Source organism: Haemorhous mexicanus, chromosome 8, assembly GCF_027477595.1.
Source record: "Haemorhous mexicanus isolate bHaeMex1 chromosome 8, bHaeMex1.pri, whole genome shotgun sequence".
In the NCBI taxonomy this organism is placed as follows: Eukaryota; Metazoa; Chordata; class Aves; order Passeriformes; family Fringillidae; genus Haemorhous; species Haemorhous mexicanus.
Genome location: NC_082348.1, coordinates 29186533 through 29256006, shown reverse-complemented (window position 1 = coordinate 29256006; position 69474 = coordinate 29186533). Strand labels below are relative to the sequence as shown.

At 51.3% G+C, this 69474-nt stretch overlaps 3 protein-coding genes across 3 annotated transcripts; all 3 read right to left on the bottom strand.

Moving 5' to 3' along the window:
* Nucleotides 1-19504: 19504 nt before the first annotated feature.
* On the bottom strand, nt 19505-23019 carry LOC132330713 (maestro heat-like repeat-containing protein family member 6). The gene is made up of 10 exons (XM_059853408.1): nt 22586-23019; nt 22366-22503; nt 21974-22088; nt 21709-21846; nt 21332-21508; nt 21049-21204; nt 20799-20900; nt 20479-20581; nt 20164-20220; nt 19505-19872 (listed from the first exon to the last, which is right to left on the bottom strand). Exons 1-10 carry the CDS (start codon nt 22747-22749, stop codon nt 19658-19660), a joined length of 1365 nt encoding a protein of 454 aa, XP_059709391.1. The 5' UTR covers nt 22750-23019; the 3' UTR covers nt 19505-19657.
* An 11361-nt stretch (nt 23020-34380) lies between these two features.
* On the bottom strand, nt 34381-37882 carry LOC132330240 (maestro heat-like repeat-containing protein family member 6). The gene is made up of 10 exons (XM_059852313.1): nt 37684-37882; nt 37464-37601; nt 37078-37186; nt 36807-36944; nt 36430-36606; nt 36147-36302; nt 35897-35998; nt 35577-35679; nt 35262-35318; nt 34381-34969 (listed from the first exon to the last, which is right to left on the bottom strand). Exons 1-10 carry the CDS (start codon nt 37845-37847, stop codon nt 34755-34757), a joined length of 1359 nt encoding a protein of 452 aa, XP_059708296.1. The 5' UTR covers nt 37848-37882; the 3' UTR covers nt 34381-34754.
* A 4035-nt stretch (nt 37883-41917) lies between these two features.
* LOC132330712 (uncharacterized) lies at nt 41918-44399 on the bottom strand. Its single transcript, XM_059853407.1, has 7 exons — nt 44344-44399; nt 43967-44143; nt 43684-43839; nt 43434-43535; nt 43114-43216; nt 42799-42855; nt 41918-42506 (listed from the first exon to the last, which is right to left on the bottom strand). The coding sequence occupies exons 2-7, from the start codon at nt 44078-44080 to the stop codon at nt 42292-42294; spliced, it is 747 nt and encodes a 248-aa protein (XP_059709390.1). The 5' UTR covers nt 44081-44143; nt 44344-44399; the 3' UTR covers nt 41918-42291.
* Between the last annotated feature and the right edge of the window lie 25075 nt (nt 44400-69474).

Sequence of the window (69474 nt, the reverse complement as noted above, 5' to 3'; positions counted from 1 at the left end):
GTTTTAGAATACAGCAAGCTTGAATCCTGAAACTGAGACATGGATTTGAGACTATTTTTATGCTTATATTTGAGTACAAATATTGTTTAGGATCATAATTCTTATTTCTCCTCAGTAGAATACAACCACAGGAAAAAAAAAATACAATAAAGCAGTTGTTTTCCTTTGTTCTCCATTACATTTAATAGTTTTGTTACCCATAAGCATTTGGGCATTTTGGTTTTTGATCCTGTTGGGTTGTTCCCAGTTCTGTTATGATCTTTCCCTGTATTATCTACAAAGCCATTTGGTTACAGGTTAGAGACATCACAGCTCCCAGGCACCTCTCTTCATAAATAACAGAAAAGGGGAAGAGGGCTGAACATAATTTATTATGGGTTTAATTTTCTATTTCCTTAATAATTGGTTGATAAATGAAAAAAAGGGAACATTTTATTGATATCCAATCTTCATCCCTCTATTAAACAGCAACTTGAAAGTTTTACCTAAAAATAACCCTCAGGAAAGTGCTACTACTTAGATCAATAAAATATTGAAGGAAAATGGCAAGTTTCACTTCCACTTGACTGTTCTTGGGCCACTGTAACACGTGGTAAAGAACTACAGCAAACCAAAGTAAGTTTCCCTAAAGGCTGAAGAATGACTACTTTTTTTTTTAATTATTCTTCTGAAGTTTTTTGATTAGGTGTTTATGCTTGCAAACCTTGTACTTTATTCAGTTTTTATTCTAATAAAACATTAGATGATTTTTATTGTTAAAACTCTCTTTTTAAAATAAATACCTATTTAGGCCACAAAAACTTGCTGGTAAATACAGCTTTTAACAAACCAATAGCTGAGCTTGGTTGGACCAGCTAATAACAACAAAAGGAGCAAAAAATTCCTATCCTTAGCCCAGAATAAGAAAGCCAACACTACCTAATTCCTAGACAGATGGCAATAGAAACTTGGTGAATGGGTATGAATTTTTAGGATTCCAATATTGGCAAGGCAGGGAAAGCCTCCTAAGCTCAAGTGCATGCAGCACACATCCCCCTAAGCTTGGCCTGTCAGGCAAAGCAGGACACATGGGCTAAAAATAAAAGCAAAATTGTGGCTCACTTGCACCCTCCCAAGCAGCAGAGCAAACAGAACCACTGCCAAGGCTTTCCTCTCTCAGTTCCAGGCACGTGCAGCTGGCACCTGTGTGCTGTTCTCATGCACCAAAGGCAGCAGATGGAATGAATTACATATTTCAACAGCCTTTGACATCATATCAAACACCTTGGCTTTTAGTTTGAGAAGAGCAACTCCTGGGATTTTTTTTTTTTCCCAGCTTTCACCATCTAAATAAAAGTCACACACAGTTATTTCCTTCTTTGTAGGACAATATAACCATGCCATATGCTGCAGACTTGCAAGTCTTGCACAGTGAAAAAGTGCAACAATAGCAAAACAAAATGATCTGAGTTTGGCTTCGTGGCTAAGGCATCACTGAGCAATGAGTTACAGATAATGCACAAAGCTTCCAATCACAGAACAGAACTGTTTGAGTTGGAGAGGGCCTTTCTCCTCCACTACCCTTCCCCACCACTGGCAAGAACATCTACCAAAGGCCACTGCACTGTAGAAATTATGGGGTGTTCAGTACTTTTCTAAACCAAAGAAAACTCAAGCCTCTACAGCTTGGCAAAACTGATCAGCTGTATTTAAGAAACATCATTGTGTCACTGACATGTTTTATGGAAAATCTTTTCCTTAGGATTTTTCCCTCCTGAGAAGCTGAGAGGCCTCAGGAACAAACTGCAAACAATGATTCTCTGCTGCTGTGGAATGCACCAGGTGGGTCTGGGATTGGTCTCACCTGGTTGTTTCTCATTAATGGCCAATCCCAGCCCAGCTGTCCAGACTGTCTGGGTCACAGACAAACCTTTGTTATTCATTCCTTTTCTGTTCTTAGCCAGCCTTCTGATGAAATCCTTTCTCCTGTTCTTTTACTATAGTTTTTAATATAATATATATCATAAAATAATAAATCAAGCCTTCTGAACATGGAGTCAACTTTCTCCTCTCTTCCCCCATTCTGGGACCCCTGTGAGCACTGTCACATCATTGTCAATTGATTTTAGTTTTAGTTTGTTCCTTAAATTTCCTAGTTTCAGCTACCTTGTGTAATTGCACTACCCAGGGAGGTGGGGACCTGTCCTGCTGGTCACAGTGACAGTGCTGCTGGGAACAGCACAGCTAAACACGCCCCACAGGGTATTGCTTTCATCCAGGAGAAGAAAAATCTCCTCCAGGCACCACATTCAGCTGGAGGTCTGTTCCTGAACTGCATCAGAGGAAGCCTGGCTGCTCACATCTGTGCCTAAGTGCAAGCAGAGGCTGGACCACAAGCCTGTTCCCATCACTTGCTTGCTTTCCTCTCTCCCAGAGCAGCTGTCAGACAGACCTCCACACGTGTCTGGAACATCTCCCCCTGTGCCCTTCCTCCTCCCCAGCCCACCAAACTGCACCCCTGCCTGAATCAGAGACCATCCAGAGGCTGCTTCAGCAGAGGGCAGATTGAGAGAGAGCCAAGCTGGAAGGCACCATGGCTGCACAGAGCCAGGACATCACCTCACCTTACTCCTCTGAAGACCTCAAAGTTTTATGAAGCTGATAAAAGTTCTCTTGTCCTTAGATGCTTACAGATCTTGTGTTTTCCTGGAGCAAGCTACCAAGTGCCTCTTGGCTTTTATGGTAACAATAATTTCTTCCAGTCTCGAGTTTTGAGCAGATCAAGTGAATGCACCTTGTTATGACCTTGGTTCCTTCCCCTTCTGCTGAAGTGGGATCAATGCTGTCTATTCTGCCTCTTTCAGATAGCAAAGGTTATTCTGCCTTTTTCAGACTCTATCAGACCCACATCCTCCCATAACCTCTGAGCTGGAAACTCTGCATGTACAAGTGACTTTGATCCTGGCCAGTTCAATATTCTTTGAAATACATTCCCTGGTAGCACCAACAGGGATGAAAATCTCTTTAGCCCTGGTAATATATGAAATGAGGAAAGAGAAAACCAAGTATGATATCCTCACTCTCCTGCTTCCCCCATTAGTTTATTTATAGTCAACAATTTTAATAACTATCAAATTGAGCCTAAACAATCCTTCATTTTTTTTTTATCCCAGTTTAACAAAGAGAAACATTCAAGCTACAATACTTATCTTTCTCTTTGCACATTTTTTTCTCCAAAACCAGTTTTTGTTATTTCTATTGGGGAAGAATATTCTTCTCTTATCAACTGAAAAAAAGTTTGACATATCCCTAAGAATTTTACTCTCTCAAAATCTGCTGTGTTAATGGAGCCAGTGAATTGATAGTCTGCTGCAGCTCCATGTGGAATTAGGAGCTTCTATGCCCCTAATTCAGTCCAAAGGGGGCCCTTTCATTCCAGCTTTGTTCAAGACACTGTCACACTTTGCTTCTTCCTAATTATTGTATGTCTCTGAAGTATAGCTCTCTGCCCAGTTTCTCCTCTTGCAAGAGGGACAGCTGAGAGAGACAGGATTTTTCTGACAAAGATGAACTACTTCAATTCATCTCAGTTGTCTGCTATCCTAAGCTCTCAATTTCCTTAAATCAGCCACTCAAAGTGAAGAGACTAAAATGCTTACAGATACAGAATAAAGAAGAAAAGAGCCCAGCACACATAACAATGGTACGGAGAAAATAGATTGCTATGTTAAAAAAAAATTAAAGCATCAACTCAGCCTATAGAGCCAGGCAGAAATAAACAAAATGTATTTCAGAACCAGAATGACAAGGCAGAGCAAGATGTGGTTCTCAATCTGTACATTCAAAGCAGTTTTACTTAAATAAAAGTACTTATTTGTACTTGGGCATCACCACTGTATCAAAAAACCCTGATCTTAGCCTTCATGTTCAGCACCACATTAATCTAATTTATTTGCTAATTTCTGTGTATTACATAACACATGATGCAGTTTAAGATGTCATTGAAACAGAAAACCCAACTGCCATACGGTTTTTAATTTGAATTGTGGATGTGGGAGGGTATCCTGTTCCTTTCCTGGGAGTCAAACACAGAGATGAACTTTTTTCTCTGCTGCTGATCAATTAAAATCACCAGCTGCTTATGCAGAACTGCTGGCAACCTTGGAAGTGTCATTTCTCTTCCCAAGCCTCATGAATTTGAGTTGCCCATTTGTTTAAAGGTACAACAAGCTAACAATGTGAATGTTTTTGTTACAAGTACATAAAAATACTCAAGGAGCAGTCCCTGCTCATGCAAAACTATTGCAAAGAATGACACCTGCTAAAGAGCTACTGCATCAAGCTCTGCAAGTGGAAGGGAGCATAAATCCATGTGAAAGTCTTTAATTGCTACAACAATCTAAACCTTTCAGCTTGCTAATTAGTTCAACTCATACTGTCTAAGGCATAACACCTGGGGCTTGTTATAGGCAAATTTGAAATGTGTATCAAGTCTGTCCAGGTGTGCAAACAAGCTATAAAGTTGTGCTGCTTTCCCCCACATGTAGGAAGTAACTTTTCTTCTTATCCACATTTGAACCTTCAGTTAAAATGGTTGCCCTTGCTCCTAACTGCAGCTTTCCAGTGATGCTGAGGCAACTGTCAGGTTTATAAAGCACCCTGATTCTTAGGTTAAAACACCATCATTAATCCACTCTTTTAAACAGTATTGGCAGAACAGGGAGAAGCACAGTGTGATGGAGGTCAGACATCAATGCAGTCTGCTGAACCCATACACAACCTGCATATTTTAATTTTTGATATTTATGACAAAAACACATTAGTGATTTAGAAGCCTCACCCTTCTTTCATGGGTGAAGCTCTGATTCTAAATGAATTGTCCATGATTGTACTCCTTTTTCTTTCCCTAACCTTTCATTAGAAATATATGCACACTTTTAAGGGTATCTTCCAGAAAGTTACAGAAGAATGACTATCCCATTTAGTTATGCCCCGAGATCCTCATTGTTATTCAGAATATTTAGGTTAATCATAAAAAAAAAATGTTTAAATCTCCTAATAATTGGCAGTCCTGGTCAGGCACAGCCAAGCAATGCTATCAATTTATTCATACCCTACACATGCTGATATGCAACAACCTGTGGCACAGGCATCACACTTACTACTTCCCCATTACCATGGGCAGTATTCTCTGATTTTTAACATGCACAGCAACTTAGTTGTTCAAAATCTCCACCGTGTTCCATTGTCTTTTGGTAGCAGTCCCTTGTCAGGTCATAGACATTGAAACTTTTTAACTGAGCCCATGCTGGCTGCACATTTGCTGTTTACTGCCAGGTGCTATTCTGCTCCATCCAGAACAGCCAGGCTCAGCCTAACCCCTCCTTGCCATGCCCAGCCCTCACTAGAAGCAGCTGTTCTGATCAAACCTGACAGCCTGGCCAGATGAACTTGAGCAGCCCTGACCTACACACCAAGCTCCAAACCCTCCTCCTTCGTGGGGCTGTGTCACAGCCAGGCTGCCTGTATCAGAGCTCCAGGGAGCCACTGGAGCAGCCAGGATCCCTGTCTCACAGCTGCATGGATGCAGCAGGGAGGACACACATGCACCCAGAGTGGAGCACATGGTGCCTGTCTTTCCCAAAGCTGATTATTCTGATGTGCTCTGACAGGAGCTCCAGGGTGACACTGTTCACAAGGGTCCCAGGATGAGGGAAGAGATGAGAAAGTTGACTCCATGCTCAGAAGGCTTGATTTATTATTTTATGATATTATATTAAAACTGTACTAAAAGAATAGAAGAAAGGATTTCAGCAGAAGGCTGGCTAAGAACAGAAAAGGAATGAATAACAAAGGTTTGTCTGTGACCCAGACAGTCTGGACAGCTGGGCTGGGATTGGCCATTAATGAGAAACAACCAGGTGAGACCAATCCCAGACCCACCTGCTGCATTCCACAGCAGCAGAGAATCATTGTTTGCAGTTTGTTCCTGAGGCCTCTCAGCTTCTCAGGAGGGAAAATCCCAAGGAAAGGATTTTTCATAGAACATGTGGGTGACACTCCAGCAAAGCCATACCCTTTTCAAAGGCTGCCTTGCTGTGTGAAAGCCAGCTGACATGGCAGTGGAACAGCATTTGGAAGGACTGAGGAGCCAGGCATGCAGACTGGCCTCTCCCTGCTCTGACACAAACACACAGCAGTCACCAAGTGGAACCTCCTGTAAACCCAGTTCTTTGGAGAAAAGGGTTGAGCAGCAGGGAAAGCCAGAAAGGGAGTGGCAGGAATTGATCATTCTGTCTATAAAATAAACTGGGAAGGAAGCACATGGCAGTGCCAGCAACCTATCATGAACTAGGTGATGGAAAACAGACACCAGCAGGAAAAGGTGACATTTTAAAGACACTTTCAAAGATAATTTAGAGTTACAATAGGGATCCACAGCACTGAGAAATTATACCTGTCAGATGACTAATTGGTGATGAACAGCACATGATGGAGTGAAGCTGTTTGACAATAACTGTCAGCATCATCACAAACAAAAAACACCAGCTACATCCACAACAATCCCATCCAGCATATTAATGAGGGAGCTGGGACAACCCTTCAAAGTATTCTGCAAGGCTGAGGTCAACTGACAAGTGATTTCATTTCTGGCTAAAAACCTTTGTAATAATTTATTAGCTGGTACTTTTTTGTTGCACTCAGATAGAAAACAAATCAGTTTCTTACTAAGAAAAGCAATCTAATCTAACCATATGCAGCACTGTGGTCTGAACTTGGACAAATACTCTCCTCCTCAGATCATAAAGGAAAATAATTTCTATCTAGGATAAAGAGTTTTCTTGGCCTTAACCTCAAAGTCCTCTTTAGAAATCTACTTTTATAATTTTCATCAAATACATTCACCCCCACATACTGCAACATGAATCTAATCACTTGCTCTGCAAGTTTAGTACCCAGAGACACTACAGAAGTTTTAACAGCTGTTGGAAAAACATTGCAGCCTCTGACTTTTTTTTACTGGAATTACTGCAGCCAAGGTTTGCTGTAAATTGATGATGCAGCTGGATTAGATGTTAATAAGCAGCTTGATATATTATTCATGAGAATGAGTCACAGACCTAATTAGAAACATGACAAGGAAAGCTTTTGAGTCCCCAGTCTGGATTCTCCCTGACATGAAAGAGTTGACATGTGAATACATTTTCACTTACTGAGAGGAGAGAGACAAATGACCTTTCACATCTAAGCACAAAAGCATCATTCTGGAGATGCAGAACTTGCCTTTCTCAGAGTTGGGGGGGGGGGGGAAAAAAGCATCCAATTTGATATAAAAGAAGGCCTTCAAAAATGTGATTTACCCTTTGATGGAGCATCTATCTGCTTACACAACATCCATTCCATGTACCTTCCCAGTCACAGACTTTAAATAGAGGTTTCATAGCCCTCTGCCAGGTGATCACATCTGGGGCTCCAACAAGGTGGCACAGGGACACATCCCACCAAGGCATTTAGGCCTGATAAGTGGGATTTTGAGAGAAATCACTGCTGTTCCTTTTCTTTCTTTTTTTTTTTTTTTTTTTTTTTGCACATTTGGGTAAATTACTCCTTATCTCATTAGCTAAAAATTGGATGATTTAATTCCTACATCTATTTAAATCTCACAGTCATGTTCCAGGCCTAGATGAGACCACGTTTCAGATATAAAAAGATGAAGGTACCACTGGATGAATTTGAAATAAATGTGGTCTGGCAGACAGAGAAAGAATATTATGGGAAACATTTTCTTCAGCTTACAAAACAAGCCACCACAATATACTAATGAGCTGTCAGGATAAAAGAAAGCACTTTAACAAACTTAGATGGCAATTAGTGTGACCCTTACAGCACACAAGGAAAAATTGAAAGACTCACATTCCTACCCAATATTGATCTGCCCCTGGTGAAACCAAAGGTTACCCCAATGTAAGCAAGGCTTCCAAGGAAAACAAACCCAAGTGGCACATAAGCAGCTGGGAGTTTTTACAGCACTGAGCAAGAAAAGTCATTACTAATAAGCAGCCAACAGCTTTGCACTCAGCTGTCTGTGCATGAGGGCAACACTGAAGGAGACAGAAAGGAAGAGGTCAGGACGTACTTGCTTCTAAAATTAATAATTCATTTAAAATTTCACTTGAGAGAGCTGTTATTTAAAAAAAAACAAAAAACAAACAACAACTTAAGGCAGTGTAACACCTCAGAATCAATGTTGTCCATGTCCTCACTTGTGAGCTCTGAGCTCTCTGTAAAACAATCACAATCACAAAGATTCCACTCACCCCAAGCTGCTTTTGTTTCCTGTCAGCCAAGAAAACGAGAGCCCTGCACCAAGGATAAGCAGCTATTTCCTTCTGAGATAGTTTTAAGGAGCATTATTTTTCAGCAGGTCAGAACCTGAAGGCACCAAGGAGCAAACAAGGGCTAATTGGATAAAAGCAGCAAGTAATTAACCATTGCCTCAAATGACAATTGTGATACCAGGCCTTGGAATATTTTTAACTGTTTCACATTAAAAACATTCATTACAGCCTTTTATAATCTGTCCTTGTTCAGGGATATGCTTATTTCCATTCTTAGTGAAAACAGGCTTTTTTAATTCAGTGAAATTTGTATTTTAGAGGAAAATGTGGAAGGGATTAAAGAACACATATTTTCAATTTGTAAATCAAGACATTTTACATCTTCAGCCACTGCTCTTGAGATCACTGGTATGTTCATGGTCCAGAGGTAGATTTTGAACAAATTGAAAACCCATAATTTAACGATAAAAGCCTCAACTACAGAAAGATCATAAAACAAGAAAGAAAAAAACCCCACAAAACGAATCAGAAAAGTGTATCAAGACTTGACAACTTAAACCCTGTGAGCTCAGTTCCAAAGTCTTTGTCAACAAGCTGTAACATTCACCAAACACAACTCCCCCAAAGGATGTAACTCCTCACAGGGCTCACTGAAGATGAAAGCAGCAGCTCACACCCTTGGCCTGGCCAGCAACAGAAAACAAACCTCAATCTGCCACTACTCAGAGACCCCTTCAGTCTGGAGAGGGAGCTCTTGAAATATTGCCTCTTTATAGTCTTCTCAGCTCACTTGAGATTCCAGTAGTTAACAGCTAGAGGAAAAAGAAAGAGAAAACAACCCAACACGTTCTAGGAAAGGGATTTTTACAAGTTTGCTTTGCTAGTATGTTTGCCCAGAGTTTACTTCAAAGGCTCCTAAGATAAAGGTTTCAAAGAGGCAGTGTTCTGCTGAGGAGGTTGTTTGTTATGGCCACTTTCAAACTAAATAATAAAAACCCTACTAGCTGATGGCCATGTGCTAGAAGTTACACTAGACAAACGTGGCAAAGCTGCTGCAGAGTCTGGTGCCCCTCCATGCCTTTCTCCTAGCAGTCCATCATTTCCCCTCCTTTGCTGAGTGCCTCAAGAGATCTAAGGAGGGCAGACAGACAATTCCACGAGTCTGTCATGTCTCTTAAACAAAAAAAAAAAAAAGGGGTAAAACTCTTCTCCACCCCCACACTCACTTCTGGGCTGGAATGGTACAAAGCTCAAGAGGGAACATTGGCACGAGGGCATCCACCAGAGGCACACTGCAGATTCTGTGCCTGCAGCACTCAAACAAGAATTCCTACTTACCCCAAGAGAAGGGTGAACACAACTCTGCAACCACACTTGGGGAGTTCTTATGCTAAGGGGGTTTGTGGTTTTTTTGACATTTGTGTTCAGTTTGGGGTGGTTTTTTTTGCTACTAACAACAGCAAGGTAATTTCAAGGGGAGAATCCTAAAACATTCTTAGATTCATCAAGTTACTGGAATATTAAGCACCAGTACAACAACTCTGACTTGCTCAAGTATGGAAGTGTATTAGGATGCCTAAGTGAACATGAGCCTCAATTTATTCTAAATTATGTTCTTAACTTGTTCCCCCCTTCCCCAGAAAATATTCCAGTCTATCTTTACTCTTTAAAAGGCAGAAAAGTTGAAGTTAGATCATTGTACAAATGCTACCTCACAGGTTCTTGAGCACAAAGGAGTGTGTACAGCAAAAACCATTGGGGCTTTGCTTGAATTAAATAAAAGAATTACTTTTACTAGATTTCATAAAGATATGCTTGAGGAAGGAAACAAGATTAAGACAAAGAAACAGGCAGTAGGAATGTAACTGCCTTATACTTCCACAGTGTCTCTTGATTTAAATAATGGATAGACCTAAGTCCAAAATGCCAGGACTGATACAACCAAACACAGCATGAGAACAGAATTTAAAATCTAAATTTTCCCCATAATGGACAGGATGGCCAAACTGAGTAGGAGTTCCCATTTGCTTAGTCTGTGGTCTGAGCAGTCCATCAATACAGTTTCCAGAGCTGCCAACCCCCACCCAGTGAAGTATTTCAGAGATACCTCACTGACCTCTGTGGGCAGCTTTGTGCAAGCCCCACTTTGCTCCCCTCAGTTTGGATTTCACAGTGACCCTCTTTCCCAAACTGGCCATGTACTCCAGTCAGGGAGGCTCCTCATGCCCTAGGAGCACCTGGACTGATGTTGTAAAGCACCCTTTCAATAAACCAAGAAGTTCTCAGTGCAGCAGTCAGTTCTAATGGAGACACATGAACTGAAATTAACAGTGAAAGGAGTAACAGCTACAAACAACTGAGCATTTACAGCAATGAAAATGACATTTATGTACAAAACAAACAGAACAGAGCTCAAAGTTTGACTAACAATGAAATATATCAGTGCTTTGAATGAAGTGATCTCTTTGAAACAGTGAGATTGACAGAGATGGCCCTAAACTGTGAAACTTTCTAGGTCTCAGTTTCTGGTATCTGCTCATGCTTACTTGTAAATCAGTTTATCATTGGGAGAAAAATCCAACACAGAAAGCAACCCCTGTGTAAGGAAAAGTCACTGAAGACCTTCTCTTCCCCCACACCCCAGCCTTCTGTCAATGAGGAAGCACTTATAAGTACAGGAAAGAATTTAGTGATGCATCTAATTGAACAGATCAATCCAGAGTGTTTTGCAAAGTTAGAGATTAGAAATCATACTTTGACCATGCTACATAGGAAATTCAGACTTTTAGAAGTAGTTTCAATATTATGCCTCTCTGATAATGCATTCTGTCCCAAAGTAAGCTATTTAAATAAATGAATGGCAATTTCAGCTCTTCCAAATTTCCATTGCACTTAAATTATAAGATTAAACAAACATAATCTTCTTTAAGAGTTTAGTGAGAAAAGTTTCTACATCAAATCATTCTAATCCTCTTGTTAATATAGTTTGGTTATATTTAGGGACACAATTTCCCTGCTTATCAGATATAACCAAGATTCAGAGAAGTGCTTAACCGAGAAAATTCTCCTGGAATTATCAGTCAGCATCACAATATCTGCTTCAGAACACATTCTAGGCCTTTCAATACAACATCATCCCAGACTGCATTTGCCCTAATTTATTTAAATCAGTTTAATCCCAAATGTTTCACAGAGCAGAAGTAGAAAATGTCTCCTCACACGTGCCTAAATCACCATTATACTTGACTCTGCATAAACACTTGCACATGACAATGTATCTGGCTCACATTTGTCATCATTTTCTGTTCATGTTAACATTTCTTTCAATAGGCAGCAGCATTTATGTATGGCCAAGGTCCCACAAGGCAGAGCTTGGCAGCAGCTGGGGATACTACAGTGCAGTCACAGCCCCCTGCCTGTGCAGCTGGCCAAAACTAAAACAAACAAAGAGAAGCAAAAACAAACACTAAGATAATTTTTAAAAATTAAATTAAAAAACCCAAACAAGCAAAAACCCCCAAACACTAAAGGTGACTGGCCCATTGGCCTGGTTACTAATAATAGAAGAGGAAAACAACTGTTAAAGATGACACCTGGGACACAAGGTGGCCAGAGCCAGTTCCTAGCCATCCCATAACTTGCCTTTCTGTGCAAACACAGAGGCTTCACCTGCCCACCTTTCAGAAACTGGAGCCTGCCAGACCAGGCTGAACAGTCAATTATGTCTACTTGAATCATCTAGAGCTTTCAACCCAGAAGCCCAAGCTCACAATGTGTGATTCTTCATTTAATCTCCTACATTCAAAATTGATTATTCAAATCTAATCATGAGACAGTTCCCAGGATCTATTGAGGACATGGAATGGTTTGGAAAGCAAACTAGGGAACAAGGAAGAACAAAAAATTGTACAGGACCAGGGAGGAAATGCTAAGGGGGGGAAGGCAATTGTGTTTTTATTGCACCATTATTAGCTGTAACTTGTAATTGCTGTGGGGCAGTTAATAGTTTATTCAGGTTGACAACTTAAGTCAAAAGTTTATTATTTCATTCCTGAAGCTGCACACTTGAAATTCTTCAAGTTCTTACATCCCAGATGAATCCTGGATGCAAAATACTTGACAAAAACACAAAATACAAAACACATCCTTTATCAGAAAGAAAAATAGATTCAAGCATAGTTGCAAGCATTTTACATATTCATAGAATTCTCAAACTACTAGGTTAATTCCTGAGACTATTTTTATCTTTTGCTCTTGTGCTTATTGTTGCCTTATTTCATATTCTGTTACTACTTGTAACCTACATTAATCCTATCTCACTGCAGTGCAATAATAAAGCAAATAATTACCTAAGGGATGAAGAGAGTGTATTCCTCACTATCTTGCACAAGGATGAAAACAGAACATTTCAGGGACTTCAACAACTCATTTCTCTTAATAGGACATAAAAAAAAAAACCAAAAAAGAAGTTTCTTTAAACACTCCACAAATTCTAGCTCAAGTAAGAAGCTCACAAAGGGCACTAAGCCATGGAGACACATGCACACCATCTCCTCATCATACAAATACAGCAGTTTCTCCAGCCTGCTAAGTTCATGGTCCTGGCTGTATTTTTCACAGCAGCCACTCCAGTACAGGACCTGGTGTAGTGAAAAGCTCTGGAGTTCTGTTTCCTCTCTTGTAAATTCCTATTTCTCTTCTTTAAGACACACAACTTGACACACCTCAGGAGGCAACACCTAATTGCAACCAGTTGCCCAAGTGAGCTTGTAGAAATATGCTATAGGTTTACATTATGTACTATGGGGATTTCAAGATTAAACCTCTAAACTGTGTTTTTTTCCAGGTAAAAATGCCTGTCAATTAAAAAGCTTAAGCTTGGCCAGTTTTAACTGCAGAGAAGAATACTCTCTGTCCCAGACCACCATCCAAACCCACCCTTGCCTGCATACAGCTCTTGTAACTTCTGGATATCTTGACTGAAGAACTAAAACATTCAAGAACAAACACTTATATCAACAACTGGAAGCAAGTAGGAAGTTGTTGGGTTTTTTTTTTTCATTTTAGAGTAAGAATTAACACAGCATTAAGAGAAATCACCTTTCTACAGAAGCAGTTCTCACAGCTAGCACAGTTAAGCCTGCCCCACAAGTAGTTACTAGGTGTGAAATCTAGCTGCTACATGCCACCAATAGCATGTGGATCTGCTATCCTAAAATACCACAGACATATTTTCCTCCCCTTTTCTTTCAGTTCCAAAGACAGTCATAAAACCTGGCTGGCTCCCTGGGTAGCTATGTTAACACTAAAAACACTGACCAGCAGAAATGATTGCAATCACACCACTACAATCTTCCACAGAGGAGAGCAATCACACAGATCAGTGTATGGCCAAATTGCCCCCTAATTCTCATAAAGTCCATCTACTCTGGATACCCTTACTTTGTATTTCTGTTTCTCAGTCATCACAGAACTGAGAACTGCAAAAAAAAAAGAAAGAAACACGAATAGTCTTCAGGTAAGAGCAATACTAGACTGTCAGGAACTAAAAATAGTTGATAGCATCTGGATCAGGCATTTTCTTTTACTCTCTACCAGTGTCCATTTCAGGCACCCTGTTAGTGTGATTTAGGATTTTGCAGCTAAGTACAATGAATGGAGTGCAATTTGAGAGGCCTACAAGAAAAAAAAAACCTTATGAGCCCCACCCCCCCACCACCCCCCAAAGTGACAGGTGCAAATTACAAAATGAAAGAGCCTAGAGAAAGTATTAAGCCTAACCCTGGAAAAATATAATATTATCATCAGATTCCAAGGGGCTAGAGATATAGGAGCAGCAAGGAAATGCTCCCAGAAATATCTTCTAGCCTGAAGAGACAAGCTAGGAACAGGAGAGAGCCACTTCTTTTACAATGTGTACGTTACTGAATGCAAGATCTGTTGGCCCTTTTGGCTTCTGTTTTTAACAAAAAGATATTAACTTGTGTTTATGAAGTCCTATAATTGGACTTCAATATTTTTGAGACAGTTTCTGAGCAAAATACAAAGAAACTACATTACATGTTAGTAAATGCAGCATTTAGAGTAGTAACTGAAAAGTCCTACCTCATAGTTAAATGTTCAATTCTTCATAAATTGTGATCAAGCCCATGAAATGCAGTACCTAAACCAGTTAAATCCCACCTACACCCCTACACCTACTTGTGTAAGTAATATTTTCCACTCTGCTCCCTCTTCCTTCTCTCACCACAGTCCTCAAGCCCTCACAGCCAGGCACCAGGCAACTTCTCACCTCGCTGTTGGTAATTACCAAGAACCTGTTGGTAATTACCTGAGCACCTGCCCCACCCACAGCAGCTGTGCAGGTCCCTGACTGCTGGGAGAACAGCTCTGAAATACAGACCTGACCCTCCTCCCCGCCAAAAAAAATTCACAACTTAGCTAAATAACTTCAGACTACTAAAAAAATACATCAGGACATTGTTTATTCCCTTTAGGCCAATCAAGAAAAAGTTTATATCCTTCTCTGTGAAGGGAAGACAGGGTTTTTGTTGAAGATGATGTTTTATTAGCCCAGTGTCCTTCCACGTTTGTCCCTGCTCCCCAGGAGGCCACTCACTCGGCATATAGATAAATATCTATGTCTGAAAACACATCTACACGAGTGCATGGCTTGCACTGGAGCAGTTTAAGGCATAGTTTTTATTGCACAAAACCACAGAAATCTGTCCTAGAAGAGAGGCACATCTTTATGGAGCTGTAAGACCCCTACCAGCACACCTGCTGCCAAAGCCACAACTCCAGTTCTGCAGTGGCTTAAGCAGGCTGAGATGGAAGTGTTGTTTCATCAATGCATAAACCACAAGGAAGGATTGGTGACAAGCCTTCTTTCCAAGTCTGACTGAAGGTTTGGGAAGCAGGCTTGCCTGCAGAGGGCACACAGAATCACACCTCTGCCAACTGTGCATGGACAAGTTCCACACCATCATTGTCGCTACTTGGGTCACCGAGCAAGCTGACAGTGTATGTATGACAGGTTATCTGTCCTGCATAGAAAGTCACAGAAAGAAGAAGAGAGGGAGAAAATATGGAAGATGACAATGCAAAAGCTGTTGAAGGAGTGTGGCAAGGATTGAGGATTAAGAGACAGAAATAAGAAGACACTATCTATACCCTTTAATTGTAATGTGCTGAAGGGAAACTGAAAGTACTTCCACATTCGATCTCACCACCCTGACTCACATGCCTTGTCCACATTATCATTATTTCAACAAGATTTGCTTCCCAGACAAGCTACCAGGTCTCCAGTACCAGCCTTACCTCCCTTCCAGCAGTCTGCATCTGGGCAGAGAGTTGAAAATAGCTCAGGGATTGGCTTTTACACCATAAGCACTGAAGTCAGCCATAGAGCTTCGAGGGAAAAGGCCACACTGAGTGCCCAGGACAAGGATTTTGAGAAACTGGAAGAAGAATATATTGATTGAGGGTCACAGTTATGTTGAGGTTCAGCCTTTCAAATGTTGGTTGCTTTTTTACTGAACACTGCAGTAAAAGCTGCAGTGTTGAGTAAAAAAGGTGAGAAAACCTGGCCAGAAAAGGGAGGGGGAAGCTATGTAAACAAGCCCAAAGTTGTATACAAGGACAGAAGCAGATTCAATCTTCACCAGGCTGAAGAGAGTGGTTTTATTATTAGAAAAAACAAAAGCAAAAAACCCCAACATGGATGTTCTCCCACTACATTCAGACAATGCAACAATAAAAATGCACTATAAAACCACTGCACTAAATTAGTGAGCTATAAAAAATAAACAAGGCACAGGTTAATAGTATCCATATCTCTCTTTGGAAAGACACACAATTACAATCTGCATCCCAGCTCATGCTCAGTATTTACTACAACCTCAAAAAACAATGAAGTCAAACACAACAGATGACTGGTGTTCCTGCCTTCTGCTTTCCAACACAGCCAAGGCTGGCAGCAGTCACAGCTCCGTTCTGCTGAGCCCACCCTGTACCACTGCTCCTCCAGCCACACCAGCACAGCGTGGGCCTGAGCCAGGCACCAAAGTGCATTTCCCCTCAGGTAATGCTGGCTCTGCACTCTTCCACAACTTCTCCACCTCCTCAAGGAGCAAAGGAAACCCCACCACAGCGACAAAAGCCGGTACCAGAGCATTCATCCCAGAGCACCAGCCACAGCTGCCCCTACTCTCCTTTCATGGGATCCTGGTAACACCCACCTACATCCATTTAAAGGGGTCATGCCCAACCTGAGAGCGTGTCTCAGTAGTGAAAAGTGATGATAATTAAAATCACCTGAGTAACAGCTGGGGTGACTCAGCTCCCTGCCTTGGCCAGGCCCATTTGGTGTCCCTGTGCAGTGGGGCAGTCGCTGCCCCGGCTCTGGCAGGGGCTGGAGGGCAGCTGGCTGCCTTTCCCAGCACATGGCAGCTTCTGCTGCTCTGGTAGCTGGGCATGTCATGTGTCTTCTGGAAACCTGGCACTACAGGGGGGATCCTCAGGCTGGCATCTCTGAATTTTTGCAGTTCCTTTGTCTTAGGTCTGAGATCAATGAAAGGGCTTTTTACCCCCTGCTGCCCGTATAGCAGAAACTGCTCAGGCCACTTCTCCCCGCGATCCTCCTCTGCTCAGAGACCTGCCAGATCTGTAAGTATTGTTCAAAGCACTCTCATTAGCGTTCTCTATTGACAACATTTCCCTACAAATAGGACTGGGTTCCGTTCTTTTCCAATAAGCTCACATGCCTAACAGAGATTTCTCTCTAAATTCTTCACTAAAATTTTTATTGTGAAGTAATTCAGGAGATGTTTACCCATCTTCACCTCCACCAAGATACGCCCCCTGCCCACTTCGGTGATAAACATGAACAGAGCAAAAAGCTTCAAAAAATGTAGTCTCAGCTGCCCAGGATGACTGGCCAAGCACACTTCAAACTGCTAGAAGCCTGTGCCCTTGAGTGTCTGCATTTTTCACACAGGACACTCACTCAAGATGTTAATGTTTCTCTTCCACCAGCTCAGCTTCTGCTCTACCCACACCTTTAAAATGACATTTGTTGCCACAAGACACAGAACTGCACCTAAGCAACTCCCAAACGCCAAGGATAAAACGGGGAGGAAGGCAAATTACCCATGAAGGTCCCTGATGAGCAATATAAACATTATGGAAGACCATCAAAAAATGTATCTGATGCCTCTTATTGTAGATGATGCAGCTAAAGACAAAGGAGACACAAACAGATACAAGCATGGTACCTACATGTAGATTTGTTTATGGTCTGTATTATATTTTTCCATTTCTGATCTGAAAACCAGTAAAAAAAAACCACTTTTTTTCAGGACGCAGAAAGACTGGGTGGATTGAAGAGGCATTTATAAAGACAGTTTATTGCAAAATCAGTCTCACATATGTTTGAGGCCTAGAGAGCATTTTATACTTGCATTTCTGAAAACTTTCAAACACCTAAGTGAAAAAATTGTTGTGTAGTTCAAAAACCAAATATTGCTACATCAAAGCAAGAACATACAGGCCAGGAATATGTCAATTTGTAATATTGCTGGACGAAGGCACACTTTTCTAAATACATAAAGGCTTTCATGCCCACAAAAGGTATTATATATTGGGCTGTATCATGGTTTCCTCATCTTTCTGTTACACAGAAATCCTGGAATATTTAGAGTGTAAATCTGACATTTTCAGAAATAACAGAGATAAAATGGGATAACTTCAACTACCAGAAAATACATATCAAAATTTGCAAAGGTAAATCAAAAAAAAGGAAAGCTTTTTTATGTGAAGAATGGCAGAGCAAATTAAAAAATGTATTGACAAGGATAATCAACACAGTAGAAGAGAAGAGCAGCTGCACCATAAGAGACGGTATAAAATCACACTCTGAAACAAGAGAGCAGAGTTCACACTTCTTCACAGCCTTCTCCATTCCCACACCCCTCTGCCAAGTGCAAGTGGCCTCAAGGATGGAAAGGAGCGCAGGGAGCCAAAGGCACACAGCTCACTACCTCACTGGGGGCTCCGGGGAAAGAGCTTTGCTTGAGAAGCAAGCCCCTCTCTTGCAAAGGCATTTCTCCAAATGCCTCCATGTCCCGGGACACACCAACACACACCTAAGAAAGCCTGGCAAGGCTGAATTACTTCTGCCTCTGGCAGCACAGGCACTCCAGCTGGAGCTCATCTTCCTCGCCCCGAGTCTGTTTCCCTGTGTCCCTTGCGGTGCGCAGCCCCAGGCCCCCTATAAGCAAGAGCTGCCCGCTGCCTCCTCAGGTGCCTGAGCTCCTGCCCGCGCTCAGGGCAGCAAAACCAGGCTCTTCCCAGCCAGGGAGCAGAGCCCTCTTCCCCCAGGAGGCTCTGGTCAGCCCCTGTCCCACTGTGCCCGCAGCCCTTCTCCTGCCCACCCAGAACGCTCTTGGCACAGCAGAGCACAAGCTGGCCGCCTCTGGGCTCAGCACACCCCAAACACAGGCGCAGCAAGACGCAGCAGCTGCTTTGCAGCCGTGCCCCAGAGAGATGGGAAGGGTCCCCTGCCTCTGGTCTCGCTTGCTTGGCTTTCTGACTGGCTCTGAGGCAGCAGGGGCTGCGATTGCTCCCTTGTGGGGAGAGCGGAGCCGCCGGAACCGCACCCAGTGCAGGCACTGCCTGACAGAGCTGCGGCCACTGGGACGGTCGCGCCCCCGAGTCTCAGCCACTCCCTGCTGCTGCTGCTGCTGCTGCTCCATTTGCTTTTAGGCACACCCAAAGCTCAGTGCTAGGCCACGCTGGTCTCTGGTTCTGCCCTCTTCCTGTCCCTGTGTAGGGATGGAGCATTGCTGTGCTTTCAGGAAGCTCTTTGTGAAACCTTCTGGCATCGCAAGCTCTTTTGGCCTCGGTGGATGCTTGCCATGGAATCCCTCAGGGCAGGGTTCAGAGCATCCTCAAGTTGGCTCTTCTAAAAGCCAGGGTCCTTGTCCCCTTCAGCGTGCTCAGCACGACCTTTAACTCCCCCCACGGTGCTGTGCAGCTGGAGCAGCAGGACAGGGACCTTTGCAGCCGGAGCTGCCCTTGTTCCTCTCTGCCCCTGCACAGAAGGCAGCACGGAGGAGAACGGCAGCAGGGCCCTGCGCGTCCCCGGGCTCAGGCATTGCGCCGCTTCGGCTCCACGGAGTCGCGGGTCAAGTGAAAAACTCAAACTGTTTATTAAGGGAAAGCCAAGGGAAGGGGTGAGCTTGGAGGTAAAGAAGGGGATGGGCAGGGCCTGAGGGCTGCAGGGAGGGAGCTGCCAACAGGGAGAGAGGTGGCAGGAGCTCCTGGAGCTTCCCACAGGCTCAGCTCTGAGCAGCAAGAGCTGTGCCTGGAGCTCCAGCTGGTTCATCCTGCTCTGCAGGTGCTCCCATCTTCACCGGGAACTGGCAATCCCCGAAGGAGGCCGGAACATCTGATCCAGCAGACGAACCGAGTCCTGCAGATCTTCTTTCGAACGCGAGCTGAAGCACAATGCTCATGCAGGATGGCCTCTCATCTCCTCTCAGGGCTTGAAGAGCTGGAAGCGAGAGGAACAGAGGCATGGTCAGTGGCCAGATGGAGGGAATCCAGGGAAAGCCTCCTGCCAGGGCCATGCCAGCCGGCTCTTGCCATGGCCAGGAGGGAGAAGGAGACAAGGGCTTCGGCCAGAAGGTGCTGGCCACGGATCCCCCACGTGTCCCTGACAGCTCTCCGGGCTCTGTCTCTGCCACCCCCATCCGCAGAGGGAGCAGAGCCCTCCGCAGCGCCGGGGCCGGGATGTGCAGCCTCCCGCAGTGGTGCTCGCTGCCACGCGGCCGCCCTGACTCACCCTCAGTGAGGACCTGGAGCTCCTCCTTCTGCCCCGTCACGAGCACTCCGGCCAGCCCTGGCAAGACAGAGCCCGTGTCTGCCCCAGGCGGCACGGCTGCCCGACACGGGCGCTGCCGGCCCTGTGGCCGCACGCCCTCCTGGCCGGGCGGGGCTCCTGCCGGCCCCTGCCGCACGCTGTTGCCCGAGGGCACGGCTGCGGGCGGGCGGCGGCAGCGCCGAGGGCGGGCGGGGCCCAGGCGGCCGGGGCGCGGCTCCCACGGCCGGGGCAGCAGCCGGGCCGGGGGCAGGGAGGGGCGGCGGGCTCGCGGCTCACCCATGATCCTGACGGCCGCCCGTCGCACGGGCCGCTGCGGGCTCTGCAGGTACGGCAGGGCCCAGCGCAGGTGCTCGGCCGCTCGGCTCTCGTCCTGCAGCAGCTGCGGGGAGCACCGGCAGGGAAGGCTCGGCGCGGGCGAGCTCTGCCCCTCGGCCGGGCGCTCCCTGCGCCCAGCGCCGGCCGAGCCGGCCCGGGGCAGGGAGCAGCGTGAGGGGCGCAGGCCAGCGGGCCCGGGCGCGGCGCTGGGCAGGGCCGCCGCTGCCGGCCCCCCGCACCGAGCACCGGGGGCAGGGCTCGGGCTCCCGGGCTCTCCTTACCAGGCGCTCGGCGAACTTCATCCGCTGCTTCTTCATCAGCAGCTCCTCGAGGTCCCTCCTCTTCAGGAAGCGTGCCGCACAAAGCAGGGCTTCGCCAGAGGCCTGGAGAGCGGCAGAGAGCCGCAGGTGGCACCTCAGGCTGGGGCACGGGAGCCGTGTCCCTGTGCCACGGCCAGGCGCGGCTGGAGCCCGCCAGGCGCCGGGGCAGGAGGCAGCCGAGCTCCCTGCCAGCAATCACACAAAACCTCACCTTGGCCACGTGTGGGTTCTCATCGTGGCAGCGCAAGAATAGAGGGAGCAGGCTCTGGCTCACGATTGTCGTCAGAGGAGTTTCCTCCTCTTCCACTACCAGGTCCATCACCATGCAGAAGAGCTCAATGGAGAGCCGCTGCACGTGGCTGTTGTCCTGGAAGCAGAGCAAAAGTCCTAAGCACCAACTACTCCAGGCCCATAGGGGCAAAGCCCAAAACTGCACAGAGCACAAAGTTTCCAGGCAGCGTCCAGTGCCCTTGGCGGGGGGCACAGAGCCTTACGTTCTCAAAGTGGGGCAGGAGAGGCTCAGCCAGCTTCAGGGCGGTGACGCTGGGTAGCACGAGGTCTTTGTCCTGGAGCACACACGTCAGCACACAGAGGGTCATGCCGACCATCTCTGCGTCCGGATCGGCCAGCTGCTGCACCAGGTGTGGATACAGGCCGCGTATTCCTCTGCCCTGTGTGCGAGACGAGGCTGTGCTGTGAAGCCGTGAACGGCCGCAGCACCGCCAGCTGCTTGGGCCACTGGGGCAGCTGAAGCGGGAGGCAGGAGAGCTGGGAGCAGCTGCCTCTGCTGCCAAAGGCCGGCCAGGCCCAGAGGTCGGCCTTGCGCGGCCCCACGCTGCCAGCGGGGCTTCAGCCGCTGCCCCCTTCTCACCAGCGAGGGCTCCTTGCTGAGCACCACGAGGCCTCGGAGCGCCAGGCGCAGCCTGTCCCTGCACTCACTGGGCAGCTGCCTGGACAGCACCAGCAGGGCCCTGGGACCGTCTTTGCTCAAGTCCAGGCACGGCAGGAGCTGACAGGCACCGGAGGGCAGTGTCAGGGGAGCCGGCCGGCCGGAGCCCGGAGCCGCACAGGGCCGGGCCCAGGCGGCTGCAGCTACGAGAGGGCCGAGGGATGGCAGCGCTGGCCATCAGGCTCACCTCCACAAAGAAAGCCAGGGCAGGCAGAGGGCAGCGTGGCTGCTTCCCGATGAGCAGGCCGAGCAGGTGCGAGGCCATGAAGGGACACAAGGGGGCCAAGGCACGGCGCATCTCCCTGGCAGGGGAAAAAGGCACCAAGGCCCTGAGCCAGCGGGCAAACCCCTCCCGGGAGTGACTTGCTGAGGTCTGACCGTTCCCCAGCACTCTGCAAGGGCACATGGGCCCCTTGGGAGGCGGCTGCTCCTGGGCATCCTCCTCTGCCAGCCTTTTCCAGTCTGCTCGGCCCTCCCTCGGTGACAAGGCCCTCTCGCTTACAAGCCCGGGGACCGTGTGGGGCACTGCGGGCACAGGGCACAAATGCTGGCGGTGGTGGCAGGAGTAGGGCATCTCACCTGGCCAGCAGAGCCGCTGCATAGTGCTGGGTGTCGGCACAGAGCAGCTTCTGCCAGACCCGCTTGTCCTCCAGAGCCATCAGCTTTTTGTCAAAGCCCAGTGTGGAGAGCAGAGCCTTCATGGTCTGCGCTGCAAAGCTGTGTGCCGAGCAAAGGCCAGGTCACGCTGGGAGCGCTGGCCCTGGCCACGAGGGCGTGGGAAGGATGGGGCGACTGGCACCTGCTGGGGTTGCCGGGAAGGCCGTGTTCCTCCTGGCACGCTCTCCAGAAGCTCCGGGTCTCCGCGTCCTCTGCCGTCTGCTCTGTGATGGTGACAATTTGCAGGAGCAGAGCCACGAAGAGTTGGGGAGAGTGAAGGAGAATTGCAAAATGCCACTCGGACATGGGGGCAATCCTCCACAGCACCAGGGTTGCCTGCAAGAGACAAAGCAGCCCGAGGCAGCGCTCAGTGCCAGGGTGTCCATGAGGCAGGGCCCGAGGGGAGACGCAGGGCTGCACCCGGCCTGCTGCCCCTGAGCCTGCCCCTAGGCCAGCTTTCAGGCCGGGCAGGGAGCTGCAGGCTGGGGAGAGCACGGAGAGCTGCTGGAGAGGCGACCTGGAGGGCGAGCAAAGGCCAGCTCCAGAAACTCACAGCCAGGCCAAAGACGGCCTCGTTGTCCCCGCAGCAGTAGAAGCCGCCGTACGGTGGCTCCTCCTCCAGGGCGGAGAGCAGCGCCGGAAGCACCTCCTCCACAGCCACTTCCGACGTGCCGATGGCTCTCCACATCAGCGCGGTGGCTCTGTGGGACCAGAGGTGCGCGTCAGCACCGTGCCCCATGCTGGGGCCGGGGGACAGAGCCCCGGTGCCCTGAGGGGCCGGCAGGGAGCATGGCAGCAGGCTCTGCAAACAGAGGGGCCCGAGGCTCCCACAGCTCTCCGCCTGTCTGGCAGACCCCGCGGGACAGGCTGTACAGGGCGAGGGGCCCTACGGGCCGCTGAGCACCGCGCTCTCAAGGCACTTGTGCCCCGTACCTGTCACATGTTGGGGCACAGCGCAGGAGGCTCATCACCACCTGGGCAGGATGTTCCTCAGCCAGGCTCAGAATGGCCATTTGAAGCCCGGCGTCCACAGTGGCACAGGACGCGAGCCTCTCCAGGATGTCCCTGACCGTGGCCAGCACCTGGAGGAGGCGGCATGGGGAAGACTTGGAGTGCTGTGCAAGGGAGCAACGTGGCCAGCTTCCCCCAAGAAGTGCTTGCCTTCCCACCCCACTGTGATGGCCTCAAAGGCTGAGAGGGCCCAGCGGACGTAGCTTGAGAGGCCACGTGATCCTGGGAAGCCTTCAGCCCTGGCCCCAGGCTGCTTACCTGCTGTGGAGAAACAGCAGCATTCTGGAAAATCTCCAGAGCTGGTGCAGGAGTCTCGGTCAGGGTGGGCATGGCCTCGGTCACTGGCATGCCCTGAGCCTGGGGGTCTGAGGGGGCCATGCCCTCGGGCAGGGCCATGTCGGCCTCCACCCTGCCCTCGGCCGTTGCCTGCTCAGAGGCCGCTGCCGGCTCCGAGGCCGCTGTGCTGGCAGCAGCCTCTGCCCGCAGCTCCTCGGGCCCGGAGTCGGGCTGGGCCGTGCCCTCGGTGGCGGTGCCGCGGGTCTGTCTGCGGGGCAGGCGCAGGAGCCTCCGCAGTGCCTGCAGCAGAAGGAAGGGCGGGAAGAGAGGGACGTTCCATGGTCTGCTCCAAGCGCGGGGCTGGGCCCAGCAGTGCCAGCAGGCCCGGCCCAGGTGGGGATGGCCACAGGTACCTTGGCTGCTCTGCGGAATGGGCCACGGGCGGGCTCCCGCTCCTGAGTCCGGTCCTTGGCTGCATCTGGCAAAGAGCAAGCACGGCCAGAGCTGAGGGGCCGCGGCAGAGGCCGGAGAACACAGCCCAGCCCTGGGCTCCCCAGGCAGGGACAGCCCCCCAGTGCCCAGGGGATGGAACCCGGCCATCGGGGAGGCAGCCCCGGCCCCTGTCCCATCCTGTCTGTGGGAACGTCCACAGGGATGGGATGGGATGGGATGGGATGGGATGGGATGGGATGGGATGGGATGGGATGGGATGGGATGGGATGGGATGGGATGGGATTGGGATGGGGCCAGTCCGGCTACAGGATCCTGCCCTTTGGCCCAGCTCTGCCACTCACCGTCCTGCAGCGGCTGCAACTGCTCCGGCTCTGCAGGCTGCTGCTGCGCTGGGGCAGCTGCAGGGCCATTATTCCCCCGACGCCCCTTGAACAGGCGGATCACTCTGCTCGCCATCTCGCTGTCAGGCCTCGAGGGCACCTTTGACACAGATGCCTCACCAAAGCCCGAGTCAGCGAGTGCCGCAGTCCTGCCTTGCAGGCACCTGCGACAGAGGAGCGTCGGGAAGACCACAGCACAGCAAGTCCTGCGCTGTGTTCTGGAGGGCTCCTGCCACAATGACAGGAGGCTCCTGGTGAATGATGGATTTCACCGAGTCCCACGGCCTGGCCACGAGGGCACCGGCCGCAGGGATGGGAGATGCCTCGGAAAGCTCCGAGTCACCGAGTCCCGGGGTCTGGCCGTGAGGCCAGCCGCAGGAGGAACGCCTCGGAAAAGCTCCGGGTCGGCAAGGATCGAGCCGGCTGTGCGGGGGCTCCTCACAGCACCGCTCTGTCCCGTCCTCTCCCGTCGCGTGCACCGAGCACTGTGGCGTGGCAGTGGCTCCACCAGCGCCTATGTCAGCACGTGTCACAAAGGGCTGCTCCAACACCCTGTCCCACTTGGTCCCTGGGTGAGCCTGCTGCAGCGTGTCACAAAGGGCCCTTGGCCACACTGCCACGTGCCCCTGGGCTGTCCCCTCTCCACCCAAGGTGCCCCAGGTTGGACAGAATCCAATGGCCCGGGTGTCTGACGCAGCCTTGGGCACACTAAGCCTGGCCAAGTGCTCAGGGAAGGGCTCTCCACGGTGCCCGGCCCGCACATCCAAGCTTGGTGCCGGCCCTGGAGCAGAGCAGCTTCCAGCATGCAATTGGCAAACGTGTCCTGCCAAGAGTTAAAACACACCAGAGAGGGAAGGTGGCATGAATGTGTGCATAAAGGCCTTGAAATCACAGCTCTCTGAGAGGCATTTGGGGCTCTCGGCCGGACAGAGATGATCCGGCTCCATCCTCTGCTCAAAGCGGGGGAACACACCCTGCCGCTGGTGCTTGGCTTGGTCTCCTCAGGCCCAGGCAGATGCCAAAGCTGCTCTTCACAGCCTTCTCCCTTCCCACACCCCTCTGCCAAGTGCAAGTGGCCTCAAGGACGGAAAGGGGCGCAGGGAGCCAAAGGCACACAGCTCACTACCTCACTGGGGGCTCCGGGGAAAGAGCTTTGCTTGAGAAGCAAGCCCCTCTCTTGCAAAGGCATTTCTCCAAATGCCTACATGTCGCGGGGCACAGCAACACACACCTAAGAAAGCCTGGCAAGGCTGAATTACTTCTGCTCCTGGCAGCACAGGCACTCCAGCTGGAGCTCATCTTCCTCGCCCCGAGTCTGTTTCCCCGTGTCCCTTGCGGTGCGCAGCCCCAGGCCCCCTATAAGCAAGAGCTGCCCGCTGCCTCCTCAGGTGCCTGAGCTCCTGCCTGCGCTCAGGGCAGCAAAACCAGGCTCTTCCCAGCCAGGGAGCAGAGCCCTGTTCCCCCAGGAGGCTCTGGTCAGCCCCTGTCCCACTGTGCCTGCAGCCCTACTCCTGCCCGCCCAGAACGCTCTTGGCACAGCAGAGCACAAGCTGGCCGCCTCTGGGCTCAGCACACCCCAAACACAGGCGCAGCAAGACGCAGCAGCTGCTTTGCAGCCGTGCCCCAGAGAGGTGGGAAGGGTCCCCTGCCTCTGGTCTCGCTTGCTTGGCTTTCTGACTGGCTCTGAGGCAGCAGGGGCTGCGATTGCTCCCTTGTGGGGAGAGCGGAGCCGCCGGAACCGCACCCAGTGCAGGCACTGCCTGACAGAGCTGCGGCCACTGGGACGGTCGCGCCCCCGAGTCTCAGCCACTCCCTGCTGCTGCTGCTGCTGCTGCTCCATTTGCTTTTAGGCACACCCAAAGCTCAGTGCTAGGCCACGCTGGTCTCTGGTTCTGCCCTCTTCCTGTCCCTGTGTAGGGATGGAGCATTGCTGTGCTTTCAGGAAGCTCTTTGTGAAACCTTCTGGCATCGCAAGCTCTTTTGGCCTCGGTGGATGCTTGCCATGGAATCCCTCAGGGCGGGGTTCAGAGCATCCTCAGGTTGGCTCTTCTAAAAGCCAGGGTCCTTGTCCCCTTCAGCGTGCTCAGCACGACCTTTAACTCCCCCCACGGTGCTGTGCAGCTGGAGCAGCAGGACAGGGACCTTTGCAGCCGGAGCTGCCCTTGTTCCTCTCTGCCCGTGCACAGAAGGCAGCACGGAGGAGAACGGCAGCAGGGCCCTGCGTGTCCCTGGGCTCAGGCTTTGCGCCGCTTCGGCTCCACGGAGTCGCGGGTCAAGTGAAAAACTCAAACTGTTTATTAAGGGAAAGCCAAGGGAAGGGGTGAGCTGGGAGGCAAAGAAGGGGATGGGCAGGGCCTGAGGGCTGCAGGGAGGGAGCTGCCAACAGGGAGAGAGGTGGCAGGAGCTCCTGGAGCTTCCCACAGGCTCAGCTCTGAGCGGCAAGAGCTGTGCCTGGAGCTCCAGCTGGTCCATCCTGCTCTGCAGGTGCTCCCATCTTAGGGTTTTGGGAAACGGTTTATGAAGGGAAAGCAAAGCCAAGGGGTGAGCTGGGAAGTAAAAAAGGGGTTGGGCAAGGCCATAGGGTTGCAGGGAAGGAGCTGCCAACAGGGAGAAAGGTGGCAGGAGCTCTTGGAGCTTCCCACAGGCTCAGCTCTGAGCGGCAAGAGCTGTGCCTGGAGCTCCAGCTGGTTCATCCTGCTCTGCAGGTGCTCCCATCTTCACCGGGAACTGGCAATCCCCGAAGGAGGCCGGAACATCTGATCCAGCAGACGAACCGAGTCCTGCAGATCTTCTTTCGAACGCGAGCTGAAGCACAATGCTCATGCAGGATGGCCTCTCATCTCCTCTCAGGGCTTGAAGAGCTGGAAGCGAGAGGAACAGAGGTATGGTCAGTGGCCAGATGGAGGGAATCCAGGGAAAGCCTCCTGCCAGGGCCATGCCAGCCGGCTCTTGCCATGGCCAGGAGGGAGAAGGAGACAAGGGCTTCGGCCAGAAGGTGCTGGCCACGGATCCCCCACGTGTCCCTGACAGCTCTCCGGGCTCTGTCTCTGCCACCCCCATCCGCAGAGGGAGCAGAGCCCTCCGCAGCGCCGGGGCCGGGATGTGCAGCCTCCCGCAGTGGTGCTCGCTGCCACGCGGCCGCCCTGACTCACCCTCAGTGAGGACCTGGAGCTCCTCCTTCTGCCCCGTCACGAGCACTCCGGCCAGCCCTGGCAAGACAGAGCCCGTGTCTGCCCCAGGCGGCACGGCTGCCCGACACGGGCGCTGCCGGCCCTGTGGCCGCACGCCCTCCTGGCCGGGCGGGGCTCCTGCCGGCCCCTGCCGCACGCTGTTGCCCGAGGGCACGGCTGCGGCCGGGCGGCGGCAGCGCCGAGGGCGGGCGGGGCTCCAGCGGCCGGGGCGCGGCTCCCACGGCCGGGGCAGCAGCCGGGCCGGGGGCAGGGAGGGGCGGCGGGCTCGCGGCTCACCGATGATCCTGACGGCCGCCCGTCGCACGGGCCGCTGCGGGCTCTGCAGGTACGGCAGGGCCCAGCGCAGGTGCTCGGCCGCTCGGCTCTCGTCCTGCAGCAGCTGCGGGGAGCACCGGCAGGGAAGGCTCGGCGCGGGCGAGCTCTGCCCCTCGGCTGGGCGCTCCCTGCGCCCAGCGCCGGCCGAGCCGGCCCGGGGCAGGGAGCAGCGTGAGGGGCGCAGGCCGGCGGGCCCGGGCGCGGCGCTGGGCAGGGCCGCCGCTGCCGGCCCCCCGCACCGAGCACCGGGGGCAGGGCTCGGGCTCCCGGGCTGTCCTTACCAGGCGCTCGGCGAACTTCATCCGCTGCTTCTTCATCAGCAGCTCCTCGAGGTCCCTCCTCTTCAGGAAGCGTGCCGCACAAAGCAGGGCTTCGCCAGAGGCCTGGAGAGCGGCAGAGAGCCGCAGGTGGCACCTCAGGCTGGGGCACGGGAGCCGTGTCCCTGTGCCACGGCCAGGCACGGCTGGAGCCCGCCAGGTGCCGGGGCAGGAGGCAGCCGAGCTCCCTGCCAGCAATCACACAAAACCTCACCTTGGCCACGTGTGGGTTCTCATCGTGGCAGCGCAAGAATAGAGGGAGCAGGCTCTGGCTCACGATTGTCGTCAGAGGAGTTTCCTCCTCTTCCACTACCAGCTCCGTCACCATGCAGAAGAGCTCAATGGAGAGCCGCTGCACGTGGCTGTTGTCCTGGAAGCAGAGCAAAAGTCCTAAGCACCAACTAGCAACTACTCCAGGTCCATAGGGGCAAAGCCCAAAACTGCACAGAACACAAAGTTTCCAGGCAGCGTCCAGTGCCCTTGGCAAGGGGGCACAGAGCCTTACGTTCTCAAAGTGGGGCAGGAGAGGCTCAGCCAGCTTCAGGGCGGTGACGCTGGGTAGCACGAGGTCTTTGTCCTGGAGCACACACGTCAGCACACAGAGGGTCATGCCGACCATCTCTGCGTCCGGATCGGCCAGCTGCTGCACCAGGTGTGGATACAGGCCGCGTATTCCTCTGCCCTGTGTGCAAGACGAGGCTGTGCTGTGAAGCCGTGAACGGCCGCAGCACCGCCAGCTGCTTGGGCCACTGGGGCAGCTGAAGCGGGAGGCAGGAGAGCTGGGAGCAGCTGCCTCTGCTGCCAAAGGCCGGCCAGGCCCAGAGGTCGGCCTTGCGCGGCCCCACGCTGCCAGCGGGGCTTCAGCCGCTGCCCCCTTCTCACCAGCGAGGGCTCCTTGCTGAGCACCACGAGGCCTCGGAGCGCCAGGCGCGGCCTGTCCCTGCACTCACTGGGCAGCTGCCTGGACAGCACCAGCAGGGCCCTGGGACCGTCTTTGCTCAAGTCCAGGCACGGCAGGAGCTGACAGGCACCGGAGGGCAGTGTCAGGGGAGCCGGCCGGCCGGAGCCCGGAGCCGCACAGGGCCGGGCCCAGGCGGCTGCAGCTACGAGAGGGCCGAGGGATGGCAGCGCTGGCCATCAGGCTCACCTCCACAAAGAAAGCCAGGGCAGGCAGAGGGCAGCGTGGCTGCTTCCCGATGAGCAGGCTGAGCAGGTGCGAGGCCATGAAGGGACACAAGGGGGCCAAGGCACGGCGCATCTCTCTACCAGGGGAAAAAGGCACCAAGGCCCTGAGCCAGCGGGCAAACCCCTCCCGGGAGTGACTCGCAGAGGTCTGACCTTTCCCCAGCACTCTGCAAGGGCACATGGGCCCCTTGGGAGGCGGCTGCTCCTGGGCATCCTCCTCTGCCAGCCTTTTCCAGTCTGCTCGGCCCTCCCTCGGTGACAAGGCCCTCTCGCTTACAAGCCCGGGGACCGTGTGGGGCACTGCGGGCACAGGGCACAAATGCTGGCGGTGGTGGCAGGAGTAGGGCATCTCACCTGGCCAGCAGAGCCGCTGCATAGTGCTGGGTGTCGGCACAGAGCAGCTTCTGCCAGACCCGCTTGTCCTCCAGAGCCATCAGCTTTTTGTCAAAGCCCAGTGTGGAGAGCAGAGCCTTCATGGTCTGCGCTGCAAAGCTGTGTGTCGAGCAAAGGCCAGGTCAGGCTGGGAGCGCTGGCCCTGGCCACGAGGGCGTGGGAAGGACGGGGCGACTGGCACCTGCTGGGGTTGCCGGGAAGGCCGTGTTCCTCCTGGCACGCTCTCCAGAAGCTCCGGGTCTCCGCGTCCTCTGCCGTCTGCTCTGTCATGGTGACAATTTGCAGGAGCAGAGCCACGAAGAGTTGGGGAGAGTGAAGGAGAATCGCAAAATGCCACTCGGACATGGGGGCAATCCTCCACAGCACCAGGGTTGCCTGCAAGAGACAAAGCAGCCCGAGGCAGCGCTCAGTGCCAGGGTGTCCATGAGGCAGGGCCCGAGGGGAGACGCAGGGCTGCACCCGGCCTGCTGCCCCTGAGCCTGCCCCTAGGCCAGCTTTCAGGCCGGGCAGGGAGCTGCAGGCTGGGGAGAGCACGGAGAGCTGCTGGAGAGGCGACCTGGAGGGCGAGCAAAGGCCAGCTCCAGAAACTCACAGCCAGGCCAAAGACGGCCTCGTTGTCCCCGCAGCAGTAGAAGCCGCCGTACGGTGGCTCCTCCTCCAGGGCGGAGAGCAGCGCCGGAAGCACCTCCTCCACAGCCACTTCCGACGTGCCGATGGCTCTCCACATCAGCGCCGTGGCTCTGTGGGACCAGAGGTGCGCGTCAGCACCGTGCCCCATGCTGGGGCCGGGGGACAGAGCCCCGGTGCCCTGAGGGGCCGGCAGGGAGCATGGCAGCAGGCTCTGCAAACAGAGGGGCCCGAGGCTCCCACAGCTCTCCGCCTGTCTGGCAGACCCCGCGGGACAGGCTGTACAGGGCGAGGGGCCCTACGGGCCGCTGAGCACCGCGCTCTCAAGGCACTTGTGCCCCGTACCTGTCACATGTTGGGGCACAGCGCAGGAGGCTCATCACCACCTGGGCAGGATGTTCCTCAGCCAGGCTCAGAATGGCCATTTGAAGCCCGGCGTCCACAGTGGCACAGGACGCGAGCCTCTCCAGGATGTCCCTGACCGTGGCCAGCACCTGGAGGAGGCGGCATTCGGAAGACTTGGAGTGCTGTCCAAGGGAGCAACGTGGCCAGCTTCCCCCAAGAAGTGCTTGCCTTCCCACCCCACTGTGATGGCCTCAAAGGCTGAGAGGGCCCAGCGGACGTAGCTTGAGGGGCCACGTGATCCTGGGAAGGCCTTCAGCCCTGGCCCCAGGCTGCTTACCTGCTGTGGAGAAACAGCAGCATTCTGGAAAATCTCCAGAGCTGGTGCAGGAGTCTCGGTCAGGGTGGGCATGGCCTCGGTCACTGGCATGCCCTGAGCCTGGGAGTCTGAGGGGGCCATGCCCTCGGTCAGGGCCATGTCGGCCTCCACCCTGCCCTCGGCCGTTGCCTGCTCAGAGGCCGCTGCCGGCTCCGAGGCCGCTGTGCTGGCAGCAGCCTCTGCCCGCAGCTCCTCGGGCCCGGAGTCGGGCTGGGCCGTGCCCTCGGTGGCGGTGCCGCGGGTCTGTCTGCGGGGCAGGCGCAGGAGCCTCCGCAGTGCCTGCAGCAGAAGGAAGGGCGGGAAGAGAGGGACGTTCCATGGTCTGCTCCAAGCGCGGGGCTGGGCCCAGCAGTGCCAGCAGGCCTGGCCCAGGTGGGGATGGCCACAGGTACCTTGGCTGCTCTGCGGAATGGGCCACGGGCGGGCTCCCGCTCCTGAGTCCGGTCCTTGGCTGCATCTGGCAAAGAGCAAGCACGGCCAGAGCTGAGGGGCCGCGGCAGAGGCCGGAGAACACTGCCCAGCCCTGGGCTCCCCAGGCAGGGACAGCCCCCCAGTGCCCAGGGGATGGAACCCGGCCATCGGGGAGGCAGCCCCGGCCCCTGTCCCATCCTGTCCGTGGGAACGTCCACAGGGATGGGATGGGATGGCATGGGATGGGATGGGATGGGATGGGATGGGATGGGATGGGATGGGATGGGATGGGACGGGGCCAGTCCGGCTACAGGATCCTGCCCTTTGGCCCAGCTCTGCCACTCACCGTCCTGCAGCGGCTGCAACTGCTCCGGCTCTGCAGGCTGCTGCTGCGCTGGGGCAGCTGCAGGGCCATTATTCCCCCGACGCCCCTTGAACAGGCGGATCACTCTGCTCGCCATCTCGCTGTCAGGCCTCGAGGGCACCTTTGACACAGATGCCTCACCAAAGCCCGAGTCAGCGAGTGCTGCAGTCCTGCCTTGCAGGCACCTGCGACAGAGGAGCGTCGGGAAGACCACAGCACAGCAAGTCCTGCGCTGTGTTCTGGAGGGCTCCTGCCACAATGACAGGAGGCTCCTGGTGGATGATGGATGTCACCGAGTCCCACGGCCTGGCCACCAGGGCACCGGCCGTAGGGATGGGAGATGCCTCGGAGAGCTCCGAGTCACCGAGTCCCGGGGTCTGGCCGTGAGGCCAGCCGCAGGAGGAACGCCTCGGAAAAGCTCCGGGTCGGAAGGAACGAGCCGGCTGTGCGGGGGCTCCTCACAGCACCGCTCTGTCCCGTCCTCTCCCGTCGCGTGCACCGAGCACTGTGGCGTGGCAGTGGCTCCACCAGCGCCTATGTCAGCGCGTGTCACAAAGGGCTGCTCCGACACCCTGTCCCACTTGGTCCCTGGGTGAGCCTGCTGCAGCGTGTCACAAAGGGCCCTTGGCCACACTGCCACATGCCCCGGGGCTGTCCCCTCTCCACCCAGGGTGCCCCAGGTTGGACAGAATCCAATGGCCCGGGTGTCTGACGCAGCCTTGGGCACACTAAGCCTGGCCAAGTGCTCAGGGAAGGGCTCTCCACGGTGCCCGGCCCGCACAGCCCAGCTCGGTGCCGGCCCTGGAGCAGAGCAGCTTCCAGCATGCAATTGGCAAACGTGTCCTGCCAAGAGTTAAAACACACCAGAGAGGGAAGGTGGCATGAATGTGTGCATAAAGGCCTTGAAATCACAGCTCTCTGAGAGGCATTTGGGGCTCTCGGCCGGACAGAGATGATCCGGCTCTGTCCTCTGCTCAAAGCGGGGGAACACACCCTGCCGCTGGTGCTTGGCTTGGTCTCCTCAGGCCCAGGCAGATGCCAAAGCTTCTCTTCACAGCCTTCTCCCTTCCCACACCCCTCTGCCAAGTGCAAGTGGCCTCAAGGACGGAAAGGAGCGCAGGGAGCCAAAGGCACACAGCTCGCTACCTCACTGGGGGCTGCTGGGGAAGCTCTTTGCTTGAGAAGCAAGCCCCTCTCTTGCAAAGGCATTTCTCCAAATGCCTCCATGTCCCGGGACACACCAACACACACCTAAGAAAGCCTGGCAAGGCTGAATTACTTCTGCCTCTGGCAGCACAGGCACTCCAGCTGGAGCTCATCTTCCTTGCCCCGAGTCTGTTTCCCCGTGTTCTTTGCGGTGCGCAGCCCCAGGCCCCCTATAAGCAAGAGCTGCCCGCTGCCTCCTCAGGTGCCTGAGCTCCTGCCCGCGCTCAGGGCAGCAAAACCAGGCTCTTCCCAGCCAGGAGCAGAGCCCTATTCCCCCAGGAGGCTCTCTGGTCAGCCCCTGTCCCACTGTGCCCGCAGCCCTACTCCTGCCCGCCCAGAACGCTCTTGGCACAGCAGAGCACAAGCTGGCCGCCTCTGGGCTCAGCACACCCCAAACACAGGCGCAGCAAGACGCAGCGGCTGCTTTGCAGCTGTGCCCCAGAGAGGTGGAAAGGGTCCCCTGCCTCTGGTCTCGCTTGCTTGGCTTTCTGACTGGCTCTGAGGCAGCAGGGGCTGCGATTGCTCCCTTGTGGGGAGAGCGGAGCCACCAGAACCGCACCCAGTGCAGGCACTGCCTGACAGCGCTGCGGCCACTGGGACGGTCGCGCCCCCGAGTCTCAGCCACTCCCTGCTGCTGCTGCTGCTGCTGCTCCATTTGCTTTTAGGCACACCCAAAGCTCAGTGCTAGGCCACACTGGTCTCTGGTTCTGCCTTCTTCTTGTCCCTGTGTAGGGATGGAGCATTGCTTTGCTTTCAGGAAGCTCTTTGTGAAACCTTCTGGCATTGCAAGCTCTTTTGGCCTCGGTGGATGCTTGCCATGGAATCCCTCAGGGCGGGGTTCAGAGCATCCTCAAGTTGGCTCTTCTAAAAGCCAGGGTCCTTGTCCCCTTCAGCGTGCTCAGCACGACCTTTAACTCCCCCCACGGTGCTGTGCAGCTGGAGCAGCAGGACAGGGACCTTTGCAGCCGGAGCTGCCCTTGTTCCTCTCTGCCCCTGCACAGAAGGCAGCACGGAGGAGAACGGCAGCAGGGCCCTGCGCGTCCCCGGGCTCAGGCTTTGCGCCGCTTCGGCTCCACGGAGTCACGGGTCAAGTGAAAAACTCAAACTGTTTATTAAGGGAAAGCCAAGGGAAGGGGTGAGCTGGGAGGCAAAGAAGGGGATGGGCAGGGCCTGAGGGCTGCAGGGAGGGAGCTGCCAACAGGGAGAGAGGTGGCAGGAGCTCCTGGAGCTTCCCACAGGCTCAGCTCTGAGCAGCAAGAGCTGTGCCTGGAGCTCCAGCTGGTCCATCCTGCTCTGCAGGTGCTCCCATCTTAGGGTTTTGGGAAACTGTTTATGAAGGGAAAGCGAAGCCAAGGGGTGAGCTGGGAAGTAAAAAAGGGGTTGGGCAAGGCCATAGGGTTGCAGGGAAGGAGCTGCCAACAGGGAGAAAGGTGGCAGGAGCTCCTGGAGCTTCCCACAGGCTCAGCTCTGAGCGGCAAGAGCTGTGCCTGGAGCTCCAGCTGGTTCATCCTGCTCTTCAGGTGCTCCCATCTTCAACGGGAACTGGCAATCCCCGAAGGAGGTCGGAACATCTGATCCAGCAGACGAACCGAGTCCTGCAGATCTTCTTTCGAACGCGAGCTGAAGCACAATGCTCATGCAGGATGGCCTCTCATCTCCTCTCAGGGCTTGAAGAGCTGGAAGCGAGAGGAACAGAGGTATGGTCAGTGGCCAGATGGAAGGAATCCAGGGAAAGCCTCCTGCCAGGGCCATGCCAGCCGGCTCTTGCCATGGCCAGGAGGGAGAAGGAGACAAGGGCTTCGGCCAGAAGGTGCTGGCCACGGATCCCCCACGTGTCCCTGACAGCTCTCCGGGCTCTGTCTCTGCAACCCCCCATCCGCAGAGGGAGCAGAGCCCTCCGCAGCGCCGGGGCCGGGATGTGCAGCCTCCCGCAGTGGTGCTCGCTGCCACGCGGCCGCCCTGACTCACCCTCAGTGAGGACCTGGAGCTCCTCCTTCTGCCCCGTCACGAGCACTCCGGCCAGCCCTGGCAAGACAGAGCCCGTGTCTGCCCCAGGCGGCACGGCTGCCCGACACGGGCGCTGCCGGCCCTGTGGCCGCACGCCCTCCTGGCCGGGCGGGGCTCCTGCCGGCCCCTGCCGCACGCTGTTGCCCGAGGGCACGGCTGCGGCCGGGCGGCGGCAGCGCCGAGGGCGGGCAGGGCTCCGGCGGCCGGGGCGCGGCTCCCACGGCCGGGGCAGCAGCCGGGCCGGGGGCAGGGAGGGGCGGCGGGCTCGCGGCTCACCCATGATCCTGACGGCCGCCCGTCGCACGGGCCGCTGCGGGCTCTGCAGGTACGGCAGGGCCCAGCGCAGGTGCTCGGCCGCTCGGCTCTCGTCCTGCAGCAGCTGCGGGGAGCACCGGCAGGGAAGACTCGGCGCGGGCGAGCTCTGCCCCTCGGCCGGGCGCTCCCTGCGCCCAGCGCTGGCCGAGCCGGCCCGGGGCAGGGAGCAGCGTGAGGGGCGCAGGCCGGCGGGCCCGGGCGCGGCGCTGGGCAGGGCCGCCGCAGCCGGCCCCCCGATCCGAGCACCGGGGGCAGGGCTCGGGCTCCCGGGCTGTCCTTACCAGGCGCTCGGCGAACTTCATCCGCTGCTTCTTCATCAGCAGCTCCTCGAGGTCCCTCCTCCTCAGGAAGCGTGCCGCACAAAGCAGGGCTTGGCCAGAGGCCTGGAGAGCGGCAGAGAGCCGCAGGTGGCACCTCAGGCTGGGGCATGGGAGCCGTGTCCCTGTGCCACGGCCAGGCGCGGCTGGAGCCCGCCAGGCGCCGGGGCAGGAGGCAGCCGAGCTCCCTGCCAGCAATCACACAAAACCTCACCTTGGCCACGTGTGGGTTCTCATCGTGGCAGCGCAAGAATAGAGGGAGCAGGCTCTGGCTCACGATTGTTGTCAGAGGAGTTTCCTCCTCTTCCACTACCAGGTCCATCACCATGCAGAAGAGCTCAATGGAGAGCCGCTGCACGTGGCTGTTGTCCTGGAAGCAGAGCAAAAGTCCTAAGCACCAACTACTCCAGGACCCTAGGGGCAAAGCCCAAAACTGCACAGAGCACAAAGTTTCCAGGCAGCGTCCAGTGCCCTTGGCGGGGGGCACAGAGCCTTACGTTCTCAAAGTGGGGCGGGAGGGGCTCAGCCAGCTTCAGGGCGGTGACGCTGGGTAGCACGAGGTCTTTGTCCTGGAGCACACACGTCAGCACGCAGAGGGTCATGCCGACCATCTCTGCGTCTGGATCGGCCAGCTGCTGCACCAGGTGTGGATACAGGCCGCGTATTCCTCTGCCCTGTGTGCGAGACGAGGCTGTGCTGTGAAGCCGTGAACGGCCGCAGCACCGCCAGCTGCTTGGGCCACTGGGGCAGCTGAAGCGGGAGGCAGGAGAGCTGGGAGCAGCTGCCTCTGCTGCCAAAGGCCGGCCAGGCCCAGAGGTCGGCCTTGCGCGGCCCCACGCTGCCAGCGGGGCTTCAGCCGCTGCCCCCTTCTCACCAGCGAGGGCTCCTTGCTGAGCACCACGAGGCCTCGGAGCGCCAGGCGCGGCCTGTCCCTGCACTCACTGGGCAGCTGCCTGGACAGCACCAGCAGGGCCCTGGGACCATCTTTGCTCAAGTCCAGGCACGGCAGGAGCTGACAGGCACCGGAGGGCAGTGTCAGGGGAGCCGGCCGGCCGCAGCCCGGAGCCGCACAGGGCCGGGCCCAGGCGGCTGCAGCTACGAGAGGGCCGAGGGATGGCAGCGCTGGCCATCAGGCTCACCTCCACAAAGAAAGCCAGGGCAGGCAGAGGGCAGCGTGGCTGCTTCCCGATGAGCAGGCTGAGCAGGTGCGAGGCCATGAAGGGACACAAGGGGGCCAAGGCACGGCGCACCTCCCTGGCAGGGGAAAAAGGCACCAAGGCCCTGAGCCAGCGGGCAAACCCCTCCCGGGAGTGACTTGCTGAGGTCTGACCGTTCCCCAGCACTCTGCAAGGGCACATGGGCCCCTTGGGAGGCGGCTGCTCCTGGGCATCCTCCTCTGCCAGCCTTTTCCAGTCTGCTCGGCCCTCCCTCCGTGACAAGGCCCTCTCGCTTACAAGCCCGGGGACCGTGTGGGGCACTGCGGGCACAGGGCACAAATGCTGGCGGTGGTGGCAGGAGTAGGGCATCTCACCTGGCCAGCAGAGCCGCTGCATAGTGCTGGGTGTCGGCACAGAGCAGCTTCTGCCAGACCTGCTTGTCCTCCAGAGCCATCAGCTTTTTGTCAAAGCCCAGTGTGGAGAGCAGAGCCTTCATGGTCTGCGCTGCAAAGCTGTGTGCCGAGCAAAGGCCAGGTCACGCTGGGAGCGCTGGCCCTGGCCACGAGGGCGTGGGAAGGACGGGGCGACTGGCACCTGCTGGGGTTGCCGGGAAGGCCGTGTTCCTCCTGGCACGCTCTCCAGAAGCTCCGGGTCTCCGCGTCCTCTGCCGTCTGCTCTGTCATGGTGACAATTTGCAGGAGCAGAGCCACGAAGAGTTGGGGAGAGTGAAGGAGAATTGCAAAATGCCACTCGGACATGGGGGCAATCCTCCACAGCACCAGGGTTGCCTGCAAGAGACAAAGCAGCCCGAGGCAGTGCTCAGTGCCAGGGTGTCCATGAGGCAGGGCCCGAGGGGAGACGCAGGGCTGCACCCGGCCTGCTGCCCCTGAGCCTGCCCCTAGGCCAGCTTTCAGGCCGGGCAGGGAGCTGCAGGCTGGGGAGAGCACGGAGAGCTGCTGGAGAGGCGACCTGGAGGGCGAGCAAAGGCCAGCTCCAGAAACTCACAGCCAGGCCAAAGACGGCCTCGTTGTCCCCGCAGCAGTAGAAGCCGCCGTACGGTGGCTCCTCCTCCAGGGCGGAGAGCAGCGCCGGAAGCACCTCCTCCACAGCCACTTCCGACGTGCCGATGGCTCTCCACATCAGCGCGGTGGCTCTGTGGGACCAGAGGTGCGCGTCAGCACCGTGCCCCGTGCTGGGGCCGGGGGACAGAGCCCCGGTGCCCTGAGGGGCCGGCAGGGAGCATGGCAGCAGGCTCTGCAAACAGAGGGGCCCGAGGCTCCCGCCTGTCTGGCAGACCCCGCGGGACAGGCTGTACAGGGCGAGGGGCCCTACGGGCCACTGAGCACCGCGCTCTCAAGGCACTTGTGCCCCGTACCTGTCACATGTTGGGGCACAGCGCAGGAGGCTCATCGCCACCTGGGCAGGATGTTCCTCAGCCAGGCTCAGAATGGCCATTTGAAGCCCGGCGTCCACAGTGGCACAGGACGCGAGCCTCTCCAGGATGTCCCTGACCGTGGCCAGCACCTGGAGGAGGCGGCATTCGGAAGACTTGGAGTGCTGTCCAAGGGAGCAATGTGGCCAGCTTCCCCCAAGAAGTGCTTGCCTTCCCACCCTACTGTGATGGCCTCAAAGGCTGAGAGGGCCCAGCGGACGTAGCTTGAGAGGCCACATGATCCTGGGAAGGCCTTCAGCCCTGGCCCCAGGCTGCTTACCTGCTGTGGAGAAACAGCAGCATTCTGGAAAATCTCCAGAGCTGGTGCAGGAGTCTCGGTCAGGGTGGGCATGGCCTCGGTTGCTGGCATGCCCTGAGCCTGGGAGTCTGAGGGGGCCATGCCCTCGGGCAGGGCCATGTCGGCCTCCACCCTGCCCTCGGCCGTTGCCTGCTCAGAGGCCGCTGCCGGCTCCGAGGCCGCTGTGCTGGCAGCAGCCTCTGCCCGCAGCTCCTCGGGCCCGGAGTCGGGCTGGGCCGTGCCCTCGGTGGCGGTGCCGCGGGTCTGTCTGCGGGGCAGGCGCAGGAGCCTCCGCAGTGCCTGCAGCAGAAGGAAGGGCGGGAAGAGAGGGACGTTCCATGTCTGCTCCAAGTGCAGGGCTGGGCCCAGCAGTGCCAGCAGGCCTGGCCCAGGTGGGGATGGCCACAGGTACCTTGGCTGCTCTGCGGAATGGGCCACGGGCGGGCTCCCGCTCCTGAGTCCGGTCCTTGGCTGCATCTGGCAAAGAGCAAGCACGGCCAGAGCTGAGGGGCCGCGGCAGAGGCCGGAGAACACTGCCCAGCCCTGGGCTTCCCAGGCAGGGACAGCCCCCCAGTGCCCAGGGGATGGAACCCGGCCATCGGGGAGGCAGCCCCGGCCCCTGTCCCATCCTGTCCGTGGGAACGTCCACAGGGATGGGATGGGATGGGATGGGATGGGATGGGATGGGATGGGATGGGATGGGATGGGATGGGATGGGATGGGATGGGATGGGACGGGGCCAGTCCGGCTACAGGATCCTGCCCTTTGGCCCAGCTCTGCCACTCACTGTCCTGCAGCGGCTGCAACTGCTCCGGCTCTGCAGGCTGCTGCTGCGCTGGGGCAGCTGCAGGGCCATTATTCCCCCGACGCCCCTTGAACAGGCGGATCACTCTGCTCGCCATCTCGCTGTCAGGCCTCGAGGGCACCTTTGACACAGATGCCTCACCAAAGCCCGAGTCAGCGAGTGCCGCAGTCCTGCCTTGCAGGCACCTGCGACAGAGGAGCGTCGGGAAGGCCACAGCACAGCAAGTCCTGCGCTGTGTTCTGGAGGGCTCCTGCCACAATGACAGGAGGCTCCTGGTGAATGATGGATGTCACCGAGTCCCACGGCCTGACCACGAGGGCACCGGCCGCAGGGATGGGAGATGCCTCGGAAAGCTCCGAGGCACCGAGCCCCGGGGTCTGGCCGTGAGGCCAGCCGCAGGAGGAACGCCTCGGAAAAGCTCCGGGTCGGCAAGGATCGAGCTGGCTGTGCGGGGGCTCCTCACAGCACCGCTCTGTCCCGTCCTCTCCCGTCGCGTGCACCGAGCACTGTGGCGTGGCAGTGGCTCCACCAGCGCCTATGTCAGCGCGTGTCACAAAGGGCTGCTCCGACACCCTGTCCCACTTGGTCCCTGGGTGAGCCTGCTGCAGCGTGTCACAAAGGGCCCTTGGCCACACTGCCACGTGCCCCTGGGCTGTCCCCTCTCCACCCAAGGTGCCCCAGGTTGGACAGAATCCAATGGCCCGGGTGTCTGATGCAGCCCTGGACACACTAAGCCTGGCCAAGTGCTCAGGGAAAGGCTCTCCACGGTGCCCGGCCCGCACAGCCCAGCTCGGTGCTGGCCCTGGAGCAGAGCAGCTTCCAGCACGCAAGAGGCAAACGTGTCCTGCCAAGAGTTAAAACACACCAGAGAGGGAAGGTGGCATGAATGTGTGCATAAAGGCCTTGAAATCACAGCTCTCTGAGAGGCATTTGGGGCTCTCGGCCGGACAGAGATGATCCGGCTCTGTCCTCTGCTCAAAGCGGGGGAACACACCCTGCCGCTGATGCTTTGCTTGGTCTCCTCAGGCCCAGGCAGATGCCAAAGCTGCTCTTCACAGCCTTCTCCCTTCCCACACCCCTCTGCCAAGTGCAAGTGGCCTCAAGGACGGAAAGGAGCGCAGGGAGCCAAAGGCACACAGCTCACTACCTCACTGGGGGCTGCTGGAGAAGCTCTTTGCTTGAGAAGCAAGCCCCTCTCTTGCAAAGGCATTTCTCCAAATGCCTCCATGTCCCGGGACACACCAACACACACCTAAGAAAGCCTGGCAAGGCTGAACTACTTCTGCTCCTGGCAGCACAGGCACTCCAGCTGGAGCTCATCTTCCTTGCCCCGAGTCTGTTTCCCCGTGTCCCTTGCGGTGCGCAGCCCCAGGCCCCCTATAAGCAAGAGCTGCCCGCTGCCTCCTCAGGTGCCTGAGCTCCTGCCTGCGCTCAGGGCAGCAAAACCAGGCTCTTCCCAGCCAGGGAGCAGAGCCCTGTTCCCCCAGGAGGCTCTGGTCAGCCCCTGTCCCACTGTGCCCGCAGCCCTTCTCCTGCCCGCCCAGAACGCTCTTGGCACAGCAGAGCACAAGCTGGCCGCCTCTGGGCTCAGCACACCCCAAACACAGGCGCAGCAAGACGCAGCAGCTGCTTTGCAGCCGTGCCCCAGAGAGGTGGAAAGGGTCCCCTGCCTCTGGTCTCGCTTGCTTGGCTTTCTGACTGGCTCTGAGGCAGCAGGGGCTGCGATTGCTCCCTTGTGGGGAGAGCGGAGCCGCCGGAACCGCACCCAGTGCAGGCACTGCCTGACAGCGCTGCGGCCACTGGGACGGTCGCGCCCCCGAGTCTCAGCCACTCCCTGCTGCTGCTGCTGCTGCTGCTCCATTTGCTTTTAGGCACACCCAAAGCTCAGTGCTAGGCCACGCTGGTCTCTGGTTCTGCCCTCTTCCTGTCCCTGTGTAGGGATGGAGCATTGCTTTGCTTTCAGGAAGCTCTTTGTGAAACCTTCTGGCATTGCAAGCTCTTTTGGCCTCGGTGGATGCTTGCCATGGAATCCCTCAGGGCGGGGTTCAGAGCATCCTCAGGTTGGCTCTTCTAAAAGCCAGGGTCCTTGTCCCCTTCAGCGTGCTCAGCACGACCTTTAACTCCCCCCACGGTGCTGTGCAGCTGGAGCAGCAGGACAGGGACCTTTGCAGCCGGAGCTGCCCTTGTTCCTCTCTGCCCCTGCACAGAAGGCAGCGCGGAGGAGAACGGCAGCAGGGCCCTGCGTGTCCCCGGGCTCAGGCTTTGCGCCGCTTCGGCTCCACGGAGTCGCGGGTCAAGTGAAAAACTCAAACTGTTTATTAAGGGAAAGCCAAGGGAAGGGGTGAGCTGGGAGGCAAAGAAGGGGATGGGCAGGGCCTGAGGGCTGCAGGGAGGGAGCTGCCAACAGGGAGAGAGGTGGCAGGAGCTCCTGGAGCTTCCCACAGGCTCAGCTCTGAGCAGCAAGAGCTGTGCCTGGAGCTCCAGCTGGTCCATCCTGCTCTGCAGGTGCTCCCATCTTAGGGTTTTGGGAAACTGTTTATGAAGGGAAAGCGAAGCCAAGGGGTGAGCTGGGAAGTAAAAAAGGGGTTGGGCAAGGCCATAGGGTTGCAGGGAAGGAGCTGCCAACAGGGAGAGAGGTGGCAGGAGCTCCTGGAGCTTCCCACAGGCTCAGCTCTGAGCGGCAAGAGCTGTGCCTGGAGCTCCAGCTGGTCCATCCTGCTCTGCAGGTGCTCCCATCTTCACCGGGAACTGGAAATCCCCAAAGGATGCCGGAACATCTGATCCAGCAGACGAACCGAGTCCTGCAGATCTTCTTTCGAACGCGAGCTGAAGCACAATGCTCATGCAGGATGGCCTCTCATCTCCTCTCAGGGCTTGAAGAGCTGGAAGCGAGAGGAACAGAGGCATGGTCAGTGGCCAGATGGAGGGAATCCAGGGAAAGCCTCCTGCCAGGGCCATGCCAGCCGGCTCTTGCCATGGCCAGGAGGGAGAAGGAGACAAGGGCTTCGGCCAGAAGGTGCTGGCCACGGATCCCCCACGTGTCCCTGACAGCTCTCCGGGCTCTGTCTCTGCCACCCCCCATCCGCAGAGGGAGCAGAGCCCTCCGCAGCGCCGGGGCCGGGATGTGCAGCATCCCGCAGTGGTGCTCGCTGCCACGCGGCCGCCCTGACTCACCCTCAGTGAGGACCTGGAGCTCCTCCTTCTGCCCCGTCACGAGCACTCCGGCCAGCCCTGGCAAGACAGAGCCCGTGTCTGCCCCAGGCGGCACGGCTGCCCGACACGGGCGCTGCCGGCCCTGTGGCCGCACGCCCTCCTGGCCGGGCGGGGCTCCTGCCGGCCCCTGCCGCACGCTGTTGCCCGAGGGCACGGCTGCGGCCGGGCGGCGGCAGCGCCGAGGGCGGGCGGGGCTCCGGCGGCCGGGGCGCGGCTCCCACGGCCGGGGCAGCAGCCGGGCCGGGGGCAGGGAGGGGCGGCGGGCTCGCGGCTCACCCATGATCCTGACGGCCGCCCGTCGCACGGGCCGCTGCGGGCTCTGCAGGTACGGCAGGGCCCAGCGCAGGTGCTCGGCCGCTCGGCTCTCGTCCTGCAGCAGCTGCGGGGAGCACCGGCAGGGAAGGCTCGGCGCGGGCGAGCTCTGCCCCTCGGCCGGGCGCTCCCTGCGCCCAGCGCCGGCCAAGCCGGCCCGGGGCAGGGAGCAGCGTGAGGGGCGCAGGCCGGCGGGCCCGGGCGCGGCGCTGGGCAGGGCCGCCGCTGCCGGCCCCCCGCACCGAGCACCGGGGGCAGGGCTCGGGCTCCCGGGCTCTCCTTACCAGGCGCTCGGCGAACTTCATCCGCTGCTTCTTCATCAGCAGCTCCTCGAGGTCCCTCCTCCTCAGGAAGCGTGCCGCATAAAGCAGGGCTTCGCCAGAGGCCTGGAGAGCGGCAGAGAGCCGCAGGTGGCACCTCAGGCTGGGGCACGGGAGCCGTGTCCCTGTGCCACGGCCAGGCGCGGCTGGAGCCCGCCAGGCGCCGGGGCAGGAGGCAGCCGAGCTCCCTGCCAGCAATCACACAAAACCTCACCTTGGCCACGTGTGGGTTCTCATCGTGGCAGCGCAAGAATAGAGGGAGCAGGCTCTGGCTCACGATTGTCGTCAGAGGAGTTTCCTCCTCTTCCACTACCAGGTCCATCACCATGCAGAAGAGCTCAATGGAGAGCCGCTGCACGTGGCTGTTGTCCTGGAAGGAGAGCAAAAGTCCTAAGCACCAACTACTCCAGGCCCATAGGGGCAAAGCCCAAAACTGCACAGAGCACAAAGTTTCCAGGCAGCGTCCAGTGCCCTTGGCGGGGGGCACAGAGCCTTACGTTCTCAAAGTGGGGCAGGAGAGGCTCAGCCAGCTTCAGGGCGGTGACGCTGGGTAGCACGAGGTCTTTGTCCTGGAGCACACACGTCAGCACACAGAGGGTCATGCCGACCATCTCTGCGTCTGGATCGGCCAGCTGCTGCACCAGGTGTGGATACAGGCCGCGTATTCCTCTGCCCTGTGTGCAAGACGAGGCTGTGCTGTGAAGCCGTGAACGGCCGCAGCACCGCCAGCTGCTTGGGCCACTGGGGCAGCTGAAGCGGGAGGCAGGAGAGCTGGGAGCAGCTGCCTCTGCTGCCAAAGGCCGGCCAGGCCCAGAGGTCGGCCTTGCGCGGCCCCACGCTGCCAGCGGGGCTTCAGCCGCTGCCCCCTTCTCACCAGCGAGGGCTCCTTGCTGAGCACCACGAGGCCTCGGAGCGCCAGGCGCAGCCTGTCCCTGCTGCCTCTGGGCAGCTGCCTGGACAGCACCAGCAGGGCCCTGGGACCGTCTTTGCTCAAGTCCAGGCACGGCAGGAGCTGACAGGCACCGGAGGGCAGTGTCAGGGGAGCCGGCCGGCCGCAGCCCGGAGCCGCACAGGGCCGGGCCCAGGCGGCTGCAGCTACGAGAGGGCCGAGGGATGGCAGCGCTGGCCATCAGGCTCACCTCCACAAAGAAAGCCAGGGCAGGCAGAGGGCAGCGTGGCTGCTTCCCGATGAGCAGGCCGAGCAGGTGCGAGGCCATGAAGGGACACAAGGGGGCCAAGGCACGGCGCATCTCCCTGGCAGGGGAAAAAGGCACCAAGGCCCTGAGCCAGCGGGCAAACCCCTCCCGGGAGTGACTCGCTGAGGTCTGACCGTTCCCCAGCACTCTGCAAGGGCACATGGGCCCCTTGGGAGGCGGCTGCTCCTGGGCATCCTCCTCTGCCAGCCTTTTCCAGTCTGCTCGGCCCTCCCTCGGTGACAAGGCCCTCTCGCTTACAAGCCCGGGGACCGTGTGGGGCACTGCGGGCACAGGGCACAAATGCTGGCGGTGGTGGCAGGAGTAGGGCATCTCACCTGGCCAGCAGAGCCGCTGCATAGTGCTGGGTGTCGGCACAGAGCAGCTTCTGCCAGACCCGCTTGTCCTCCAGAGCCATCAGCTTTTTGTCAAAGCCCAGTGTGGAGAGCAGAGCCTTCATGGTCTGCGCTGCAAAGCTGTGTGCCGAGCAAAGGCCAGGTCACGCTGGGAGCGCTGGCCCTGGCCACGAGGGCGTGGGAAGGACGGGGCGACTGGCACCTGCTGGGGTTGCTGGGAAGGCCGTGTTCCTCCTGGCACGCTCTCCAGAAGCTCCGGGTCTCCGCGTCCTCTGCTGTCTGCTCTGTCATGGTGACAATTTGCAGGAGCAGAGCCACGAAGAGTTGGGGAGAGTGAAGGAGAATTGCAAAATGCCACTCGGACATGGGGGCAATCCTCCACAGCACCAGGGTTGCCTGCAAGAGACAAAGCAGCCCGAGGCAGCGCTCAGTGCCAGGGTGTCCATGAGGCAGGGCCCGAGGGGAGACGCAGGGGTGCACCCGGCCTGCTGCCCCTGAGCCTGCCCCTAGGCCAGCTTTCAGGCCGGGCAGGGAGCGGCAGGCTGGGGAGAGCACGGAGAGCTGCTGGAGAGGCAACCTGGAGGGCGAGCAAAGGCCAGCTCCAGAAACTCACAGCCAGGCCAAAGACGGCCTCGTTGTCCCCGCAGCAGTAGAAGCCGCCGTACGGTGGCTCCTCCTCCAGGGCGGAGAGCAGCGCCGGAAGCACCTCCTCCACAGCCACTTCCGACGTGCCGATGGCTCTCCACATCAGCGCGGTGGCTCTGTGGGACCAGAGGTGCGCGTCAGCACCGTGCCCCGTGCTGGGGCCGGGGGACAGAGCCCCGGTGCCCTGAGGGGCCGGCAGGGAGCATGGCAGCAGGCTCTGCAAACAGAGGGGCCCGAGGCTCCCACAGCTCTCCGCCTGTCTGGCAGACCCCGCGGGACAGGCTGTACAGGGCGAGGGGCCCTACGGGCCGCTGAGCACCGCGCTCTCAAGGCACTTGTGCCCCGTACCTGTCACATGTTGGGGCACAGCGCAGGAGGCTCATCACCACCTGGGCAGGATGTTCCTCAGCCAGGCTCAGAATGGCCATTTGAAGCCCGGCGTCCACAGTGGCACAGGACGCGAGCCTCTCCAGGATGTCCCTGACCGTGGCCAGCACCTGGAGGAGGCGGCATGGGGAAGACTTGGAGTGCTGTCCAAGGGAGCAACGTGGCCAGCTTCCCCCAAGAAGTGCTTGCCTTCCCACCCCACTGTGATGGCCTCAAAGGCTGAGAGGGCCCAGCGGACGTAGCTTGAGGGGCCACGTGATCCTGGGAGGCCTTCAGCCCTGGCCCCAGGCTGCTTACCTGCTGTGGAGAAACAGCAGCATTCTGGAAAATCTCCAGAGCTGGTGCAGGAGTCTCGGTCAGGGTGGGCATGGCCTCGGTCGCTGGCATGCCCTGAGCCTGGGAGTCTGAGGGGGCCATGCCCTCGGTCAGGGCCATGTCGGCCTCCACCCTGCCCTCGGCCGTTGCCTGCTCAGAGGCCGCTGCCGGCTCCGAGGCCGCTGTGCTGGCAGCAGCCTCTGCCTGCAGCTCCTCGGGCCCGGAGTCGGGCTGGGCCGTGCCCTCGGTGGCGGTGCCGCGGGTCTGTCTGCGGGGCAGGCGCAGGAGCCTCCGCAGTGCCTGCAGCAGAAGGAAGGGCGGGAAGAGAGGGACGTTCCATGGTCTGCTCCAAGCGCGGGGCTGGGCCCAGCAGTGCCAGCAGGCCCGGCCCAGGTGGGGATGGCCACAGGTACCTTGGCTGCTCTGCGGAATGGGCCACGGGCGGGCTCCCGCTCCTGAGTCCCGTCCTTGGCTGCATCTGGCAAAGAGCAAGCACGGCCAGAGCTGAGGGGCCGCGGCAAAGGCCGGAGAACACAGCCCAGCCCTGGGCTCCCCAGGCAGGGACAGCTCTCCGGGTTCCCAGGGGATGGAACCCGGCCATCGGGGAGGCAGCCCAAGCCCCTGTCCCATCCTGTCCGTGGGAACGTCCACAGGGACGGGACAGGATGGGATGGGTTGGGATGGGACGGGGCCAGTACGGCTACAGGATCCTGCCCTTTGGCCCAGCTCTGCCACTCACCGTCCTGCAGCGGCTGCAACTGCTCCGGCTCTGCAGGCTGCTGCTGCGCTGGGGCAGCTGCAGGGCCATTATTCCCCCGACGCCCCTTGAACAGGCGGATCACTCTGCTCGCCATCTCGCTGTCAGGCCTCGAGGGCACCTTTGACACAGATGCCTCACCAAAGCCCGAGTCAGCGAGTGCCGCAGTCCTGCCTTGCAGGCACCTGCGACAGAGGAGCGTCGGGAAGACCACAGCACAGCAAGTCCTGCGCTGTGTTCTGGAGGGCTCCTGCCACAATGACAGGAGGCTCCTGGTGATTGATGGATGTCACCGAGTCCCACGGCCTGGCCACGAGGGCACCGGCCGAAGGGATGGGAGATGCCTGGGAAAAGCTCCGGGTTGGCAAGGATCGAGCCGGCTGTGCGGGGGCTCCTCACAGCACCGCTCTGTCCCGTCCTCTCCCGTCGCGTGCACCGAGCACTGTGGCCTGGCAGTGGCTCCACCAGCGCCTATGTCAGCGCGTGTCACAAAGGGCTGCTCCGACACCCTGTCCCACTTGGTCCCTGGGTGAGCCTGCTGCAGCGTGTCACAAAGGGCCCTTGGCCACACTGCCACGTGCCCCTGGGCTGTCCCCTCTCCACCCAAGGTGCCCCAGGTTGGACAGAATCCAATGGCCCGGGTGTCTGATGCAGCCCTGGACACACTAAGCCTGGCCAAGTGCTCAGGGAAGGGCTCTCCACGGTGCCCGGCCCGCACAGCCCAGCTCGGTGCCGGCCCTGGAGCAGAGCAGCTTCCAGCACGCAAAAGGCAAACGTGTCCTGCCAAGAGTTAAAACACACCAGAGAGGGAAGGTGGCATGAATGTGTGCATAAAGGCCTTGAAATCACAGCTCTCTGAGAGGCATTTGGGGCTCTCGGCCGGACAGAGATGATCCGGCTCTGTCCTCTGCTCAAAGCGGGGGAACACACCCTGCCGCTGGTGCTTGGCTTGGTCTCCTCAGGCCCAGGCAGATGCCAAAGCTTCTCTTCACAGCCTTCTCCCTTCCCACACCCCTCTGCCAAGTGCAAGTGGCCTCAAGGACGGAAAGGAGCGCAGGGAGCCAAAGGCACACAGCTCACTACCTCACTGGGGGCTGCTGGGGAAGCTCTTTGCTTGAGAAGCAAGCCCCTCTCTTGCAAAGGCATTTCTCCAAATGCCTCCATGTCCCGGGACACACCAACACACACCTAAGAAAGCCTGGCAAGGCTGAATTACTTCTGCCTCTGGCAGCACAGGCACTCCAGCTGGAGCTCATCTTCCTTGCCCCGAGTCTGTTTCCCCGTGTCCCTTGCGGTGCGCAGCCCCAGGCCCCCTATAAGCAAGAGCTGCCCGCTGCCTCCTCAGGTGCCTGAGCTCCTGCCTGCGCTCAGGGCAGCAAAACCAGGCTCTTCCCAGCCAGGGAGCAGAGCCCTGTTCCCCCAGGAGGCTCTGGTCAGCCCCTGTCCCACTGTGCCCGCAGCCCTACTCCTGCCCGCCCAGAACGCTCTTGGCACAGCAGAGCACAAGCTGGCCGCCTCTGGGCTCAGCACACCCCAAACACAGGCGCAGCAAGACGCAGCAGCTGCTTTGCAGCCGTGCCCCAGAGAGGTGGAAAGGGTCCCCTGCCTCTGGTCTCGCTTGCTTGGCTTTCTGACTGGCTCTGAGGCAGCAGGGGCTGCGATTGCTCCCTTGTGGGGAGAGCGGAGCCGCCGGAACCGCACCCAGTGCAGGCACTGCCTGACAGCGCTGCGGCCACTGGGACGGTCGTGCCCCCGAGTCTCAGCCACTCCCTGCTGCTGCTGCTGCTGCTGCTCCATTTGCTTTTAGGCACACCCAAAGCTCAGTGCTAGGCCACGCTGGTCTCTGGTTCTGCCCTCTTCCTGTCCCTGTGTAGGGAGGTTTGTTATGGTACCATAAGATGTTAGAAGGAGCAGCTGTAGCCGGTGTCAAAGGACTGCAAGGAGTGGTGGAGGAATCAATTCTTCATTCCTTAAGAAGAAGAGAACAGAAGTACTGATATGAGTTTACCCTGCTTCTACTGCTATGGGTTTATGCACATTATAATACAATTATTTACAAGTAGGAAATCAGCAGGCTACTAGAAATGGCAGCTAAAGGCTGATAAGTTACCTCTTGCTGAAGGGTAATGGATTTAATTTGTCCCTAAGTTGGTAGGGATCTCATTCTGTGATAAGGTAAATAAACAAATTGCAGGTAAAATAGTTTTACACACATCCATGTTGAGTCAGTCTTTCTGGCAGGGTGTCTGGACATTGTGTGCATAAGAATCTCTAACCAAATACTGAATTCTAATTGACTTGCACAAGTCAATTCATACTGGATTTCACAAAGGCAATTGTCAATGCTCTGTGGTTGAACAGCTTATTGAATTAGGAGAAAGTCACTCACTATTCTGAGCAGACTGCATTCTGAAAGTATAGGTGAAACAGCTATGAAATCCTATCAAATATGACTTAGCAGGGAAAGGATGTATAAAAATTCCATTGTAAATAGCAGCATAGTGTTCTGATTTTACTTTCATTTTTATGTAAAATTAGAATGACTTTTATAAATAATGAACAAATGAATTTCTCTTTATTGAACATAAGAAATGAGTTTTTCTTTACAAATGGCTGCATAGATAAAATACTATTTATATATTTCAGAAAGCTGTGGGAGACCTATGGAGAGTTCTGTTTAAATCACCCCAAGTGATTTATAAATCACTTCTAAATTGTTTAAATCATCTTCAGCTCATAAGATAGGAAACTCTTTTTGTTAGAGAAGCAGCTAACTATGTCTTTTCATACTTGAAATATCTGATGCTTTGAATATTACATGACATTTGAATGCTTATTTTGCACTTGGGACCCAGATCATCTACTAATCTTTAGGGATATTGGGACTTGACATCCAGAACAGCAGTTGCTTTACACAGTAACCAGCTCCAAGCAACTCTAAAGAACATCAGTTGTGAGGGTCACTTCTAAATCTTCCTGTCTCCAAAGTTAAATTATTTAAACAAATACTATAGGTTTGCAATAAGATGAAATATGTATGTTTAAGGAAGCTTTCAGAATGGCTTAGTGAGTATTAAATTGACTGTGATTGAGTGGAAATGAAACTAGGTGGTATGATGGTACCTTTTTGCTATGGAAGTGTGAGCCATTCTGTCAGGAATGAAAGACTTCATTGCCCGGAAAAAAAGAGATTCCATAGAGCCAGGAGTTTCTAACAGTGCAAACCAGCACCATTCATTTTGCAAGTCAGCACAGCCTTCAGTCATGTTTCTGAGTTTCATATTGGATGCTCTCATTACTGTTTTTGTTTCACTGACTAATCTGGAAAATGTGGAGATCGTGAGCAGTTTATAGCAACTCATCCCTCGGGCTAGGAAATACAGCACAAAACAATGCATATTACAGACCCCCTTAATCCTTTTATGACATCCATCTTTAATATGCATCATTATGGTGCACAAGAAACCTGACTGCAGAGTAGTCATGCATACAGAGCACATGTCACCAGTTGCTCAAAAGTGGGCCTTTGGGTGTTTCAGCCTGAGTGGGTGGGTGTTTTATTTATCTCGTGGATATGACAACTCTCTTCATGTAGTAGGTGAATGCAGTAACTGCTGTTCCACCACTAACATTTGTTTAATGTAGTCAAAGAAAAAAAGGGTTTTTCATATTGTTTTTTTTATGTATTCTGCTCTGTATCACAATGGATTCTGAAAGCCATGGTGCCTTTTTCAACTGTTTTCTTTGAAGAGGTCTAATAGCACGGTTAACACAGTTGAATTATTTCAGCATGTAAGAAATTTCACTCCATTTTCTGCTTTCCAAATTCATTCAATTTATTTTCATCAGGTAGCAGCTTGCTGTCCAGAAAACCAATCTCATTTCATATTGATTTGTGATGAGGCAACAGGGCAAAAGAAAGCAAAAAGAATAGGAAAAAAGTAGCCCAAGAAAGAGAAGCCCTTGACCTCTTTCCTTTATGTGGCAGCCTGGTTTGGCTGAAAGGTGAGTGCTGTAATATAGATGAAAGTAATTCCTTTAATACAAGGAATATAAATTTATTTCTTGCCCCTCTCAGTGTTGAATTTGTTTACTAGATTTGGATAGTTAACACATGGGGACAGGAGTCATGGTTCAGCAGAGAAAATATTTTCTAGTTGAAAAACCCGTGTGACCAATAGCTGGTGAAAACCAAACGCAAGCAGAAAGTTTGTTTGCCCACCCTCTCTCAAGTGCCTCACTCCTGATACGCTCCAGGCTCCAACATCCAGCCCATGCCTCAGTTCAGAATGGTTTGAGCTGTGCCTGCTGACACACTGTTAGTACAACACTCACCCCCTGCCAAGGATGAGCGATTTTCAACACTGCTGGTACTGAAATGCTCTTCAAAGGAAAGGTTCTGATGGTCACAGCTACTGAGGGCAGCAGTGTTACACCATGTCAGAAACACGTCCAACACACTCGAGGGCTGGAAACATGCACCATTGGGAATTATGGAAGTTTGTAAGGTGGTAACAAACCACTATCTTATAAGAACCAGAATTGCCAGATGACCTTGCTATAATTGCAAGCAGCTTATGTGCAGAAAGTCTAATGGGGAGGGCAAGAGATCATTCAGAAGAAAGATGTTAGGAGCAGTTAGCTCTTTACTTTTCATCTTCTGATGCATGTGCTTCCACCTGTCTTATCATGGAATGCTGTCCATCAAAGCAGTTTTCTGGACAGGACTTCCTAAGATGTTGATTTATAAATCAGATACAAATTTGCACAAGATCACTCTGACTCAGCTTTGAATCTGACCTAAAAGTATTTCTTGTCATATGGAAGCAAAATATGGTGGAGCAATAAAACAACAGAAACATTGCTGAGGAACATTGGTGCTATTCTTGGCACTGGGATGCTTCTGAATGTCACAAACAACTGACAGATCAGAAACTCGTGTCTAAAAGAAAATAGGAAACCAGTAGCTTAGATTGTCTGTATTTATTAAAATGTACTCTGCCTGGATTGTAAAAAAACAAGGGACTTTTGGCCATTTTTTTTCCCACAGAAGCATGACCACTACTACAAACCCTGCCATCTTAAAGAATGGCAGGTACTTAGACTTACCAAATGAAGTTGCTTTAGCATGTCATAATCTAATTTTAAAAGTGAGATTTAGAAGTTAATATTCCCTTCCATTCAAATAATCACCTGGAAATCTGAGGGGTTTTTTATTCTTTTTTGTACACTCTGTTTATTTATACTCTCCACAGAAGGAAAGACAGGAAAGGTGAAGGATGGGTGTGGGGACATCAGCCTACAATTGGAAATGCTTTGCATTATCTGGTAATCTCATATGCATTATATGCAAACACATAGCAATCCATCAATGCTGAAAGATCTGCAAATATTTCAAAGATGACAACTTTAATTCCAGTACAAAGTATATTCCCAAATGCAGCTCATGTCCAGAAGATATCAAGAAAAGAGGTGTTGTGGTTTGTCTTTGGGGTATTTTTTAAAAATTACATTACATTATTCATAGACCAGAAAAATGGTTGTTTGGGGAGGAGATGGTTGAGGGTTTTTCCCTTGAGGACCAATTAAAACCTCTGAGGATGGCCAAAAAAAAAAAAAAAAAAGCAACCATTAATCTGAAGTGATTCAAACTCTGGAGAATACTTTTTCCTTCCTACATCCTCTCCCCTTTGGTACAGCTGCTGGCAGAGAAGGTTAAAGTTTTTTGCTATGGACAGGGATACAGTAGTTTCAAAGTCCTGGAACATTAACATGCTAAGTGTACCAATCTTCCTATGTATGAAGTAGGAATCTTGAAAAAGATGGACCTGCTGGAGAAAAAAAGAGAAAAGGAACTGTTATTTTACAGTTTTCTACCCTCATTATCAAGCAAAGCCCAAAATCATCTGTCACTGGCCAGTACATCAGGACAAACCCCAGAGCAAATATGAGATGCTCTTGCTCACGAAACTCAAATTCCAGAATACAAAGAGTGCCTTTCAGATAAACTGGCCTAGTTCACCTGTACAAAGAAAATAAATTTATTAGGTTCACATTACACCTTCTGGAATCCTCAGAGCACCATCTGTTTTTAAGCAAACAATTGCATCTCATAAAGTAATATAGCTGCAGTGATTTACAGAGAACAGTTCAGACCTTTATCCCCAAGTATGATGACAGAAAATTACATACTTTTCTGAATCAATGCTTCCTAGAGAGTCAGGATCAATGCAGATGTCCTTTTCATTCCTTAGTATTGCATCTATTCCTAAACTGGATTAGATTAAATAGTATTAGATTGATGGATAATACCACGCATATCTTTTATCTCAGTTTGACTAAACAACATTTGCAATGGTCCTAAAGCAATGTTTTTCATTTGAATCTTCATGTACATAGCTAGAGATTCAACTAAATTTCTATTTCCTCTTTGTCCTGCTACTACCTTTGATGAAATTTATTTGAATGGAAGACTGACATGGAATTAATACAGACCAAAATTAGGAGGAAAAGTGGGAAATAACACATTAACTGTTTCCAATAACCCTTTCTACTCTAGGTACACAAAAAAGAAAAAACTTTGGGGCACAGAAAGTAAAAGACAGTTCTTTACTGACAACTGCACTCACCCCTGAGGAATCAGGATCACCATTTCATCAGGTCCCTCCTAGTAAAACTTCCAGGGCCTCTCTAGTATAGCTTAGATACCGCTGGAATAATGACAAGCTTCAGTGTAGAAACAGTCCTCCTCTTTTCATGCCTGGTAAGGTAAAACTAAAAGATGTTGTGTTCTGACTGGGTCTCCTCCTGTTTAATTACTTAAAAAATTAATCTACCTCAGTTTTTCCATCAGCAACAGCTGCTTCAGATCCCAGAGATTTTGTATTGTACGTGATGGAAGAAATAATGAAATATAGATGTTTTGGTTGTATTCTGCAGTGGTAGTCAGCAGTTGCATTATACCTGCTACTGTTGTTGTAAGAGATTCTGAAAGACAGACTCTCTGAAGATAAGGTTCTGAATTAAAAATGTTGATCTAAAGCTATTGTGAAATTAATTTGAACTTGTATCTCAGTTCTAGTAAGTTCTGAGAGAATGGTTATATGCAAATACCTGTGATATTTCAGAAGTTACACAGATACTTTGCTAGTTATAAATCTGAAAATGATTGGATTTCAGGGGGAGGAAATTGTGTGAGAAGGTGAGTTAAGTAGCAGTTTCATTTATGGTGTAGTTAAGCTGAGATGTCAGGATTTATGAATGTTGTTGGAAGGGTCTGAATAGTTTTCATAGAAAATGTATAATATTGGTGTGCATTTAAAGTTCAGGCCACTCTCAATTCTTCACTTCTCTTTTTTAATGCAATATTCCAGCCTTTCATTCTTATGACAACTGCCATCAAAATCAATTATTTAGGGCCAAACACTTTTTGGTGTGGTTGTGACTGGAGAAAGAATTTTAAAAAATTCAAATCCATCACAGGTTGCCAGTATGACGTGAAGGAAGAAGGGCAAAATCACGAGAGGCAAAAAAGTCTGTGAGTCTTTTTCCATTTGGCTCTCTCCAGTGGAAGTCTAACAAGCCTGAGATCCAATAGTTTGGGAGAATTATGCCATGGCCAGACACATGGTTTCAGATACACTGATTTAGTTCCTATCTCCACATTTCTCTGTGGATATCTAAATTACAGAGCCATGCAAAGAAGTGGACAAATCATCACAGGGAGCTTGGGGCTGGATCCAGAATCTGGCAGAAGTGATCCTTTATTCCATCTTACGCTGAACACCTAATTTTTCTGTGCCCTCTAACAAACAGGAGTTAGCCCCCAGCAAGATTTTTGGTCAGTCCCTTGATGCCAGCAGGCTTTGGAATAGCCCAGCCATTGCTTTCTCTTCTGCAGTAGGATTTCTTCCACAAATTGCTGGGGAAGTTGTAAAGTGCTGTTATTTCTCTGCATTATCTCAATACTAACCTACAAAAGAGGATGCACCATTAACTGACCAAATGGAACTTAATATCCTTTCAGGCTACCGGGATAAATTTTTAACCCTGGACACTAAGGCCTGCCTATAAATTAAGCAATATAATTTAAAATACCTTTTTGATATTTGCAACTTAGGCAGGATTGTTTAGTGGCAGTTTTGGATGATAATTGCAAAGTTATAGCCAAGGTAAAAATTACTACAAGAACAGATGTCCTAAGGGCAAAGCAGACTTTTGATTCAGGTGTGATCCAAAAAAAGGTGAAAGTGTGAAACTAAAAGGCACCTGGAGAAGTTTGAGAAGGAAAACAGGGCAGCAATCACCAATCTTTGCAGAAGCTGTTAAGCAGTAATTAGCAGGAGTTCAAATACCATGCTCTCCCAAGTGATTTGTTCACTGGTGGCCACAGAGATTTAAAACTGATACCCACAATTGCTGCCATCATGCTCAACATGTACTTTTCAATAGTGGTTTAGTACTGGCATATTTCTAATATCAGTTGACAAGCAGATTCATGTGAGACAGAGTTGGAAAAAGCATCTTTCCCTTGCTGAAGATTTCAACTCTTCTATAGGTAACTGTTTAAAGCTGAGAGGTAAAGAGTAGCTAAGGTTATTGAAGAAATCAACTGCCTTTTTCCTCACAGGGTAACATTCAAACATGACAACTAGAGCATCAGCCTCTAGTTCAAATCTTTTGGGGAGTGGCATTTGCTCAAAAGTTGCAGGAATAGAGAATAATGACAAAATAAAGTTATATTTTTATGCAATATTGCAACTAAAACTCAAAGGATTAATAACTTGAAAAAAGAAATATTCTAATGCATACACCTACTACAGTTAAAATACTTGGAGCAATTTGACAGATACATTTAGATTCTATCTGACCTGTTTCTTGTCATCAGTGTTAAAATACTGAATAAGAAAACCCAAAACAAACCACAGACACACATTCAGTTCTGTGTTGGGTTTCCTACAGTTGGGAACCCCTCTGGCTGCATTTCAGAGTTGCATATGGGATTATGAACAAATTCAGAGTGCTGAAAAATATGATGTTAAATGTCCTGCTCACAGGCACTGATTTGAGAAATAAAACAAGTATTTAGATTTCAAAGCAAGCAAGGACTCAAAACATTAAAAAAAACTAAATTATTTCATCCAGCTCTCATCACTATGTGTGGTATAATGTGTATCATTCTGAAAGGATGAATTAACAGGTATATATCAGCAAAGCTGCTCCTGTTTCAGTATATAATCTTGGAGGAACCATCTGGGAAAGGTCAGTTAGAGACAAGACTCTGGGGAAAAAGCAGTAATAAGAAATGGAGTGAACTGTAATAGTCACCCAATGATCTAAAGATGGAACCCTGAAAAATTGTTGGGATTTTTGTTGAAGTCAGACTTACTGACCAGGGTTCATTAATTGTCCCAAGGAGAAGGCTGGTCATGCATAAAAGCATTTCTGGAAATGGTATAAGCCCATTAAAAAAAAGGAAAAAATCCTGCAAATAATAATAATAATAAAACATGCTTCTGTGGTTTAGAGTTAATTGAGCTTTTCCAGGGGGAAATTCAGAGCAGGACTTTATAGAATGATTAAAGACACCTGAATTCTCTTTGCTTATGTCCTGTGGAAGCTCTAGGGATTCATAATAAGTTCAGTGGTAGGTGATGGCAGAAGATCTGGGTGAAGTCTCCAGCAGTGTCTCCAATGGAGGGTGAGTGTATCACTAACCCATCTTTGTAGTAAGATCATTTTTGGGGGACAGGTGTTTATGTGTTGTTGAAAATACCCTTCACATTTTATTTTTCAACAGTTGTTAATCATTAGTTTTAACTAATCAAAGCAAAAGAATTATTGGCTATCAATAAAAAAGGTTAAAATTCTGAATTAATTCTTTTTCTCCTGGTTTTTTTTTCAAGTAATTCTTTAGTCAAAATTGAGTATCTAATTTGCTGGAGAAATTAAACTCTAGTGAAATAAAGCAGGTCAATGAGGGCTGCTGTCACACGGGTGTGATGGTGAGGAAGAAGTTTTACAGAGACTTCTGTGAGCCACAGAGAAGTTTGATAGGAGGATCCATGTTTATCCCTGAAAGAGTTTCCTACCAACGTCGTGGACACAGAAACTAAAAAAGAAGGAGGGATAAATAAGAGAAACCTGCAGCTGTCTATTCCAATAAGCACTTTGCTTGTCTTTCCTGACCAGTGAGGAATGTGTAAAACTATGAGTTTTGTATAAAATGAGTTTTGTAAGAATGTATAAAATGTATATATAAATACATGGAATGTATAAATGAGTTTTGTAGGAATGTATAAAAAGCATACATAGGTTTGAAGCCTTCTGAAAATGGAGGGTGTTGCTCTGTACTGTGACCTCCCAACTCTGAGATGTTGATGCAGCAGCCCTGCTGTGTCTGCCTGCTCCATGGGCTCTTCTTTCTCCCTCGTACTCCACAACCCTGTAGAACACCCAGGTTAAGGCAATTATACATCCTAAGACACTGAGTTTCTTCCCTCACCAAAGTATAAACACATTTTGCACAGAGCTGAAATTTTGTAATTACTTGTGTCTTTTAATTAGAGAGAAACTTATTTAATTGCATGGACTTCTTTGGTCATGTGTTTGGGGGTTTTGTTTGTTTGTTTGGGGTTTTTTTGTGGCAACATATCTTCTCTCCAATATGTGCAAACCATGCCAAGGTTTTCAGAGCAAGCAAAGAATTATCCTGGTTTAGGAGACCTTTTCATAAAGGCAAGAAGCAGTAGCACTAAACAGTTTTACAAAACTACATTTACAGGAAACGTTTTATAGGATTCTAAAATTAAACTTGATTGAGGGTATTTGTTAAAGAGCTAAACAAATTAGAAGAACTTAATAGAATATTTTAAGCACTTTAAAAGGAAGAAACCAGATCTTTCCCCTTGTACAGTTATCTTGAAAAGCCTTTTAAATAAATAACGCTCTGACATTTGATATAATTAGTTTCAAAACCTATCATGAAATGGTATCCATTTAAGGGTTTCTATTTAGCAAACTATCAGGGCTTTGGATTAGAGGAAGAGAATTCTGATGAACAATTAAACAAATGTCATCTCTTTACTCAATCCACTTTTATTTGTTTAGTGAAGAAAACATTAATGGAAATGCAGATACATTAGGACATTATGATAACTAGCACATTAATAATGCAAATAGCTTAAGAAGGTTAATTACTTCTTAAATGAGTAGTTACTGTGTAATGTTCTTCCTTTGCAAAATACACCAACTCATTCAAAGATAAAAGCAATTCCTTTTTTTTTGGTTGTTTTTTTTTTTTTTTGGCGGCAGCTACTCTTGAAATATACATAAGCATTTTGACCTGTTGGGATTGAAAACAATTATCAGTCAACAATTATAGGCTGAAGTCCAGCATTCAAAGATCAGGAATACATCATCAGTGAAAAATCTTTAGTCTTTATACAGCATCAAAACCAGACAATTATTTCTGTGACTGCTAAAACGTGCCTTTCCCCAAAAGGCCAAAACATAAGCAGCACATTTGAATTTCAGATGATAATTGCTGCTCTTGAAGACAATTAAACCACAATAACTGCTCCCTTGGTTTGCATGAATGCATTCTCTCAGTTGCTGTAACATTGTTTGAGATCCAACATATGAAGTCAACTGTCTCTGTTAGATTCAGACAAATAACTGAGCTGATTTTTCTGGTTTAAATTAAAGTATAACTGTTTGATAACTGGGATTTCAACATATCTACTCTTTCACTAATTACTGACAATAAGAAAAAAGTTTCAGTGTATTCTGCCACCGTGCAGAGCAAAAGTCAAGCTCTGTTACAGTGAGATCAACATTTGGTGGAACAAGTCATACAATGAAATGCAAGTTTCCAAAGGAAGCTCACTTTCAGAATTGGTATTTACTCTTAGGTTTGCAATCAGTGCTTTTGACTCCAACCTCTTATAAATTTTCTAGGGTTTCCTAAGCCACAAGCAGAAAGAAGTCATCCAGTACTTCAAACAAGAGGGAAGCTAACTTCTGCGAAGTGTTGTGGTAGGAACCAAGGTCACACTGCTCCTTGCAGTTATTAATCAAATGTGGGATGGAGAAATCTCCCCTCCAAGCTGTCCACCGTCCTTTTGCAGAGGGTGTTCTTGCAAATTAGTCTTCTTTCTGTAGTCCTCACTGTATATTCCTAGTTATCTTCTCCATGGGAAGCTCAGTTTTCCTTATTTTGGTCCACCTATCAGTTAAGTTTGCAAGCAGTGCCTCTGAAGTGACACATTTAGGTATGTTCCTAACACAGTCTCATGCTCCAGTAAACAGGTGCAAGGTGGGCTCTTGGTGAGCACTGAGCTCTTCAGCCTCCACAAGACCTCTCACCACACAGGGCTGATGACAGCAGTGGATGAGCAAACTCTCCACTCAGAGGTGCAACCCAGCACTGCAGAAGGTGAAATCTAGCTCTGAAACACTTCCAAGTAATTATAAATCCTGCCTTACCTCAGCTTGGGGGTTAGGATCTTTGTTACAATATATGTAATTATTGACATCTCCACGGGGTTGGGAATGCTCTACATGCTGGCTCAGTACCTTGGACAACAGGGGTTTGGTTCCCTTCAACACTTCAGAAAAACATGCACAATAAATGTCAATATTCAGCACTAAACAATAAAAATTAGCCCTGAGCATTGCTGTACTTAATAGCAGCTGTTAACATAACAACCTTCATGGATCAGTTCAAATTACACATTCTTATACATTTTTCTATTAAGATTTTTTCCACGCTCTTTTATTGCGGATCCTACGATTTTCTGCATTCTGCTAACAATATGCATTTTGTGCATTTTCCTAATATTGACATATCTAAATCTGACTTTCTATGGCTCAAATGATTTTAAAAGTCCCACATTTTCTGCTATAGTGTCAAATATCTATAAATATCCCCTTCATTTTTCATAGCAGGTCTTACTGTCATGTCCTCATTCCTTTTTTCAGAGAATTTCAGTCCCTGTGTTTGAATATTGCATTGAAGAGGACATTTTTGCAATTTGATAATGAATTATTATGGCGTAACAGAATCCATTAGTTCTCCCTGAGTCTCCCTAAGTCTGAGCTGTTGGCTGCTCTCTTCTTGCTGTCAAGTATCAGAAAGTTCCTACATATGGGGAAAAATGTGAAGTTTGAGAGATGACTATGCTTGCAAAGTGAAGTTTCCTGTTTTGTTTCTCTCGCTACAAGGTGATAAAACCACACTGGAAAGATTAGATAACAATGACTCACCTAAGAGGAAGATTTTTTTCACTCTTTTTGTGGAAAAAAAATGCAGTAAAAGCACTCTTTCTGAAGTAAAAAAGATGTTTGCATTTCCTGTAACAGAAAGTTTTCACAACGTTGGGTCATCTAGTTTTCATTTTAGAGTTAGGTTGTTCATTAGGACCAGTATTGTAATCACCAGATACACTTAAACAATAAGATTTTGTGATACTGACATAAAATATGGACATGGCCCCCTCTCTCTGACCATGTCTCTATTTAGGACTTTCTAATCACTATAAAACATTTCCAAACTTACCTTGCTAGGTTTCAGATTTGTAGCTTTTCAACAGAAAAAAACCCAGTGTAGTAATGCTGGTAACTATTTTTGGGTACAGCTCAAAGACATTTTTAATAGGTGTAAATTCTACTCATACTTTCTTGTGGGTTTTAAATATTAAAAGAAAGAAAAACGGTCATTATTAATACAACACGTTGGAAAGAAAATGAGTTCATAAATATTTTTGCTATTACTTAGTTATAGCATTCTGTTTCTATTCCCTGTGGAAGCAGTATTAACATGGAGCATAATTTTTGAGGCACAGAACAAATGCAGCAGAGATAAGGCTGCAGTCCCATCACCCTGATGAATCCTAACCATTTATATCCTGCTTTTTACCAGTTCCTGTAAGCAAGGATGGTTGGTTTGGCCTTCCTGGAACTGGGCAACAGACCCATCTCTCATATTATAGATTAACCTGCCTCACAGTCCTGTGATAAATGTGCTGCAATTTCTTGGTACATTATTTATTTACTTTGTGGATAGATCTAAAAATTTGCTATTGAATTTCTCAAATTTTCTCGTAGAATTTAAGTACATGTATCTACCAGGATAGGGGAAATAACAGTTGAAAAGTCTTTTGTTGATGAAAAAGTAAAAGCTTTTTGAATTTTGCCTTTTCATACGAGGAAAAAAAATTAGAGAAGCAAACAGCATACCTTGAAAATTCACACTTTTTCATTAACTATAAATTTTTAATAAAGAAACTCAGGGCTTTTTAAAAAAAATAGATAATTTCTTGAATAAGTAGTTTATTCAAATCTGCCTTAGGTCACAGGAAGCTCAGGAACTATTGATTGGATCAGCTATTGCCTTCATTGTTCACTGTTCAAAATGAGCTCTTCATTGCCTGGGGTTGGTCACCAAGGTCATCTGATGCCATTTATAAACCTATCAGCAGAACACCCACAGCTTCAGAGGTGGTGTGCATTTCTGGAATGAAAACTCATTTGAAATCCACACCAAGTTGCCTAAGTTCTTTTCCCAATTCTAAGCATTGGGATCCTGTTTTAAACACTTATTGTATTTAATTAAAATTCTCCACTGATTCCAGTGAGATTGTAACAAGTCAAAACTGGTTACCATTGAAAAGCACCAAGGCTCAGAGGAGGCAAAAGGAGGGACTCACAAGGGTTTTCAAAGTGACTTTAAAAACCAAAGTCTCATTTAGGCAACTGTATTCATCCACTCCCAATCCCCAGCCCACCAAGGAATTCCAGTTTATCAGCTGCAGCATCCAGGAATGTGTACCTGTGCCTCCATCAGCACCATCCACTCCTCATTCCATTGACTCTTCCCTGTAAGAGGTGCACTCATCCTCTTCATGCACAGGTCTGGAAGGAGCAGAATGCAGCTTGGGGGGAGTAGGAATTACAGAGGAGCTCCAAGGTTTGTATTTTAACAAGAGCTTGTGCTTCTGGTCTCACACCCATCGAGCCTGCTTTTCAACTGAGCCTGCCAGCAGCACTGCTGAGCCCAGGGCCAGCCAGCAAGTCTATTGTAAAGGAGGCTTTGGAGAGTCTACGTGTAAGAATCCACCCCCAGATGAAATCTGGCATCAAAGGCCCTGGCATAAAGCTCGCTTAAAATGACACAAGTGCAGAAGGAAATAATTTCAGATCTAATTCAATATTTCAATGGGGAACTGCAGAAAGTGTTCAAATCTGCTGAAAATCTGGCTTTTATAATATTGTCTCCAGGAAGGTGTCTGATAGAAAAGTTTCAGTGCCAAGCAAGAACAGAATTATCCTCCATTTAGAAGGAAGTAAATAGATCATTTCTCTCTGACCTCCAAAGAGGAAGGACTATTCTCTCCACACGGAGGAGAAATGTAATAAAAAGAATGATACCCTTGGGATCCGTTCTACCAACAAAAAGCTACTGAGCACACTAACAGCATAGATAATCAAGGTAGTTGCATGAAAAATGAGAAATTTAAAAGATTGCTGGGAATGGGACTCTGGCCAGTAAGAAAAAAAGGCTTAGGGACTAGCTAGGGGCAGTGAATATAATTTAATATATTTCTGGCAGAAAACAAATAAGAAAGTACTCATCTGCAATTACAGGGGATGTCATCTCTTTTGAACTAGGGTTTGCAGAATCTATTTGTGAGTACTGCTGTGCTTTCTCCTCGCCTCCACCCCTATACCAGCACAAAGCCTTTGCTCTACCCTGCCATTAGTTACACACACACTAAAAAGTTCAGGAAATATTAATACACTTTCAAATAGGGTAATATTTCACATTTCCACTACACTGCATACTGTCTGCAGCTTCATTTAGAAAGATATGGATAAAATAGGCATTTGGAATTTTGAGATCAACGAGGTTTTTCACAGTGCTGTGCGAGGGCATCATGGTTTTGCTCCAGGAAAACCCTGGTGGCTGTAATTTCCAGGCTCTCCCTGCCCTTGGAAGGTTGATCCTTGCTGGGCTGTTGCCTGCTGCAGTTCACTTGTCTGGCTTAGTGCTATGGAGGTGGCCCAGGCCCTGCACCTCCCACACATGTGGACAGTTGAAATGTGCATTCTGAAGGGCAGCATCCATCTTTGTGCCAGTCCACCAGGCCTGACTTGTCTTGGGGATTGTTAGAAAGACAAGTGTGCTGGTGTTTGCAGGGGTCCCAGGATGAGGGAAGAGATGAGGATCTGACTCCATGTTTCAGAAAGCTTTATTTATTATTTTATGATATATATTGTACTAAAACTATACTAAAAGAATAGAAGAAAGGATTTCATCAGAAGGCTGGCTAAGAATAGAAAAGGAATGAATAACAAAGGTTTGTCTGTGACCCAGCCAGTCTGGACAGCTGGGCTGGGATTGGCCATTAATGAGAAACAACCAGGTGAGACCAATCCCAGACCCACCTGGTGCATTCCACAGCAGCAGAGAATCATTGTTTGCAGTTTGTTCCTGAGGCCTCTCAGCTTCTCAGGAGGGAAAATCCTAAGGAAAAGATTTTTCATAGAACATGTCTGTGACAGACAAGTGACCTGTGTGAAACATGGAGAATGTTCCCCTGAGCCCCTCCCTCTGTCACACCGTGAGGATTTGGGCACTGCCTGGTCACCTGCTCACCAGAGCCAGCCCTAGGTGCTCCATGCACACCAGAACATGCTCTGCAGGATTGCACCCTGTGTTTGGTGTTCATAGCAGGTTTGGTCCTGCCCCAAACACTTCTCTGAGTGTTTTGCTAGGAAAACAGACCTCCTGGCTGAAGTGATCCTAGCTGCTGATTTCAGTGGGGTCTGCCTGAGCAGGGCAAATTCTGCTCACCGTATTTATATAACTGGGAAAGATTTTACTAATTTCTCTTAAAAGAGATTACCTGTACTGCATGAGCTAGGTAAGCCAGTCCTTTCACATCCTGCTTGTAAACACAAGACTCTGTGCTCCTCAGTCTGTGCAAATTCATCCTGTAGCAGGTGTTCACTGGGTGAGCTAATGCTTCAGTAAGTCATTATTCAGCATCAAAGTTTTCTCACTATTATAACCAAGAGATTAAGCATGTAAACTGCAGTGTAAAGCACTGATATATTAAATTAATATCTCGGATTAACAATGCCATTGAACATCGGTGTGGTATCAAAATCCTTCACAGAAGTAGGCCAGTTGCCATGGAGATGGCAAAGTTTCAGAATGATTTTGTAGTAATGACAACAACTTTTGAACCTAAGTGCTTCCAAGTAGTCTACAAAGCTGCAAAAGGAGGGGCAAAATGGGAATTGCTATTCTTGAAACAAGTTACAAGACACAAGTTCAAGATACCTGATATTCTGAGCAGGTGTTTCAAGAAGAAAACAAGTATTAGCAGTTTCTGTACAAATACTGATGGTACATTTTTTTTACAGAGCCCCAGCTTTTGTAGTGAGCAGCATAGTCCATATTGTTTTGAATTTAGGATGCTCAATACCTATAATATCTGGGGGTTTTGCAATTTTCTCTGTTCTGCATATGCACTTTTCTTAGTTAAGGATGAAAAGAACCATCAACAAACTCTTTACCCCACAGTGTGAGTAAAAAACTAACTTAGTAGCTCATGAGGCTTAAAACCCTACCTGAGGTGTGTTCCTGTTTGACCAAACATTAACTTTGTCCTTTTAGAGGAAGAAAACCTTGTGTTCTGTAAGGTTGTTGTCCTCTGTGGATCAGACTGAAAGTGCTGATTGCAATCAGTGATAATTTGAGGGAATTTTTGAGAGGCTAACATGGCATTTCTCTGACTGGCTGAAGATTATCTTATGGCCATTCATCCATACTTTGTAATGCAAGTGACATAAGTGATTTCATTGCAAATTACAGCCAAATCCACTGAATTTGCTAGACCTGTACAGCAGGAAGTCTGACATGAGGGGGGAACTGATCCCCCTGTACCTTTCTAATTTTATCTACATTGATTTCTATCACCAGAAGAAAAACCCCAAAAAACTGAAAAAGGAGGAACAAAGAACAAATTCTCTCAATCTAACCCCTACATTTTGATTTTATAGTATGAAATACAGTGATACTAAGTAGAATGTAATAGCAGAACCTTACAGGGGGCAGTTTGACTGCAACACCATCCAAGATATGCAACAGGCAAAAGGCTGAATTGTTGATGCACATTTTAATGGGCAGAGATCCACAGCAATTACTCTTTATCTATGAGTGCATTATTAGTCTATGTAAATATTAGTGAAAATAAGATAATAGGTGAGCCAGTTCCTGCTTTCCTCCAGTAAGAGACTGACACAATAACTGGTTCCATTAATGTGAGCTCTTCAGTGACACTCGAGGAAGTGCAGGATGGAGAAACCTCATGGTCTCAGCATAACTGACTGAAAGGAAGTTTAACCTACAGGGGTTTAGAAAAGCACTGGCCTAACAGTACCAGAAGCTTAAATTCAGTGTCTTTTTTGGGGGGTAGAAAGCACCTATTAATCTCCATCTATTCTAGAATTAAATTATAACTTTTTGTAGAACCTATCCATGTTTTCACAACTTCAGTGAGAGCAAAAGCAATCCACAGCTTCATGGAAGAATCATCACACCCATCTTTTGTGAAAGGAGTTGATATTGAGATCTGAGATATGTTTGTTGGGGGAGAACACAATTACAGGAAACAAATTGAGAAATGCAACACTGAAACATCTCATTTCACCAGAGAAAACCAAATCAGAAGGGAACATTTCTGACACAAGGTCATGCCATTGTTAGCAGAAATAACCTGTGCATTTTAGCAGTCACACATGAATAGTCCATGGGGATTTTTCCAGTTACATGTGGGGGTTTTGCCCCTGTGTCTGTCAGATAAACCAAAGAGCCAAATGAAAGTCGAGTACTGGGGAGCACTATTGTATGATGTCCCACCCCTGGAGGGCTGCAGCTTTGTAATGAAATGAATAAATGACAAGGAAGCAGTTTGATATCCTGAAAATTCTACCCATCCTTTAGGACAAGCATGTCAGGATAAATTCCATTTAATTACACTGATCACTAGCTAAAAAAAAACAAACAAACAAAAAAAAAAAGATAAAAAATAAAATTTAAGCATGATCTTTTTGTCTGAGGCTCCACATGTGTAAGAGTGAATTGACCTCATTTACTGCTGCATTACTCCATTGCATTATGACTCCACACAAGTGACACTGAAATGGGTTTCAAACAGAAGAAAACTACAGCACCAGTGTTTAACCAGGCCCACATCTCAATACTTCAAAACAAGCCATGGACAAAACTAGCTCAGTGTTGATTATTATATTAATGTAAACTCCAGCAAATGCTGAGGGTTTTTGCTCCTGTATGTACAACCTCTAGAGAAACAAAAGCACTCAGCAGCTCCCCATATCTGGTAGTCTGAAATTTTGAAACAATTAGCACAGCAGGGGAATGCACACAATACCCAAGTGTTTTCCACATGTTAAAAGTTAAAATTCCCATAAAGTACACAATGCCTAAAATTTCCTGTTATTTTTTACAGCAGTATTTCAAATCAAATGCCAAGAAAATATATGGTTGATCTTGTTTTAATTTAACCTGAGGCTCACTATGGAGTTACTTCATTGGCTTCACTGAATTTCTTGGCAATTAATATCTGTGTTTAGGAAAAAATGTTTGCTTTTGCAAATGTGGGCTTTGTTCAGAGTCTTGAGTCAAGAATGTGAGAAGTGACCCCATACCTCCTTTTCAAACAGTGCTCCAACTGCTGGTAACTTAACAAAGGGGTAGAGACAGATACAAAATATATGCTGTAACACAAACTCTTCATAATGTTACAAAATACTAAAATAACACCCGCCAAGTGTGCTATTCTAAACAAAACAAAAAAATCATGCCGTGCCATCTTCAGCACCATTTCTGAGCAACACCCCTGTGTAAGGGCAAAGACCAGCCATTGATAGCTTTACAGCAAACATTACAAATAAAATCAGCTCTCCACAGACTGACGTGTGTAGGAACCTGCCATTCACACCACCCACAGGCAGCTAAGGGAAGGATCTCCCAGGCTCCTTATATTTAGATTTAAGCAGTTCCCACTGAATTCAGTAGTGAGATAACAACTGACTTAGCAGAAGCCAATTAAAGCCATCAGTGTTCTGCTTTGTACCCTATCCTAATTAAAAAAAGAACTTGGGTGGAAGTTAGTTTTTGCCACTAAAAAAAAAAAGACAAAAAAAAAAAAAAAGAGGTACTGTAAAATCCCTTATATTGCTTACAGGAACTGGGGTGTTTCCACTGAGGAAGAAGAGAAATGAAAGGATCAAGAAAAAAATTTTAGTACTGCATCTCTATGGTATCAGCCTGCCCAGCTTGATTGTAGAGCCACCTTCTGGTTTCAAACAACAATTTCATAGTTGCTGACAGTAAGAATGTGTGTGTGTGTGTGTGTGTACTTTAGTTAGGCATTTGGAAGTGTTTCAATCAGTGCTTTAAGCCACGTTAGGAAAATGACACAGAAAAGAAACACTGTGGATCCTGCTTTGTTCAGAATCCAAATAGCCCAGTGGACATTTGGATGTCAAACAAACTCTGCCTTGGGCTCCTAGGACCATTCATGATTGTATAAGAAACTGAAACTGCAAACATGAACCCTGAGAAATGGTGAAACCACAGTGATAAGAATCAACAGAAACAGGATGGATGATGCATTGTTTGCAGGGGTCCCAGGATGAGGGAATGGAGGAGAATCTTGACTCCATGTTTCAGAAGGCTTGGTTTATTATTTTATGATATATAATATATTAAAATTATACTAAAAGAACAGAAGAAAGGATTTCATCAGAAGGCTGGCTAAGAATAGAAAAGGAATGAATAACAAAGGTTTGTCTGTGACCCAGACAGTCTGGACAGCTGGGCTGGGATTGGCCATTAATGAGAAACAACCAGGTGAGACCAATCCCAGACCCACCTGGTGCATCCCACAGCAGCAGAGAATCATTGTTTGCAGTTTGTTCCTGAGGCCTCTCAGCTTCTCAGGAGGGAAAATCCTAAGGAAAGGATTTTTCATAGAACATGGGAACAGTTCTGGAGAGATCCTGGGAACATTCTCTTTCCACAGTGCACTTGCCTGCTGGTTTGGCTTCTAATGTTACTTTTTGAAACACAGAACCACCTCATTAATTCCATTTTCTTGATGTCTGACCATTCTCTGGTTTAGGTTGATTGCTGTAAGTTGGAGCTAATACAGCATGATGTTTAGAACTGATTATAGTGTTAGAGGTGTCTGCCAAATGATTACAGTCCAGGAAGAAAACTAATCCTACAGCATCTCAGGCAGAGCATGAGTGTTACAGAGTCACACTGGTTTGAAATAGGTTTTTCTATAGTTGTGTGATTAGAGATGGCTGATCTGATCCCAAAACAGGCCTCACCTCATGGTTTCACACAGACCAAGGATTACAAAGGCATCGAGTGAGCAGGTTCTCAGTGGCATCATTATGAGACTTGGGAGGGAAATACTAGCTAAAACAAAAATGTTATAGCAAATCCCCTCTTGGTTTTCCATTTTGAAATGAAGTGGCATGAGCAAGGGGTTGATCACCATCCCAGAGCATCAGAGATCCTGTGGCTGTGGCTCAGAGGAGGAAAGGAGCCCCTCACACTGACAGCTTAATCTGTGCCTTCCACACTCCAGATAACTGCTCTAATCACAGACCACCTCATTTATCTTGGAGCTGTTCCAGGCTCTATAAGCAATTTCATTCCCATTACAGCAATGATGTGAACTTTCATCTGCCACCTACATGTCAGGCAAGATTCCTTACCACAGGGCCCTCAAATTCTTTCCCTTTTATTCAGAATGCAACATTATTTATAGAAACTTGAACGAGTCCAACAGAAGCAAGTGCAAGGGCAAGATGAACTCTTCAGCCCCCAGACAGCAGATTAGAGCTCTTCCATACATGGATGCCAAGCACTGTACAAAGCACTTGGCATGGAAGCCTCTTTCTCCCAAACAGAAATTGAAATTTCCATGCTGGTTAAAGGCATTCATTATTAAAATTAGCATTTTGCAAAGTTCTTTTTTTTTTTTTTTGTTGGTAAGCTGGCAAAAAAAGCCATTTACTCCTGACACGGGGGACTTGCTGTAGATGAGGTCAGTGGTGTGACACAAGACAGGAGAAATGCACACAGGAAGGCAGCTCCCACATTCCCACCTCAGAATCCCTCAGGTTCAGGGGCTGATCCTCAGGCAGTTCATAACATGAAGTCAAATGCTGCTTCCTTTGCAGCTCTGCAGCCATCAGGGAATTAAAGTTATTAAAATCTGAGTTTTATGAAAGAGGTAAATCTC

Coding starts and splice junctions, on each gene's coding strand:
- LOC132330240 (XM_059852313.1), bottom strand. CDS start 37,847: ATGTCCGAGTGGCATTTTGCAATTCTCCTTCACTCTCCCCAACTCTTC. Junction 36,607..36,806: donor TCAGCAAGGAGCCCTCGCTG/GTGAGAAGGGGG, acceptor TCTCGCACACAG/GGCAGAGGAATACGCGGCCT. Junction 35,319..35,576: donor GGCGGCCGTCAGGATCATGG/GTGAGCCGCGAG, acceptor CTGTCTTGCCAG/GGCTGGCCGGAGTGCTCGTG.
- LOC132330713 (XM_059853408.1), bottom strand. CDS start 22,749: ATGTCCGAGTGGCATTTTGCAATTCTCCTTCACTCTCCCCAACTCTTC. Junction 21,509..21,708: donor TCAGCAAGGAGCCCTCGCTG/GTGAGAAGGGGG, acceptor TCTCGCACACAG/GGCAGAGGAATACGCGGCCT. Junction 20,582..20,798: donor TGAAGTTCGCCGAGCGCCTG/GTAAGGAGAGCC, acceptor TGCTCCCCGCAG/CTGCTGCAGGACGAGAGCCG.
- LOC132330712 (XM_059853407.1), bottom strand. CDS start 44,080: ATGGTCGGCATGACCCTCTGTGTGCTGACGTGTGTGCTCCAGGACAAA. Junction 43,840..43,966: donor TCCTGCCCCACTTTGAGAAC/GTAAGGCTCTGT, acceptor CTCTCCTTCCAG/GACAACAGCCACGTGCAGCG. Junction 43,217..43,433: donor TGAAGTTCGCCGAGCGCCTG/GTAAGGAGAGCC, acceptor TGCTCCCCGCAG/CTGCTGCAGGACGAGAGCCG.